We start from the raw sequence: 71,472 nt of genomic DNA on the forward strand, positions 1-71,472 counted from the left end.
GAGATGGTCTTTCAAAGTTGACCTCTGATGGTGTAAGTTCCTCTTTGTTGAGTTTTATGGTGAGGATTCATATTGTCGAACCCAACTTTGTTTGGGACTGAGGCGTAGTAGTTGTTGTTTAGTGGACATATTGTATTGCATGTAAAGGAAAAATGGCTTATAATGTTATGCATCTTTGAACTCTGCTAAGTTGAGTAGTTGAAAGGTTCAAATGTGGTGGAACTCAGCCCCATTTTGAGTTGATCAAAGAACTTTGAGATCCTAATTTGTAAGATCTGGATTTGGATTTAATTATTTGTTATTAGTTTTTAAATATTATAAGTTGCACATGAAAGTGACTTTCACACAGCATGATGGTAATTGTCTGCAAAATTATCTTCATGGAATTGCCACTATTGCCCGAGGTCGGCCGTGGCATGCCTATGTCAATGGCACGAGGTCGGCTGGGGCATGCCTATGTCAATGGCACAAGGTCGGCCGTGGCAGGCCACTATGGCACGAGGTTGGCCGCGGCATGCCTATGTCAATGGCACGAGGTCGGCCGCTGCATGACTATGTCAATGGCACGAGGTCGGTCATGGCATGCCTATGTCCGTAAAAAAGACATTGATTAATATCGTTTGTTCAACTGATAGCTTAAAAGCTATAAGCATTTTGATTACTAAGGAAAACTTATAAGTTGAAGTCTGCTGCATACCTTTAGTCCCCTATTGCTTCTCATATTAATAGATTTTTCATCTTATATATGACAGTCTAGACTCTTAAGGCCTATTTCTGACAGTATTTATTTTTCTTTCATCAAACAGTTGGATTATGAAGCACGAGTCATGTTAAAGAATTTACTCGATACTACAACCAATGATGTTCTTAAGGCTCATTCCGAGGTACCTGACTTGTTCTCCTTACACTTACAATATCCATTCATCTTTTTGTGCAAAAGAATTGGCCTTTTTGAGTAATATCAGTGGTGGAAAATTTCTCTGCGTACAGATCATAGCACGTCAGGCGCGTGTGCACAGCTTACCTCAGCCTCTGCACTTGGTTGACACAGCGAAGCAACGGTCCCTTGCTTTATCAGACCTATCAAAAACTTCAGCTGTTATTCAAAGTCGTGGAGAAGAGCCGGTTGTCATGGATTCTACTTTTCCAAAAGAGAAGCAGGAATGTATCATGCCGATTACTCAGACAGCTTACGCACAGCCTCCACAATTTAGCTTCAGTGCAAGTGAATCTGGAAATAAAAGGAAATTTTGCAGAATTTGCAAGCGCCCCAAATTTGAAAAGCCGTTTATTCCTTGTATAAAGATCGAATCTTCTGAAAAAGAAGCTCCACATTCTACAAAGGTTGTGGCGTTGCAAGAACAGCAGAATAGTCTTTTCGCTAATTTTTCTTGGGATACTCAACAAGAAGCATTGCAATCAGGAAACGCTGAAAGTGCGAAGGTGAAAGAAGTTCTCGATCCCCATCGCATCTCAAATGGTGTAGAAACAGTGGATCTTTCACAATCCATGCATGAGTTACCTGGTGTGGTAAGAAGTGTACCCGATGGGGACCATGATCTCTTCTCGACTGAAACTAATGATGTCATCAAACAACTCGAATCGCACATTTCAGCTTTGCAAATGGATGACGAGAACCTGGTCTTATCTGATAAACATGCAACTGAACATAAATTCAAACCGATAACTGTTTTCATGCCACAAGCAGAGTTAGCTACTCCTATCAAGAAGATAGAAGGAGACACTAGTTCATTGTGTTCAGGGTATGTTGTTCCGCCTACCAGAATGTCAAAATTTCCAGCAGATCAATTGCCCAAGCTTCTCGAGTCAAGTAGTTACCAACCAAATCAGTTGAGACAACACAAGAAAGTAGCAAACACCTTCCCTTCTGAGGAACATGATACTTCTAAAATGCTAGACTTAGTTGAAGAGAATCAGTGGCAGATACAGAAAGAACACTCAATTAATGTTCAGTCAAAGAATCAAAATGGTACTTCAGTACAGTATCCTTATGCTGACCATTATCGTTCCCAACAAGGCCAACAGAATATGGAAATTGGGTCACTGCTTTGCCGGCAATGTTGGTCATCCCGAGCCAGAAACAAATGCCTTCAAATGAGAAAACAGGTCGGCTAGGAAAATCAAATGCAGCAGATATTTTCAGAAACAACATAGATACTCCAGGATTGATTGATTACGGGAGCAAGTTAACTTGGCCGGGGACATATGAGAGCAGAATGGATTCACCTTATTTACAGCAGGCAATAATGAGGCGATCAGTATTGAATCACAAGCAAGGTCAATTCGCACCATCCCAAAGCTCTTATGTAGACTTGGACAAAAATCCTAGTAAACATCTGAAAAATAATAATCACATGAAACGACTGAGGAGGAGGCATTTACATGGACATGAATCAGAGGTTTCACGCTCAAGCTCGCCATATTCTTCCAGCGGGACAGATTTGCAGCAGACAAGCACTTACAGTAGCGAGAGAGATCATCCCTTGCCAAGGCAGATTCGAACCAAGATGCATTATTCAGACGAAACAAGTAGCTATGGAGGAAATGAATTATATAGTCGGAGAGACAGTAGTCAAACTGAGTACACGGTCAGCTCAAGCTGCAGTTCGACCGAGGGTTACTCGTCTCCAATTGGTAGTGAAACGGCTCGTGAAATGATTTCTGCAAGTAAAAGTGAGAGAGAGATATCCTCATCATCACTTGATGGTTCAGGGTCTGACCATCTCAAAGAACCCTCTTACTACTCAGCGGATTCTTCGTCAAGGAAGTCAAGTCCTGTGCGCGTCTACAAGTCTACTAACTCAAGAAAATCAATGAAGACTAGTGGAAGGTGGAAGAAGTTGAAAGACAAGTTAGCGATAGTTTTTCACCATCATCATCACCACCACCATCACCATCACGGTAAGGATAGTAAAGGGGAGGAGAGAAACATCTTTGTTGAGGCAGAGAGGAAAAAGGTTCAATAGCCACTATTCTACAAGCAAGGATGAAACATTTGGAGAAAAGGCTTTGGAAAAGTTTGGGATGTCAGCAATCGCTAAACAAGCTGGTAAAAAGCAGCAGGGAGGACAGTTTCAGACCCTTGCTCAGGGACTGATGCGACATATCCAGCATTCAAAGAAGACAAAGCACAACAGCAGTAGACAAGTAGATAAAGGACAACATACCGATACGAAGGTGAATAACAAATTCCATTGGTGGCAACTACTACGGCATCACAGAGGTATGAATAAATCACCTGCAATGCTAGGAGCTGGCAATAAGAAAGGGCATTTAAAAGCTTTTTCCAAGATGAAATGAGGCACCTGAAATTGCACTCTGGTGATATTACTTGTGAATAAGAACACAAGTTCTTGACAACACAACAGGAGATGATGGAGATTTAAACTCCCGAAAACAAATATCACCATTTATGTTGTATTTGGGGGGGGGGGGAGGGGGGGTGCGGTTTAGAAGTGTTATATTGTAAAGATTAAGGATGGTTTCAACATTGTATTCTTTAAAATCTAAATAACTTTCTAAAGCCTTTCCACTTTGGTACCTATCTTTGTTTCTGCACAGCTTTTATATTTTTTAACGCTTTATAAATAATTAAACCATCCACCTCCCTAATTAGTTCTTTTGGTGTTTTAGTTCTACCGAAACCTCTCTTTCCTACTTATCACTATCTCTCTAGATCCAGGAGTAAAGTAATAATTTCCTTGGCATTTGAAGGTTGGAAGCTTTTGTTTCCCTTACAATTGACATTTATAATTCTGAGATGTTTATGCATTGGAGGTGTGGTCATGGAACCTAAACGACTTGAGTTTCGTCGTGACTTTAAGCAACTTCTTTGTCTGATGTTTGTAGAAGGTGAGTTTTGATTGTGTTTTGTGTCTGAATCTTATCAATCATGTGTTCTGGAAAATAACACAAGATGAGAAATGGAGTAATTGAGGATGTATAGATATAAACTAAAAGTTTCTTCTGCTTTGTTGCCATTGTCATGGTTAAATCGTATTCTACACAAAATTTCTTTCCTTCATTGCTTTCTTTGTGTGAGAAATTTAAGGCGTTGAAGTTCCTATTTTGGAAGAAATCTTCAGACAAACGTTTTAGCTACCAGAAATACAGTCTCCTTTTTTCTTTCTTTTCCTTGTCTTTCTTCAGTTTGTCTTCTTTCTCTTTCATATACCTAGCCTTTTGGATAGGTCATTTTGGATTACACCTTGTAAAATGTAAATGATTACAAAACTCATTCAACCTATTTAAATTTGGACGAGTTGAACAGAATAATTATGGGTCAAAATTGATGACCCTTGTTTCACCCCTCCAAAGCATACATTTTCTCAGCAAAATGCTGACAAAATATTATAAGTTGAACCATGGATATATTCATATTTGCCAATTTACAGCCAAATCTCACCACTAAGGCAAGGCAAAAAGCACAACACTGGAATTCGAGAACTAGATAAGAGACTGAAAAAGTGGCTGGTATAATAATCAGAGATAAAAATATGTGCAAATACCATATGTAATTCAATTCTGGACTGTAACCAAGCATTTAATTTAAGAATGATTTGTCTCAGCTACAACTCCAGCAGATACAACATTTCATGTGTACATTTCAAGGCATAAGTTAAAAAATACCATTCAGGCAGTGTGGATTTGAGACCATAACAAATTGGTACAAGACATCATTAAAATATCAAACTCTGAAGGAAAACTTTTGACACCAAAGCAACGGTCTTGCTTCTTGTTTCTCAGGCTTGAGGACACTGCACATTACATTTATTGGGTGAAGCATTTGGTTCTTCTCCTTGCAAATTGACTTCTGCGGCGTGGTCAGGAGAGGCAGGAGCCTGTTCTCCATTGTCATGGTCAGGAGAGGTAGGTTGTCCATTGTCATTGTTTTCTGGATGGAAATTAATGGGGAATTTCGTGACTCGGGGTTTATCAGCCAAAATATTCCTCTGGACCCTATCAAGCAAAACTTTCTGAGGTGGTTCCTCTTTTAATTGTTCATCATCGTAATCATTGTTCACATAATATCCTACTCGAATAAATTCTTGCCCCGCATAAGAGCATGTTAATAGCAATACTGTGACACCAATAATATCTTCTTCACGAATTTTGGATGGTTCAGGAGGATCAGCCTGCAAAGTGGTTTCAGCCTCAATTCCTCCAGCATAACAGTCACGTGAGATTGCAAGGTTAAAGCGAGTAATAGTTACCTGAAGCACAAAACGATATTTCCCAACATTTACAGGTCCAACAAATACACTTTCTAGGAGTTGGTCATAAGTCTCATCCTCAGCAGATCCCACATAAGTTATCTTCCATTCTAAATCTAAAAGAAATTGAAATGGTCAACATTGGTGAAATAAGGTGATCCCTACTTATAACAATTAGAAGACTAGCGAAACCTGTCAGCAACGAACAACATTGTAATCTGAAGATCCAGAAAGAGAAAATCATTAAAGTTAAACTGAAATCTCCAGCTGCAAACAAGTAATATCCATTTTCCTTCCCCGACATACTAATGAACAAAGTTCAACAACAAAATGAATTTCACAGGATGAAGACAGTAGTACCTTAGTTAAACTATTTAAAGTCCCAAGGTCACAACTTTTAGAGTTTCATCAATCACCACAAGCATTTCTTAGATCATTATCTGATTCATGATCTGAAATTGTCTTCTTATAGTATCCCTGCTTATAGTATAAAAGAAAAACGAATCCCTGCTTGTATGTCATGCTTAGTCAAAATGCTTTACCCCATATTTACTGTTCTCAGGCAAGCAGTCTCATTTTTCAGTACATTCCTTTGCCTTTAGTGCTTATACATGCAGAAGGCACCAAATATTCGTATAGAAAACTAACTTAGCTAGTAATCAGGGGGAAATCTTTACTCTCTGAAAGACCAAATTCAAAGGTTTCAGAGTACAATCTACAACTAGCAAGGCAAAAAAATGGAACTCATGTGATTCCACTGTTCGGTTCACTATTTTAAAGAACTCTTAAAATGGATATTGCATCAACTGCAGTTGTGTCCCAGGAACCACGTTCCACGGCATATGTCACATTTGGTCTTTTCTCACTCTAAGTTTCTCTGATGAGAAAGAGATGCACCCAAATGAATAACTCAAATGGTACTATAGGTCAGAGGCTCAAATTTTTTAATCTCTGGTATAAATTCCTAGCTCTACCACTACCTATGGCACATAGGCTCTAATTTCAATAGCTCACCCAGCAATTATTTCGAATTTTAATTCTTCAAGCTATATATGTATGTGTGTGTGTGTCTAAATCACCCTTGTTAAATTAAATAAAAAACAACATAATATAAACATATAGAGGCAAATATTGACTATATTACCATTGTTACACTACATGCATAAACTTTTGCTTAAATTTACCCGAAAACACAACAATTTTGACATCAGAATGGAAATTTAAGCAATGAAAATGAATAATTTTACCATCTTTAAGGGCATCGAGGCACTCATAAGAGATCTCGAACTGGAAAGGACTGAGAAACGGTGCCGGATTATCCAATACAGCAACGTTTGTAATGTTGACAGCGCTCATTCTTCTAGAAAATTCCCCAAATCCGAAACCCTAGATTGCTGAAAATGCTTTACTCAATGCTTCGAACGAAACCCTAATCGCTGCTGCAAATGAAAATACGAGCTCGCGAAAATTTTATTAGAAAGTTGTATAAATAAAGAGCAATTCAAAATTGGCGGGAGCTTTTGTAATTTCATTTTGTACTATTTGATAATAGCCCGCGAAAAATACTACAATGACTTGGTGGCCAAATGGACATTGAGTAATTTCTTGGCTTTTTGTTAAGTACTTTATAGTATTTTATTAGAAATAAAATACTTTATAGTATTTTATTAGAAATGCAAAATAGTACAATTTTGCATTTTTTTTTCCCTAACCAAATTGCTCCAATTTCTTTTTCTTTATTGCTTTAGTCATTCCGTGTGATCTATATGTTACGAATTTAAGCGATGGAATCAGTCATTGATATTTGCGTCAAGGTTGACTGTCTACATTATACCTCTTAGGGTACAGTCAAAGTGCGAGCCAGAATTTGAATTTTACGGGTTCTGAATTTGCCACAAGGACCTATAACTCATCTTAGTTATTGGGTTCGCAATTTAAAATTTATATATATTTAATAAATTTTCTAGTACAAATACAGTGCTTAAGCAAAAGTGACTTGGTTTGGCTAAACTCACACCTTATAGGTTAGCTCCGTCTCTGGGTATAGTTCTTACATAATATTTTGTGTACCGGACTGACCTTTTATTGCTTTTGGTATTTGGTATTTCGAATCACTTTGAATAGACTCACCAAGAGAGTAACACATTTCCTATCAAAAGTTGTTTATTCATAGGACTTGAATCTAGTATTATTAAGGGTTAATGAATGTCAATCAATCTTACCGTACTTCCTGATAATAAGTATTAGTACCTGTATTAAAATATAGTTTCTTCATTATGCATATGGCCAATACAAGTGTTTTTTTAGTTATTTGACCTTTTTCACAATAAAAACTAACATTTGAGATTTATCAAGTGTTGATATTGATCATTGTCAAGTTGGACTAGCTAGGTTCTTTCATTCTAATGCTTTCCATGTTTGGTATAAGAAGAATGATATGACTAGCTTAAATTATGACTATGCTCTTAATCCCATGTCTAGGTCAAATTCTTAATCCCATGCACACTTTAGTCGATGTAATTTTCAATACAATAAGAGATTTTTAAAATATATTATTTCTAACAAAATTTCAAATTCATGGCATAGTTGATTATAAGTGCTTGTGATAAAACATTATACTACTGATCTTTCGCTTGTCATCTTCACAACTATGGGTATCAAATGAGTGGGTTAGGTAACATTTGGACGAGGCAAATGAGAGTTATGCCAATAGTACATGATTAATACTCCACCCCGCTCCAAATTTGTTTGTGTCAAGATGAACTAAATTACGGGTCATACATGTTTGACCAAAAAGCAAGAAACTCTTTGTTAAACTAATTAAATAAAAAGATAAGAGATTAATCCTATTTAAAGATAATATCCCTAGATCTAAAATCAGTGTGTATGGATAACATGGGACCTCGTAGAAGTGAATTTAATGCAATACATAATAAATATTGTTGTTATTAATGTGGTGAGAGCAAGTAATAAATAACAATAAATGACACTAAATGTAAATAAGGAAGAAGATTCACCCAATAATGAAAAAGGTGAATGATTCCTTTTTCTCACAATGATAAATGACAAGAATATGAGAGAATATTATACACTTTCTCGGATCTGTCGGAAATGACAATAGATTGAATGTAAGAATCGAATCTCTCTCTGAAAGTAGTTCTTTGTATTTATCTAGAGAGCTTACTTTTCAATAGTATTCTTATCAAATGGGATTCTTAGAGTGGATATGTTTTGTCTCTTTTTTCTCAACTCTTTTCTTTTGGGGCATACGGCGCTATCTTTTGGTTTCACCAAAATTTTAGAACCTTTGATTTCGTGCAGCTCAACTTCCTATACCATCTTGCTTTTTCTTGATTCATCAAAATGGAGTTAAATAAATACTCCTTGTTTTAGGTATAATAAAATAAAAATTAAGTGATCATCTGTTAAATAATAGAACTTTTGTCCTTTTGGGATTTGCATAGGCAAGAAAACATAATTTTCTCCAAAATTCGGAAAAGATTGGTGCACGGGCATTGTTGGTGGGATCTTGATTAGATCTATGGGTTACCCATGTTAGTTCCACCTAAAAAGAATTAGTAGCTTCTAAATATGTCTTTATTTCTTGTCTTAAAAGAATTTACGTCGTTGTTTCTTGTCTCTAACACATTTAGAGTCGGTTCGGACATAAGAATTTTTCACCTTTTTCCGTAAAATTTTCAACTTTTCCGAAAATAGTGTTTGACCATAAAATTTTTAATTTTCGCTTAAAGATAATTTTAGAATTTTTCAAAAATTTAATAAACTTCAAAAAATTATTTTTCAAAATTTTCATTCAGATCACTCATAAAAATTTAAAAACAACCCAAAATTATATTCATATCCAAACATAACTCTAATTTTCAAATATTATTTTCATTTAAAATTTTTTTGACCTTATTTTAAAATTTTACAATTCTTATGTCCAAACGCCCACTTAATTATATACATCAAAATATCCACAATATTTTACGCTCAGTGTACTTTAACGAGTTGATACACATCTGACATCACCTATCTTTTTGCGGGTTGTTCTTCCAGTAGTCGGTTTTAACTCGCATGAATATGTTAGTTTTTTCTGTTTACCGTCAGAGATAAAAATTACAGTAGTAACTCAAATTTACCTTATGTGTTAGTAGTACTTTGTAAAGGTAAATTATGTTTCGACAAGCACGTGAACTTCATACGTTTGTTTGTTTTAAGTATTACCGCCCTGTTATAAATATATTATATTATGGATGTTCATTTAGTACTCCGTTGTAAATAAGCTTCCTGAAGAAGCTTATCTATATGGGACTCCACCGTAAATATGTTTATCTATTTAGTACTATATTGGAAATAAGCTTCCTGAAGAAGCTTATCACTTCGGTACCCGGTTATGGATAAACATTACTCCCGGTAGAAGATTATCCATACCGGGTATAATAAGCTTGTCTTTTCAGTACCCGGTTATAGATAAACATTACCCCCGGTAGAAGATTATCCATACCGGGTATAATAAGCTTATCCATTCAGTACTCCGTTATGGATAAATATTGCTCTCAGTAGAAGATTATCCATATCTGGTACAGCAGCAGCTTACACAGCAGCTTGTAGTAGCAGCTTACACAGCAGCTTATAGTAGCTTACACTGCAGCTTGTAGTAGCAGCTTACACAGCAGCTTGTAGTAGCAGCTTACAGAGCAGCTTCCTTTCTTCTATAAATAGAAGAGATTTCAGTTCATTATGTACATCAGTTTGAGTTCGAATAATATATCAGTTTCTCTCTATACTTGTTTTTACTTTACAGTCTTTGTTTTATAACACGTTATCAGCACGAAGCTCTACCATCTTGAGCAAATATTTTGAAAGTATCTGAGGTAAGAACTTTCTTTTCCTAAATAATGTCAAATCTTTCTAAACTTGAATTTGTAGCCCTGGATATATCAGGCAAAAGCTACATGTCTTGAGTGATTGATGTTGAAATTCATCTTGATGCGATGAGTCTGGCAGACACCATCATTGATAATAATCAGGCATCGAACCAAGACCGTGTCAAAGCAATGATATTTCTACGCCATCACCTTGATGAGGGCCTGAAAATGGAATATCTCACTATTAAAGATCCAGTCATATTGTGGAATAATTTGAAAGATAGATATGACCACCTGAAGATGGTCGTTCTTCCACAGGCACATTATGATTGGACTCATCTAAGGCTACAAGATTTTAAATCTATCAGTGAGTATAATTCTGCTATGTTCAGAATTATTTCCCAATTAAAATTATGTGGTGATAATATTACTGATCATGATATGTTGGAGAAAACTTTCACCACTTTTCATGCCTCGAATATGCTCCTGCAACAGCAATATCGAGAAATAGGATTTAAAAAGTATTCTGAACTTATCTCACATCTTCTTAAAGCAAAGCAACATAATGGGTTATTAATGAAAAATCATGAAAGCCGACCTATTGGTTCTTGTCCATTCCCTGAAGTGAATGAGACGAACTTCCACCAAGCTAAACGTGGAAGAGGTCGTGGCCCCAGTCGTGGTCATGGCCGTGGTCGGGGAAGAAACCCCAATCATGGTAATAATAATGCACCAAAGAAGCTTCCTCACCACCAGCAGTGGAAAAGGAAGGAACAAAAGCATGAAGCGGTGCAAGCGCCAAATGTAGAAAATGCATGCTATAGATGTGGAGGAAAAGGACACTGGTCACGTACTTGTCGTACGCCAAAGCACCTGGTTGAGCTTTATCAAGCCTCCCTGAAGAAGACAGAGAAAAATGCTGAAGCAAATTTTATTTCTGAAGATAATTTAGACTTCATGCATTTGGATGTAGCTGATTACTTTGCATTCCCAGAAGGAGAAATAAGTCATGTAATCGGTAGTGAATCTGTAGAAATGTAAATATTTTAATTTTTGTTGTTTGTAATAAATAGTATGGTTATGTAAGTGTTGTACATAAATAAAAGTTATGCTTTGATAATGATGTTTACTATAATATATTTTATTTATGTTATTTTGAAGAATATGGATAACCCTCAAATTATGTTTGGATCAAAGACAAATCATGAAGATATGTGTGTTATTGATAGTGGAACAACTCATGCCATATTCAACGATCAGAAATACTTTTCTTATTTGCATAAGGAAAAAGCAAATGTTTCAACAATTTCTGGTAATATAAGTTTGATTGAAGGCTCCGGAAGAGCCATAATATTTCTGTCTAAGGGAACAAAACTTATTATAAACAATGCATTGTTCTCCTCCAAGTCCCGAAAGAAACTTGTTGAGTTTTATAGATATCCGCCGAAATGGGTATCATGTAGAGACAATAGATGAAATGAACAAGGAATATCTTTGTATTACAAAGAATATTTCTGGCCAGAAATGCATTGTAGAAAAGTTACCAACTTTATCTTCTGGCTTATACTATTCAAAAATTAGTACAATTGAAGCACACTCTATCGTAAACCAGAAGTTTACGGATTCAAATACTTTTGTGCTTTGGCATGGCCGTTTGGGCCATCCCGAATCAATAATGATGAGACGAATTACTGAAAATTCGAGTGGGCATCCATTAAAGAACTTGAAGATTCTGGTTCGGTAACGGGTTAAAAAAAATTCTTATTGGGTTATCGGTTCGGGCTCGGTTTATCAAATCTGTTATTGGGTAAACCGATAACCCAATAAAGGTTTACTAATTTACTAGTATACCCTTTAGTCTAGTAATACTAGGGTTTCATTTTCATTAGTCTGTCCGCCTCCTCACAGCCTCACTAACTCCTTTCCTTTCCTTTCCCTTACTAGTATACCTGCAGGACTCCTCACTCCTCAGTTAAGCTCAAGCCCTCAGTGACAAGTTAAGCTCAAGCCCTCAGTGCTCAAGCCCTCAGTGACATCAGGCATGAAGTATAGAGTCCTTCATTTCTAAGGCGGAAAAGTCCTTCAGTAACAAAACACTAAGGCTCACTCAGTCAGTCAAGCCCTTAGTCCACAGTCCTCACCCAGTTCTCTGTCAGTCCTCCACCGGCCACACGGCTGAAGCAGTGAAGCCCTCACCAGTTCTCTGCCTCATGACTCACGCAGTCACGCCCACACGACTGAGCCCGTCAAAACTCAGTTTTCTATATCTTTTTCCGGCAGAGCGTTGCACTAAGGTTAGTGTTTCATATCCCATTTCTGAATTCGTCTTAGTTTGGTATCTTAGAAATCAATTTTTGCATATTTTCCTTTTTTATGAAGCTTGAAAGAGTGGGGGTTACAAAAGAAGTTAACTAAATGGGAAATCGAAAGGACGCAGAAGCGTGACCAAACTAAGACTGATTGGTCTTAGTTTCCCTAAAATGTTTGGTTTCTTTAATTTATACTACACTGATTGTTTGGTTTCCTTTTTCATACTATACTGATTTATACTATAACATCATGCAAATTTAGTGGGTAACATCCTGAAAATTTGGTGTTGCACTGATTTCCTTTTTCCTTTCTGCTTGATAGTTGCTGCTTAGAGCCTTAGACTGAGTAATGTAGTGTTCTGTATTCCAATGTTTAACCAGTTTACAATAACCTGCAAACAAGCTCTATAGAATTGGCATTCAAAGAACAAATGTTCAATTGTCTCAGGTGCACTATCACATATTGTGCAAATTGTGTCCTGTCTACATACCAGGATGTTCCTACAAGGTGGAATTCTACATACTTAATGTTGAACAGGACTATTGAATATGAGAGTGCAATTTTAGAATATGTTGATCATGATATTGGCTTGTCACATCATCTTGAGTTTGTTGATATTGTAAATGGAAGTCCTGCAGGTACACTTTTGAGTAGTGATTGGGAGGATGTAAAGAAATTGACAAAATTTCTTGAAATCTTTTATAAGCTTACTGTAAAGGTATCTGGCTCACTTTATATTACATCAAATCATCATTTTCTTGAAATTTGTGAAGTTGCTGTTTACTTGAAACAATTGATATTAAATGAAGATGTTTTGTTGGGTTTAATGGCAAAGAAGATGAAGGAGAAATTTGATAAGTATTGGGGTGATCCAGAAAAAATGAACAAAATGATTTTCATTTCATGTGTTTTGGATCCTCGGTACAAGTTTGATTCTGTTAGTTTTGCACTTGCGAAGATGTTCGAAGAGAAAGGGCCAATTATCGCGAAGGGAGTACATACATACATGACTTCATTGTTTGATGAGTATGTAAAGTCTTATTCAAAAGATAAAGTTTGTCGTCCCTCTTCATGTTTATCTAACTCTTCATTGGACACAATGGAAACTTCAAATGGATCTTTTGGTTCTTTCTTTGAAGAATTAAAAATACATAAAGCTGGGATTGGAGGTTCAGATTCTAAATCAGAATTGGAAAAATATCTAACAGAAGAAGTTGAAAATGAAATAGCAGACGGTAATATATTGCTTTGGTGGAAAGTAAACTCACCTAGATTCCCCATTCTTGCTGAGATGGCTCGGGATGTATTATCTATTACTATTTCAAGTGTTGCATCTGAATGTGCATTTAGCACTGGAGGACGTATTCTTGATTCATTTAGGAGTTCATTGACTCCTAAATTGGTGGAAGTTCTCTTGTGCCTTCAAGATTGGCTTCGAAGTGAGCCATTACCTGTAAGTGTTGAGGAAGATTTAGATGTTCTCGAGCAACTAGAACAAGGTAGCAATATTTTATTTTGTTTGATTGTATATTATTTTTATAAATAGTTTATTTAATATTTTTGTTGTTTGACTTGTTAATATATATTATCATAGATTTTGCCAATCTTGGAAACGAACTCTGCGATGATGATATGTAGAATCTTAGATAGTTGTAAGTTAAAACTTTGGTAAGTTAATTATTCAACTTATATGTTATACATAGTATGATTACAAATATTACTTGCTTAATATATTTTCTTGTTATGTTTAATAGGTGTAACCATGCCTCGACTTTGTGGTCTCAAAGCTATCTCACATGTTTGGAGTCACTATGAAAGGATTGAAGAAGGTGATGATGGATGGTGGAAAGTAAGATGTAGTTATTGTCATCTTGTTTTATGTATTATGTTTGGACTTTGGACAATTGGACTTGTTAATCCTAAGGTTGATACTACTTTGCATTGTTATTAATGTTTTTGAACTATTACTTTGGAGTTTGGACATTACTGTATATACATCTGTTTTTGGGTTGTGAAAGTTGGGATTTTTTTATCTCCTATTTTTGTTATATTGGAATTTGAGCTATTTGCATTTTGTATGCACAGGCAATTGAGGTACTGCCGTACTGGGTATGTTTAGTTTGAGGCAAAAATGTACAGCTTTGCGTGCTGAAATTATTCAGTGAGAAGTTTAACTTTAAACTGAAATTATTGTGAGAAATGTTAGTTTTATGTGCAGCTTTGTGTGCAGTTTTCTGTTATCATATTTTTTTTATGTGTCGTTATATGTGTTCAATATAGCAGCTGTAGTTTGATTCTTGTTACTCAGCTGTAGTTTAGCTTGAAGTGTCATATATAGCAGCTTCCAGTAAACTTTGTACAAAATTTACTTTGTACAAATATTAGCGTTCAACACTCTTAATTTTAGGTAATATTCAGCGTTCAGCAATCAACACTCTTAGTTTTAGTTTTACCTTATCGGGTAAACCGATAACCGAACCGATAATGATCAATAACCGATTAACCGATAACCGATAACCAATATCTTATCGGTTTGGTTATCGGGTTATGATATTTGTAAACCGATAACTGATAGGCAAAACCGATAATATTCAAAACCGAACCGAACCGACCGATGCCCACCCCTAATCCCGAATCAATAATGATGAGACGAATTACTGAAAATTCGAGTGGGCATCCATTAAAGAACCTGAAGATTCTTACAAATGACGAATTTTCTTGTGATGCTTGTTATCAAGGAAAAATGATCACTAGACCATCACCAATGAAGGTTGATATTGAATCCCCTGCCTTTTTAGAGCGTATACATGGGGATATATGTGGACCTATTCACCCACCAAGTGGGTTGTTTAGATATTTTATGGTCCTAATAGATGCATCTTCAAGATGGTCTCATGTGTGTCTACTATCATCTCGCAACCTGGCGTTTGCAAAGCTATTAACCCAAATAATTCGATTAAGGGCACAATTCCCAGATTATCCTATAAAGGTTATTCGCCTTGATAATGCTGGAGAATTCTCATCTCAAGCTTTTGATGATTATTGTCTATCCGTTGGGATAAAAGTTGAACATCCTGTAGCTTATGTTCATACTCAAAATGGTCTTGCAGAGTCATTTATTAAACGCCTGCAATTGATAGCAAGACCACTACTTATGAAAACAAAATTGCCCACTACTGTTTGGGGCCATGCTATCTTGCATGCAGTATCACTTATCCGTCTCAGACCGACACATTATAATAAATATTCTCCGTCACAATTAGTTTTTGGTCATGAACCAAATATTGTCCATCTACGAATTTTCGGATGTGCTGTATATATGCCAGTAGCACCACCACAACGTAGTAAGATGGGACCACAAAGAATGATAGGAATATATGTTGGGTTTGAATCACCCTCTATTATTCGCTATCTTGAACCATTGACAGGAGATTTATTTACTGCTCAATTTGCAGATTGTCGGTTTGATGAAACAAATTTCCCACAATTAGGGGGAGAGAAAAAGGAAATCAAAAGAGAAATTGTGTGGAAAGTTTCATCATTATCTCACTTTGATCCCCGTACCCCTATATGTAATCAGGAGGTCCAGAAGATCATCCATTTACAGAATATAGCAAATCAAATGCCAGAAGCATTTACTGATTTGAAAAGGATAACTAAGTCACATATCCCAGCAGAGAATGTGCCTATCCGAATTGATTTCCCAGTAGGACCATCTACTAGCATGACAGCTAGTGAACCTAAAGCACGTCTGAAGCGTGGTAGGCCTTTGGGTTCTAAGGATCGAAATCCTCGAAAAAGAAAATCGACAAATGATTAGAACGATACTATGAAGGGATCTCCTGAAGAGACCCAAAATCTGATTAGTTCTGAGATTCATGAAGAAATCAATGAACCCGAAGCTCATGTGAGTGAGGAATTTTTAATAAGTTCGAACGGTGATGGGATTAATTTAAATCGATTTGAAATATTGGTGGATAATATTTTTGCATATAATGTTGCACTTAATATTATGCAAGATAGTGAGGATCTTGAACCTCGATCTGTCGAAGAATATCGACAAAGATCTGATTGGCCAAAATGGCAAGAGGCAATTCAATCGGAATTGAAGTCACTTGCTAAAAGAGAGGTCTTTGGACCAGTAGTCCAAACACCTGCTGGTATAAAACCAGTTGGTCATAAATGGGTTTTTGTGCGAAAAAGGAATGATAAAAATGAAGTTGAAAGATACAAAGCTCGCCTTGTTGCACAAGGATTTTCACAACGACCTAGAGTCGATTTTGATGAAACATATTCACCTGTTATGGATGTCATAACATTTCGATATCTCATCAGTTTAGCACTATATGAAAAGCTTGAAATACATCTAATGGATGTTGTCACAGCTTATCTGTATGGTTCACTTGATAATGAAATTTATATGAAAATTCCTGGAGGATTTAAAATGCCTGAAGCAAAATCTCAGGAAATGTATTCAATCAGATTACAAAGATCTTTGTACGGTTTAAAGCAATCTGGGCGCATGTGGTATAATCGCCTTAGTGAATATTTGCTGAAAGAAGGTTACATAAATGATGTTATTTGTCCATGTATTTTTATAAAGAAAATGGCATCAGAATTTGTTATACTTGCTGTTTATGTTGATGACATAAATCTTGTTGGAACTCCAGAAGAGCTCCAAAAGGCAATTGAATATCTTAAGAAAGAATTTGAGATGAAATATCTTGGAAAGACAAAACTTTGTCTTGGTCTGCAAATTAAACATTTAGCAAACGGGATCTTTATCCATCAATTTGCCTATACAGAAAGGATCTTAAAACGCTTTTACATGGACAAAACACACCCATTGAGTACACCAATGGTTGTTCGATCACTTGAAGTGAATAAGGATTTGTTTCGACCTCCAGAAGAGGACGAGTAACTCCTTGGTCCCGAAGTACCCTATCTCAGTGCAATTAGTGCACTAATGTATCTTGCTAATGCTACAAGGCCTGACATAGCATTTTCTGTTAATTTACTAGCAAGATATAGTTCTTCTCCTACACGGAGACATTGGAACGGGATTAAACATATATTGCGATATTTAAAGGGAACTCTTGATATGAGTTTGTTTTATGCTAACAAAGATAGTGCAGACCTCGTTGGTTATGCAGATGCAGGTTATTTATCTGATCCCCATAAAGCTCGATCTCAAACCGGCTACGTATTTACATATGGAGGTACTATCATATCATGGCGCTCCACAAAGCAATCTATTGTTGCTACTTCTTCAAATCACGCTTAGATAATAGTTATTCATGAAGCAAGTAGGGAATGCGTATGGTTGAGATCAATAATTCATTTTATTCGAGAAAAATGTGGTTTGGAATGTGAGAAAAGACCCACAATTTTATACGAAGACAATGCTGCATGCATAGCTCAATTGAAGGGAGGATTTATAAAAGGAGATAGAACGAAGTACATTTCATCAAAATTATTCTACACACACGATCTTCAGAAAAGTGGTGACATTGATGTGCAACAAATCCGTTCAAGTAATAATCCAGCAGATTTATTCACTAAATCTTTGCCAACTTCAACTTTTGAGAAGATGATATACAAGATTGGAATGCGGAGACTCAAATATTTGAAACAAGGTTTTCATCGGGGGGAGTAAAATACGCGATGCACTTTTTTTCCTTTACTAAGGTTTTTTCCCATGGGGTTTTCCTTATAAGTTTTTTAATGAGGCACCTAACAATGCGTATTACTAAATATGTGTACTCTTTTTCCTTCACTAGAATTTTTTTTCCCACATGATTTTTCATAGTAAGGTTTTAATGAGACACATTATCTTTTAATGAACATCCAAGGGGGAGTGTTATAAATATATTATATTATGGATGTTCATTTAGTACTCCGTTGTAAATAAGCTTCCTGAAGAAGCTTATCCATATGGGACTCCACCGTAAATATGTTTATCTATTTAGTACTATATTGGAAATAAGCTTCCTGAAGAAGCTTATCACTTCGGTACCCGGTTATGGATAAACATTACCTCCGGTAGAAGATTATCCATATCGGGTATAATAAGCTTATCTTTTCAGTACCCGATTATGGATAAACATTACCCCCGGTAGAAGATTATCCATACCGGGTATAATAAGCTTATCCATTCAGTACTCCGTTATGGATAAATATTGCTCTCAGTAGAAGATTATCCATATCTGGTACAACAGCAGCTTACACAGCAGCTTGTAGCAGCTTACACAACAGCTTGTAGTAGCAGCTTACACTGCAGCTTGTAGTAGCAGCTTACACAACAGCTTGTAGTAGCAGCTTACAGAGCAGCTTCCTTTCTTCTATAAATAGAAGAGATTTCAGTTCATTATGTACATCAGTTTGAGTTCGAATAATATATCAGTTTCTCTCTATACTTGTCTTTACTTTACAGTCTTTGTTTTATAACACGTTATCAGCACGAAGCTCTACCATCTCGAGCAAATATTTTGAAAGTATCTGAGGTAAGAACTTTCTTTTCCTAAATAATGTCAAATCTTTCTAAACTTGAATTTGTAGCCCTGGATATATCGGGCAAAAGCTACATGTCTTGGGTGCTTGATGCTGAAATTCATCTTGATGCGATGGGTCTGGCAGACACCATCAAAGACAAAAATCAGGCATCAAACAAAGACCGTGCCAAAGCAATGATATTCCTACGCCATCACCTTGATGAGGTCCTGAAAATGGAATATCTTACGGTTAAAGATCCAGTCATACTGTGGAATAATTTGAAACCTGGTATAAGTTATCTCGAGATTAAAATTAATACCGAGATAACTTATACCTTGTAAGGGGTGGAATAATTAGTGTCGAGATAACTTATACATTCTTCTTAGAAATCATGCAAATGTCATTTTTAATACATACCAAATAGTAAATAAAAAATAATAACAGAATAATTAATTCCAAAATAACTTATCCTCCTTTGGATAGAAAAGGTTGAGAATTAATGGGACATTACTAGCAATAACTTATGATAACTGACTTATTTACTTCTTTTGGTATTTTGATGCTATAGGTGGGGGATCCAGTCCTAGACCATAACTGTTGGGAAAGGCCAGAAGATATGGACACTGCTAGGACAGTATATACAGTGGATGCTCCGAATCCGGCATCCGATGTGGCCGGAGAGACTGCAGTTGCGTTCGCAGCTGCATCCATTGCTTTTCGGTCGCCGGATCCCGGATATTCAGACACACTCTTGAGAACATCCACTAGGGTGTTTGATTTTGCATATAGGAACCGTGGAGCTTACAGTGACAATCTCAATATTAGAGATGGAGTTTGTCCGTATTATTGTAATTTTGATGGATATTAGGCAAGCATTCTTCTCGCTAATTTGTCGTTATATCACTCGTAGCTAGCAGAATTTCTTGACAATATGTCGCTAATCCGTCGCTAAATGAGATTAGCAACAACTTTTTCTGTTTAGCTACATAATTTGTACGTCGCAAAAACCTGATTTTTTAGTAGTGTCTGCTGCTAACTAATTAACTCATTTATATATTTGAAATTATGTGCCTTTGATCTTTTTATTTTTACCATTAATGAAGATCACAAAATTTTAGGTTACTTTTGATAAGTAGCAATAATATTATTTTTCTTTCTTAAATTTTATGTTTAGTTACAAAAGGATATAAAATGTATTGATAGCCTATTTAAAGGGTACAAGAGTACGTAATGAAATATTGTTTTGCATCCCGCTAGCAACAGATCCGTTGTAGTCTAGGTGGTTAGGATACTCGGCTCTCACCCGAGAGACCCGGGTTCAAGTCCCGGCAACGGAATTAATTTTTTTTTAAACGTTCTTTCCATTTTTTTTATTTTAATTTTGATTGTCACACCAGAATACGCTAATCCCTTAATTCGAAACTTCAGAAAGCCCAAAATTCTTTGTTCTTTGCGTCTTTTCCCGGAGAAGTAGCGGAGGGTGAAGCTTCATTCTTCTCAAAATCTCCTGCCTATTTCATATTGCGGTGAAAGCATAGATTCTTTAACAGAAGAGGCAAATAAGCAGACGTATAGGTATTCTTTTTGAATCTCTTTTGTTACATCTTTTTTCTTTGAGCTCGCTTGTTATTTGAGAGAAAGCTGGCACATAAGTAGACGTATGTGGATTTTAGGGTTTTTTTTAGTTTGCTTCTCGTGATTTCTTGAAGTTATAAATTAAACATATATGACTTCGTATGGTAGCTTACGATTTCGATAATTCATTTATTTTCTTATTCTTTTCATTGAGAGGAGATAGTAAAGCTCAAGTTTTGAAGTCGCATTTTCCAGATATCGTTTCAAATTTCTTTCAACCCATTTGGCAAATTGCGGGCTGCGGCTATATATAGTTAGGTAATTTACTAGGTAAAATTCATCTTGATTTTGGTTTATATCTTCTTCCTTTGAAAACATTGATGTGGTGGTGTGAAACTTGATTTAATTATCTAATGTTATAACCAATAATTTATGAGGAGCTATTGAACTCAATCACTGGGATTCTCAAATTTTGTTAGAAGAGTAATACATGATTGAAATGACAAAATTTAAGTATTGCTGAATGTCTTTGACTAGGCAAAATGTGATTGTAAACTACTGACTGTTTCATGGGTACATTATATAATGGATGACTTTGACAAAGAGGAATATGGAAGAAATTGTTCATTTCCTTCTCTACTTGTTCATTCCAGAATTAAGATGAAAGAAAATTGTGAAGTTTGGACTTAAAGTCAATTATTTTCACCTTTTTGCTGTGTGGGATAGGCTTGGGGTAGGTAGAAGTGGATAGGAAGGCCAGGTAAGGATTCAAGTTAGGAGCTTTAAGAATGAACTAGTACTGAATTCTCGTCGATGTGGAAACTGAATGGAGAAAAGGTTATACATTTAGATATTACTCATCATAGAATTGCATCCTTGAGGAATAGTCGGATATCACTAGTTTCTATATGTGAAGGGACCCTTTGGTTACTGTGCTTATTGTCTCGGAATATCCAAAGATATATCATAGTCAAAACTTAGGTTTTGGCGTATAAGGTGTTTTACTACTGATGTTCTAGTATATGCAAATTCAATGGTTGCTTTCTATCATTTACTGACGATGTTATGTTGGTTCTGTCTGCTGTACCTGCAGTGTGGTTCTGCCTTGGGATTCTGTCAACTACGCTGAGACTTTACATGATGAGTGGCTCTTTTATTCGAGTGAAATCTTCTTTTCCGTTCTGGTTGGTCGGGTAGGGATTAAATCATTAAATCCAATTCCTCCATCCCTCTATGCTTCTGTATCTTTAATCCTTACCTGGCTCTTAGTAGTGACACTTAGAGCCCGTTTGAATTAGTTGGTTGTAAATAGCTGATAAGCTTCAAGTGCTGAAAAACATTTTTAAGTACTGAAACTGATTTTTTAAATAAGTATTTACGTATTTGGATTGAAGTGATGAAACTTATAATAAGCAGTTGATGTGTTTGGTAAAAAATGTTGGTAAGTTGTTCTTTTATTAAATTGACTAAATACCCTTTAAAACTTTACAAAAGATTATAACTTAAAAAGTTTTTTGTAAAGAAAAGGGTTAACAATGAACATTGAATGAAGAGAAAGTTAGAAAATTTATTTCGAGAAAAATATTTTGTGAATTACAAAATATTATAAAGTATAAACTGGTAAAAGTCTTAGTCAAACTAAAAGTGCTTATAAGCCGAAAAGTCATAAGTTGGGGGTGACCAGCTTATGACTTATGACTGATTTGAGCTTATAAGCACTTTGGATTTTTACCAAACGCGTAGATAAGCCAAAAGATGCTTATAAGCTAGCCAAATACCCTCTTAGTCTTTAAACTGAATTCATCAATTAGTTAGGCAATAAGTACTGCTACAACAACTGAAGATATTCATCTGTCTCTATCTTGCTGGTATTATAACTTTTTAGGTTTGATCCCGAAGAATTTCCCTTGTTGTGAATGCAAGTAACCCACTTTTTTTGTCATCATCTTGTTATCGAAACCTCAGTTTCAAGACATTTGAGATCGTTTCTTTGTGGTTTTCTTTTAATTGCTAGTGGTTGGGCTTGGAGTCATAAACCACAAGTGTATAGAGGTCCTGAGATAGAACCCCAATTGCCGCCACAAAGAAAGGCACTTCTTAAAAGCTAGTCTACTCTATATGATATTTGTTTACTTAATTTAGTCAGACATACCGTATTCTGTCATAAAAAGTGAGTTAATTTGGAAGTGATCTGAGTCGATTGGTATTTTTTTGATGAAGTTAGATGGTATCTTGGATCCTAGTATTATAAAATGTTCGTTGATAGTTCATGAAGGTTTTACCTATGTACTTTCTGTTGCAGTACGGTTGCTAAGGAATATGGCTGAACTTCTCTCCATGGCCATGGCTGATGATGATGACATGAAAGATGTCAGTGTTTCTCCACTTGATCTAAATTCCATAGGTGGCAACGAGAGTGAAGATGTGCTTTCACCTGAGGATGTAGCATGGGCTGACTCATGCCTCATTAAAGATCTTGCTATATCGGACCATGACATGGATTCTTCGAAACATGCGTCACCGGACGCTTTTCCTTCCCAAAAAATCTTTTCTGCAGTCTCGAGGGATGACTCTCCTCAAGAATCTTGTATTTTCCCCACCGTCGAAGAGACAGGAATTTCAGGGATGGTAGATGACACCATTGATGAGGTTTCTCCAACCAATGAACAAGAAGGGAACACAACTCGTCATCGGATTAACAACAAAGATACAGATAGTTCTTGGTCCAGAATTAACTCAGAAAATGAATTTCCTCCCACCTATAACGAGGATCTGAGATCCGCTGAAGACTCCCATTCTGAAGTAGATTCAGAGTTTTCAACATTTGTTGAGGAAAATTTGGCTGACATATTCAAGGTCTGGGAACTTGACATTCCAGATGAGGAAGATGAACTTGTTAAACAGTTCAACAAAGCCCTCGCAGGAAGCTCCTTGGACTCCAACCCTTCAGAAGCCGAAAATCTTGGAGTACTGCTAGACGATAAGTTACTTGATGATCTCATTTCTGGCCTTGATGACCTGTCGTTGAGTCCAATAAGTGACTAAGTTATGTTGCAAATCCAAATTCTGGTCGAGAGCATCCGTTTGCAGCTTACTAATTCTGATTTTTCCCTGTTCTGTGTTTTAGTTACTACCCTTATTTAGCTTGATAATTAAGTAGCAACTAGTGTAAGAAAACAAGCTGTCTTTAAACTTTCCTTGTATATAGGTATAGATTACTTAGATATTGCTTTCCTTCCTTTGGACTGGAGTCTATTAGGTGATTCAACAGATTGGGTTTTTGCTTTGGTGCATGAAATTTCATCTGAGTTATTCTTTCAGCCGTCTAAAAGATGAGACAGGAACATTTAACTGTGGGAAATAGTTCTTAGTAGTTGCAAGTCACAGATATAAATTTGCTGCGACTTGCTGAGATGTAATGATCCAGTCTCTTTAGCTTCACATAACTAAACATGAGTAGTTGGGATTATTTGCACTGTGGGGCCTCTTTTTAGGTTACTCTTCAAATTCAGTGGGTTACATTCTGTCTTTGAAAAGTAGTTAGATAAATTTTTCATTTACACAGTTAGCTATCTGGACTCAGACAGATTTCAAATAGTAGCATTAAAAAGGTTATTTGTGCAGATGCCTCAATGTACATAGCTTTTTGGGCTTTAACATTAAAATTGTTGAAAGTTAGGGTGATTTGCACAAATAGGATCATTCGGTGCCGCTGTTTAAATTTTTAACCCGGTAAGAAAATTCTTGAAAATATAGCTTCTGGCCAGAATTTTGGAAGTGCTCCAGCCAATCGCCAGAATTCATATGGTGATTACCAGGATTTGCCCCAAAATCTGCTATCACCATACCTTTTCATATGGGGTAATTCCGGCGATCGCCAGGAGCGCTTTCCAAAAATTTGGCGGGAGGCTATTATCTCAAGATTTTTCATACCGGGGTCAAAATTTAAATGGTGGTTAATAATCCAACAGTTAATTGGTAGGAGGTAGTAGGTATTCAGTGGAATAGCCACGGAATAATCGAGGTGAATGCAAACTGCTTCGGATACTGCTGCTATTAAAAAATAATTGCTGAATAACTACAAGTCATTGTCAAGCACAATCCTGGAACTGAACCATGACCACTGATCACCTCGGGATAACCAAAACAAACAGGGAAACATTACCAAGCCACTCGAGGTAGGATTGCTTATCAGAGCCTCACGTTTGGCTTCCATTGCTCTGAGCAAAAACCAACTTATTTGTAGTCTAGTGTAATCTGATGCTGATGCCTGCTTAAACCATCAAATAACTCCAAAAAAACCAAGTAGAAGAAATCAATGTTTTTAAATTCCACAGACCATAATTTACAACTACTATTTATGAATTTTTTTACGAGGTGGGAATCATTCCATCTATTTCAACCACTTGTACTATATGCCAGGTAGGCAAAAAAAACCAAGATTGCATGGCAAGCTGGCATTGGTTGGAGCATAACAACCTCAAATGAGACATCTTTAGTAACAGATTAGTACAGTTATAAATTCTGGCACTCTGTTGGAGAAATTTGTGTGGCAAAGAGTAACAGTGAGAAGAGAGTGTGCTGAGATAAGGAGATTGTAGTAGAGAGAAGAAAAAAAAGTTAGAAAAAAATGGCCTCAGCATCTCTACTAAAATCATCCCCAACAGTTCTTGACAAGTCTGAGTTTGTTAAAGGGCAAAGCCTTCGTCAAACTTCTGTCTCAGTTGTTCGCTGCCACCCCACCAATGCTCCTTCTCTCACTGTCCGCGCTGCTTCTCCATATGCTGATGAGCTTGTTAAGACCGCTGTAAGTTTTAACTTAGCGATTTTAAGTTCTATGCAATGTCAGTGTAAAGATTTTTTTTGCTATTGGCTTAAATGGACCTAAAATATTTGTAATTTTCTATATATCTAGCCTGATTTGCTACCCTGAAAAATAGAGTAATAGTTTGTTATAACCGATTAAATTGAAAGATTTCTTTTGAATTGTTCATTTTAGATGTTCATATTAAATTAGTGGTATCTTGCTCAAACAATGAATAGAGTTGAGCTTATAGTTAAAGTTGCTGATAGAAAACTGAAATAACTAGTTATAGTAAGCATGAAAAGGCTAAATTAAATTTTGGGATGACTGGCCCTTCTAATCCAGCTCATATAATGTCTTCTCGAGGAGCTAGAGGAAATGCATGCATCTCAGGTACATCAATTAGCTATTCCGTCAAGAAAAGGGGGAATGCGCATTTGCTTGAAATAGTTTCCAATTAATTGCTTTACGCCGACTCTACTAGTCGGTAGGGGTAAGGTTGTCGTTCACTCTACCCTCCCCAGACTCTACTAGTCGGATTCTACTGGGTTGTTGTTGTTGTTGTTGTTGTTGCTTTACGCCTTTGAGTGCATACAAATTCCTTACACTTTCACTGGATAAACTTAAACTCTAAAGAGAGTTTGTGTTCCGTACACTCACAAAATAAAGTTTTCAATATGATAGTTTAACTAGATTAATAGAAATAGGTTTAGTTAAACCGTCTTTTGCAATATGTATGTGAAAATACCGAAAAGTAGTACTCCTATAAATACCAATTTCAAACCCATATTTACAAAAAATTCAGAATTTTGAACCTGTTTAGTTTCATGTTGAATTCGCCTTGAAATTGAGTTATAATCTTAAATGGAATAAGGCTTTAACAATGAAGTGTTTGTTGTGTGTAGAAAACCGTTGCATCACCAGGACGCGGAATTTTGGCTATGGATGAATCCAATGCTACCTGTGGAAAGCGTTTGGCTTCCATTGGTTTGGAAAACACTGAGGCTAACCGCCAAGCTTACCGTACCCTGCTTGTGACAGCTCCAGGACTTGGACAGTACATCTCTGGTGCTATTCTTTTCGAGGAGACTCTCTACCAATCAACCGTTGATGGCCGCAAAATAGTTGATGTTCTTGTTGAACAAAACATTGTTCCTGGTATCAAAGTTGACAAGGTATATTAACCTACAACCCACAACTTGATTAAGGAAAAAAAAGGACAACTATAAAGAGGAAACAATGCCAGTAAAATGTATAGTGAACTTTTAGTAACTCCTATTTTTATTCATATAATATTGGTCTCAGATGAGCTTAAATCGAATGACATAACGTTTGAGGATCTATATAGCCGACCCCAACTTGCTTGGAATTAAGGTGTAATTGTAGTTGTAGTAACAAGAAAGAGGAAAGGCAAGGTTATGTATGGGTAGCAAGGAGAGATGGACCCAGGATTTTTACGCGACGGGGGCACAATACTCTGCTCAACTAAAGGCTTTTAATATTCAGGGTGCTAAGTGCTTTAAATTACCATTTTCAAGGTATATACATATACACATACAAGATTTCTACCGAAGTTTTCGGCATCCGGTGACCCCACACTATAACACATAGGTCCGCCTCTGGTAGCAAGAGCTTGTTATAGGGTGTTCAAACTTTAAGTTTTATTCTTAAATAAACTTTAACTTGTTCAACTTAGAGTTGTTGATGTGGTGAAACTAGCTCAGACAAGAATTAATCAGCCTATGTACAGAATGTTAAAGGAGAGGATTTCAAGTTTAATGATGAATTGGACTGGAATGAGATTTCTATCAAAATCCCCTAATCATTTTATCTGTTACCAGGGTTTGGTTCCCCTTGCTGGTTCAAATGATGAGTCATGGTGTCAAGGTCTTGATGGTCTTGCCTCCCGCACTGCTGCATACTACCAACAGGGTGCACGTTTCGCCAAATGGTATGTTCAACAATGCCTCGTAATTTTCAAAAATATTGACTTTGTTATGTTTAAGATGATATGTGCTAAAATTATGGTAACTTATGCAGGCGTACCGTGGTGAGCATTCCCAACGGACCATCTGCATTAGCTGTGAAGGAAGCAGCATGGGGCTTGGCTCGCTACGCTGCCATTTCTCAGGACAGTGGTTTGGTCCCAATTGTGGAGCCAGAGATTTTGTTAGACGGTGAACATGGTATTGACAGGACTTTTGAGGTAGCACAGAAGGTTTGGGCTGAGGTCTTCTTTTATTTGGCTGAGAACAATGTCATGTTCGAGGGTATCCTCCTGAAGCCGAGCATGGTCACCCCTGGTGCTGAATGCAAAGACAGGGCCACTCCTCAGCAAGTCGCGGACTATACTCTAAGTCTCCTTCAAAGGAGGATCCCCCCAGCTGTCCCTGGAATCATGGTAAGTCTCCTCTATTTCTATGAATTTAGCTAGTTTTTAAGAAACTTGAGTTACTGGCACTCCCTAAGTTTTATCTCATATTATAGTGTTTGACTGAGCACGAAATTTGACAAACAAAGAAAGATTGTCGGCACATGGCCCAAGTAGCCTTAAAATGTGTGCTCTTAAACATTCGATGACATTTCTATGACTATACGAGCATGCCATTTAAGACAAAATGAGAAGTTATTAAAGAGTTATTCTTTTCAGAGCAGAGCAGAGCAGATTAAAAAGAAAAGTACTGTATAAGATGGAACAGAGTCAATACTTTTATTTGTCAACACTCTACATATAGAATATGAATCATTAGTCCATTACTAGTGATAGATGAATAAGTGAATAAACACTCAACGAAGACTAACATAAACATTGGCACTAGGAAGGAAATTACTACATAATTTGTGCTAATTGACTCGATATTGTTGCAGTTCTTGTCTGGTGGGCAATCAGAAGTTGAGGCTACATTGAACTTGAATGCCATGAACCAAGCTCCAAACCCATGGCACGTATCGTTCTCATACGCGAGGGCTCTTCAGAACACTTGCTTGAAGACATGGGGAGGACAACCCGAAAATGTTAAGGCTGCTCAGGATGCTTTACTTACCAGAGCCAAAGCCAATTCTCTTGCTCAACTCGGAAAATACACCGGCGAGGGTGAATCAGATGAAGCTAAACAAGGAATGTTTGTAAAAGGCTATGTCTACTAAGTTACTGCACTCAAGTTTTTAAGAAGAGAAGAAAAAAGGATGATGATCTAAGTGATTATAGTGAAGCAGAGAAACGATGAATTCTCTCATATGAGTTATTATGCAATTAATAGTAAAGTCATAGAGAAGAGTATTTTTGTTTTTGATTACCTGTACTTTTTTAATTAACCAGTTTAATAAACTTTCTTGATGATTGAGATTAGTTAGTGTTGCTTAATGAATTATAAACCTGGAATTGTTTTGTGCTATATTTGAGCTTGAAATAGCTTCTTGCTTCATTGTGGATACCTTTAAAGTAGTAAAAAATACTTAATGTCACTGAAACTATTTATATTCAGTAGCTACAAAAATGTATAAAATTTGTATATTTTTTTATATAATATACAAAAATATTTATATAAAAAAATATATAGTTTTTCGACTATTATTTTGAGAGCAGCTATACAGTGTCATTTTCCCTAAATTATTTTAACTCTAAGTAATCAAAACTACATTAGATGTTAAAAGGTGGCAAATGACGGGTTGAGCTGAGTTTGGGCGGGTTAAGATGGGTTGAGTCAAAAAATGGGCAATTGTCCAACCCAGGGGGGAAGTGCATGGCTAGACACTAATAACACATGTATTTACTTTTAAGCCACTGTTTAAAATGTCTTTAGTCTTTAGCCACTGCTTTAATAAACTTTAACTGCCCGGACGAAAATACCCTTCTGCTCATGTCCTTAACTTTTGAACTTAACTTCAGGACTATATGTTATTAACTTTTGAACTTGTAACTCTAAGTTCAGGACTTCAGGACCTATTGTCCTTAACTTTTGAACGTGTAACTGTAAGTTCAGGACCTATTATCCTTAACTTTTAGGCTTCTTAGCCTAATAACCCGTTTGAACAAGCTGAAATCAATTTATTTTAAGAAGTGCTTTTTTCAAAAGTGTTTTTCACAAAAGTACTTTTGGTGAGAATTAGTTTGTGTTTAGCTAATTAGTTTGAAAAGCACTTCTAAGCAGCAATTAGAGTTTGGCCAAGCTTTAAAAAACTGCTTCTAAATGTATTTTTCTCAAAAGTGTTTCTCAAAAAAGTACTTTTGGAGAGAAGCTACTTTTTTCTATTTCTCCAAAACTGCTTCTGCTTCTCCTCAGAAACACTTTTTTTCCTTCTAAAAGCTTGGCCAAACACCTCATTTTTAGCAAAAAAAAAAGCAATTTTGGCCAAAAAGAAGCTTGGTCAAACAGAGTATAAGTTCAGGACTCATTGTCCTTAAAATGACACTAGAACAATGAGATCAAAGGAAGAGATGGACCATATATCTCAGTCCTGTTAACATGAAAACACATAGTCAAGGGAATCTCTAGTTAGGATGCATAGATTAACCTCTGGCTTTCCTTTGACTGGATACTCCTTGAATAGCATTGAAGATATCTGGTGTAAATACGTAAACACCACAGTTGATGCGGTCACTCACCTGCATTTCATCGTATTAGGCATGACACCATGGGTATAAACCTACACATTTCCTGGTTGACGCAAGTAAAGCCCAAAAGTAAGTAAATGTTGGATCTGGACGTACAAAAGTTTCAGGTTTCTCTGTGTAATGCAACAGTTCATTGGTATCAGGGTCAGCGACCTGTTCTCCAAGTCACTATTTCCGTTTGGGAAGAAAAGGATAACAACGTCATTTCATATTAATTTTAATAAACTAGTGGCTACTTTTGCTCAGCATTAAAAATACTGGATAAAAAGTAAATACCACTTTAAATAGTGGCTACCCCGTACAATTTTTACTCAACCAAATCCAAAGTGTACTTGGGTTAAGATGAGCTAGGTTAAGATGGGCTAAACAATGGGTCATAGCCCAACTCGCTTTACTTGAATCATATTTTAGATCCATGCTCATTTTGCATAAACAAATCTATTTGCCTTTTATACACCTATGTATGTTCCCTACTTTCTTAGCTTCTTCATAATTTATTCATTTCATGCACTAACGATGAATTGATATATATCTAACTTTAAATTTTTAGCTAAGAAACACATATGGATTAATCTTATACTCAACTATTCATGAACGTTTATAATTTTCTAAAACTAAATAAATATTTAAGAGTGTATAATAAAGAAGAAGAAAAAGCAAAAAACAAATACAATGTTTCAGAAAATCTTTTGAAGAAATTTTTTGTGCAAGATAAAGGTTTAGCTAGTTGAATTATTTTTTTCCTGATGTTGCAATTGTTCCATAAATAATTCATTTTTGTACAAATTTTGATTTATATCTATTTATGTAGTTATTATTTGTTCTTTACAATGTAACACAAGAAATCCTACTCCCCATTTAAGAAGTACTCCCTCCTTTCCAAAAAAAAAATAAAAAATACTATCAATATTTTGAGAATCAAAATATATTTTCTTAAATAACAAATTAGTATTTAAAATTTGTAAGTTGAAAAATATCTTTTATGTTATTTCTAAATAAGCAAATTTCACCACAACTCAATTACAAAATTATTCATATTTACATTAAAACTTAAATACCTTGATTCTCATTTTTAAACTTATATACAGAAAATATTGATGGGGCAACTAAATAAATTTCTAGACAAGCCTTCAGTTGGGCTGAGATCCCTTTGTTTTGGGTGAGCTCCATGAGTTGTATTTGGGCTACTTCATGGGTTATACAAATGATGGGTTAACTTGGTTCAATCCAAATAAACCCATGAGCTAAAAATATTTGTAGTCCAACTCATTAATCTCTGGGCGGGTTGGACATGATAAATAGACTGGCTCAAATTCCCGCCACTACGTTAAACCAAGTAGAAAGGAATTACATTTTTTGTCGTTATATGGCTTTTGGAGATTTTTATAGCATTACTTTATCCAATAGCTCCTCTTCTTTTATACTCCCTCTTATCCATAATAAGTACATTTTCGCCTTTTTATTTTGGTCCAAAATAAGTATCCTTTTACCTAAACAAAAAAGAAATAATTTTATTTTTCTAATGTGTCAAGGTAACAATTAATTAAGGGTAATTTAGTGAATACAACTTTTTTCTCTAGAAATTCAGATTTTCTTAAAGAATGTGTCAAAGGCTAAAAGTCACTTATTATGGACCGGATGGAATAACGGTAGGATCTAATTTTTAATGATTCAAAATACTCATAATGAAGATTTTAGAATTTAACACACAAGAAAGTACTCAAATATAAATGCTTGGGAAAAGGACGTTTCCATGATGCCACGTGACATGCCACCTCAACGCCTTAACCCATTTTATCTCTCCCCTATATTTGTTTTTCCACTAGTAAAATTTTCTTCGAGGGGAAGGAAAGTCTAGTGATGAAAAAAATAATAAAAGACAGGTAAAATGTGTTCTTTGGACAAATTTAGCGGAAGAGAAATATATTTGAACTAGTAGTATTATGGCATGTCGGCATGGGTATTATAGACTGAAAGCATAACAAATGATATATTTAAACTTCTATATATATATCAATAATTCTAGGAATAGGAAAGTTGATGTGGCATGCCTCAAATGCCAGCATCTCTATTTTATCTTTTTCCCTGATTTTTTGTTTTTTCCCCTTATTTAAATGCAATTACTCAATTATTAGAATTCTTCCCCTATATATCATTATGAGTCTTAAATAAGGGAAGAGAAATATAATTATGTGTAATTAATAGTAAGCATTTCAAATTAAAAACAGAGTTGTTTCACTTCTCCAACCATTAAAAGTAATTACTATACAATTATGAGTATTAAATAGTATCTAATTTATTATTTTATTGTTTGGCCTTTCAATCCCTTACTTGACGTACAGCTAATTTCCAATCAATCTCTCTTTCTCTCTCTATATATAGTGGGCATTGGTTTCATCCCAACAGGAATGGAGGTACAGTAGTGGGTGCGAGTTCGGCCGAACCCAGTGACTTTTTCCGAAACCCTTTATTTGTATTGAAAAACTTACCACATCTATATAAATATATCATGATGAACCTAGTAATCAAAAGAGGTATGGGTTCAATGGTAAGAGTTGTGGGTTCTTTGGAAAAGATGTGGGTTTGATTCCCATATAAAGCAGTGCTTTATTTTGTTGTTGTTTTTTTACGTTTTTTAACAAATCAAAATGTGAGCGACTACGTTTCTTCTACTTTCCACTAAACTAACATTATTTAATAACTACTTTCCACTCAACAAACACTAAAAGTAACATTATTTGATAAATAAAACATAACAACTTGTTTTCTTTTTAATAAACAAAAATCATAAGCTTTCCAACTTTAACGTTTCTTCTGACTTTCGTCTCAACAAACACTACAGTAATATTATTTAATAAATAAAACACAACAACTTGTTTTCTTTCTAATAAACAAAGACCAGAAGCTTTCCAACTTTAAACACAAACGTTTTCCTCCAATTCTCAAATAAAAAAAAAACTAGGGTCCTGCTCAGCTGCTCTGCGCCTCTGCCTGTGCGATTGATTGACAATCACTGATACCACAATCTGCCGGACGCCCTCCAATTCTCCACTGTGTATCAGTGTATGCTCTTTATCCCTTAGAAGTTAGACCCTTCTAAGTTCTTCCTTCTTCAATTCTTATTTTCTGATTTTTTGCTTCATGTTTTAATCTTATATTTTATATTTGATAATTTATGCAAAATTTAATTTTTAATATTTGATTCTAGGGTTGTCTCATAATTTGACCTCTATTCTCTTTGTCAATTTATGAGAACTAACTAGTTACACTAAGTTTTTAAATTTTGGGAACAAATCATATTATAGTTTACAAATTGAACTATGTCAAAGGAGATAAAGAATAGTTTGTTATAGCATTTGAAACATAAAACTTCAAGTGAATTTGTTTTTTCTGATTTTTAGGTTTTTCTAGCAAAAATCGCTATGATATCCTCCTAAAGTGTGGGATTATGAGTCCGATCCTGCTAAAAGAAAACCAATTTCAGAATATCCTCCTAATTTACGTGACCGCATAAGGAGAAATTATATACAAAATGGACCTTGTCAACCTCGTGATTTTGTCTTCCCAAAAAGAGATTTTGGAGGAATAATGCGTTACTTTAGTCCTAAATGGTTTAAAACTTCATGTTCTCAATGGTTAGAATATAGTATTAAACAAGATGCAACATTTTGTTTATGTTGTTACTTGTTTAAAAAGGAGGTTGGAGGATATGGAAAAAAAGTAGGTGATGCTTTCACAACGGATGGTTTTAGAGGTTGGAATAAAGGTTTAGAAAGGCTTAAATCACATGTGGGTGACATGAGTAGTGTTCATAATCGATATTTCAAGATGATGCTAGATTTAATTTAATAAACCAAACACAATTCATTCTAACTTCTTTGGACAAGCAATCTGAGAAAATTAAAAGTGAACATCGAGTTCGTTTGAATGCTTCAATGATGTGATGAGGTATCTTTTGAAAGAAGGAATTCCTTTTCGGGGCCATGATGAGAGTGTAACTTCTACTAGAAGAGGAATTCTTTTTCGGGGCCATATATTGTGTTTGTCTTTCGTTTCTTTTTAAATATATATTAAATATCGATACTCATTCTTTAGTCAGTTTGATATTGTATATTAGTTTTAGGTCATAGCCCTATTTTAAATTTTAGAACCCACACACTCTAAATCCTAGTTCCGCCTCTGCATCCCAACTACATTGCAGTAAGTTTCTAAATTAATTTTTTTGTTACTATATATGTTGTTGAAATACCAAATAGTTTCAACAAATATTCATGTAAGCAGACGTATACTAAGGCGATGATGATAATGTCATAAATATCTCTATCAAATTTCAAGAGCAGGTAGGCAAGTTTGGCAAGCTTTTGTTTGATGGAGTTGATCCAATATTTTAGCTTTTGTTTGATAGAGTTGATCCAATATTTTACTTTGTGTTGGATACAACTTTTACTTTAAAGTAATGTTTCTTGCTTTCTTTTTTAAGCGGTTGTCTATGGATCATGGGTATTGCAATGGTGATAGTGGTGATACAAGCATTTTTCTAATATTTATTATTATTGTTATTATTATTATTATTATTATTATTATTATTATTATTATTATTATTATTATTATTATTATTATTATTGTTGTTGTTGTTGTTGTTGTTGTTGTTGTTGTTGTTGTTGTTGTTGTTGTTGTTTACAAAGTAGAAAATATGTTCTAAAGTTATTTTTATTTTGCTGAGTTTTACTAAAAGATTCCTTGGTCATCGCGGCTTGTATCAAATTTATAGAAAAATCACATTACATTACTCTAAAACCAAATAGTTGTTACTATGTCATTTTTTTATGTTTCCTCTCATTTTACCCCATTAAAGCGTGTGTGGCATCTTTTATTGGCCAACATTTATATTTAGAGGTGTGTACAATGTGACTACGAAAAATAGATCAAATGATGTAAGAATATTTTTTCCTCTTTAGTAATTTTTTATAAAGCAATTGCATGTTACAATACATAAAGGTCATCTAATAGCATAAATTTTTTTAGGTTTACGATTCATGTTACTTAAATGCAAGAAAGAAATTTATAAAGGAAGTAAGGTAGGAATAAGTAGAAAAAGGGACGAAAGTAACTAAAAAGATCAAGGAATTGAAAATAAAAAAAGATAAAAGATAAAACAGTAAAAGAAAAAAACTAGAGGTAAAATAATAGGCAAAAAGTTACATGACTGGAATGTAACTCAATAGTAATGATTGTTGTTGTAGTCAGAGGCGTACCTAACTTGACTCTTGAGGGGTCACGGGACCCCGTTAATTTCGGCAGAAATCATGTATATATATTTTATATATATATTTGTAAATAAAGTTGGGACCCTTTAAATAATTTATGTGTGCCCCAAACACAAAAGCTTGACCGAAGGAATGGTTGAGTAGAGTGCTTTAGTTTCCTCCCTTTAGTGGTTGATGTGAGTTTGAAACTCATGTTTAGCTTTTACTCCTTTCTGGTTTACTTATTTCAATTCAACATAATTTAATAGTAAACTGGTTTATTTTATTTTATTTTTATCTTTTTTCTAAAATCAGTTTTAGTTTAGTACTAGTATATATTGGTGAACATAATTAATTTTATTCTTTTTGTAAATCTCACCCTTCAAATCAAAAACCTCAAATTGTAACTTATTGCTCCACTAATAAAAATATATAAATACTTTATGTCACAACCTTCTTTAACAATCAATTCGATAAAGTAGTGGACATCACCAACTTTGACTCCACGATGAGTTTGAGACTCTTCTTCAATTCCTTGACTACTAACACACCCTTAATCTTGATTTTTTGTGTGTAAATTTTTGATAATTTTAAAGTTTGAACACCTTTTTGATCATTGACTCCTTTTTAATTGAGAAAAAACTAGAAATTTTAATGTTTGAAATAGACTTAAATCAAACACCTTCCCTTCACGCAACACCCATTTTGCAAAAAATCTCTCTCTGTTTGATGCTTTTTCTTTTTTAGAACTTTTTAAAAATACTTAGATGATAAGTTATCGATTATAATCAGTAACTTTTTAAAGAGTTGCACACCAAATTTTATTGCTAGTAATTAGAATCTAGGTGCACATCGAATTTTATCACTAGTAATCATACAGTGGTGCCCCATTGCGCTCAAACTCTGGGTCCGCTTCTAGTTGTAGTATTCTTACTTTTCATTTCATGTTCTTTTAATTTAAAATTTTAGAAAATCAAATACTACTACTAGAGAAAAGACGAAGACAAATATCTCATACATTCGTGTATTATGTATTAAACTAAGAATTATGTATTAAAAGCACATCACCACGCAAAAGTACAAATTTCCTTGAACTTTTTTTTCTTTTACAAAAAATTTCTGCCAATGAAAAATGCAATTCACTAAGCTCAAATTCTAATAAGAATTAGTATACATTTGTGGCTTGATCAATATATAGAAATATTTTATTTATGTTTATTAATAAATAAAAATTATTATTCTATTCGGATTGAATTTATAAATAAAATTATTAAATTCAATAGAATTTTATTAAACCAAGCGTATATTTGACCCATCCTCCGTTTGGGATACGAAAAAAAAAAAAAAAAATCCGGATGTGTTGTTGAAAAGGCAGTTACCGCTGCTATTTCTTTGGGTGGAAGAAATTAACGAAACCCTTACTTTTTGCCCAATTAATTAATATCCTAAACGGAAACCTACAGATATCTATAAATTCATAGGAATACAACTCAGAACCGTCGCCTCATATTCCTATTTCTATTTCATTCTTATTGAAAAAAAAAATCCAAGAATGGAGCAGCAGCTGCAAGAGGGTTTTTATCGGTTTCGTCCTACTGATTCAGAACGACTTAAGTTGTTGTTGAGATTCATTGCTAAACAAGAAATGAATGATTCTGGATTTATCACAACAAACATCGACGTCTATGGCGGAGAAGAACCATGGGAAATTTACAATCACGGCGTATCCTGTGGTAATGATGATGATGATAATGCGGATAGCAGTAATTATCGCTATTTCATTACAAAGCTGAAGAAGAAAAGCAAGGCGGGGTATAATCGAGAGGTAGGTAATAAAGGGAGTTGGAAACAGCAAGACAAGGCTAAATCAGTTCACTACGAAAATGTGGGAAATTCATCATTAGTGGTTATTGGATGCAAAAAGAGCTTGTGTTATGTGAATAAAGAGTATTATAATCAGAACGATGGACATTGGTTGATGAAGGAGTACGAACTTTCTAGTGTTATTCTTCAGAAATTCGACGAAGATCGTAGAGATTATGTTCTTTGTGCCATCAAAAGGATGCCACATTCTACTGATTATGCAAGGTGCCTGAATTAGGAGTTCTTGATTATCAATGGGATGAAAAGGACTTAACTGATTTGAATTGTGATAATTGATATGCCCGAGGTTCTTGAGATGTTGGCACAAAACGAAGCTTTTGAGTTTTATTGATTAACTGTATATTCATTCTTGATAGATATATGGTAGAGATTTGATTAACAATGGCATATGTCCATCTTTTTATCTTTGTAATCAAATGGCATTTAACCTTCCTGATTATTGTCATTCTTTTTATGTTGAGAAATATTAAGGGAGAACAAGAAAGATTGTTTCCTTTCTGAGTTGGTGACAGTCATATTGATTCTTGGGTGGTTCAATTACTCCCCAATAGTTTGTGTCAACCTTGAATGATTACAACAACAAAGACCCAGTAAAATCCCACTAGTGGGATAGAGAGGCTGTTTCCGATATACCCTTGGCTTCAACCTTGAATGATTTTGAAGTCTAATAACAGAATTGCTATAGAGACAAATACAAACCAGATGAGACTAAAAATTCATGACTAAAAACTAGTACAATGTAATGAATGACAACACTACATTAGTGTCCCAGTTCATCTTGAATCTGTAAAGATTGTTTTTCCCATTACTCAGTACAAGAAAATACAGAGGTAAATGTGGTGATTGCAGCCTTATCCTCTCCTCAAAAGAAAGATGGCAGAACTTCTTTCTGATCCTCATCTTGAAATATAGGCATGGAAGTGGTTGAATAATGAACTTCAGAGTGCTCTTCACTCCAAGAGAAAACTCAACTTGGTCCTGACTAGTTCAAACGCTTCGCCTTGCTTAAAGCTCTGACATTTTACAGAACTCAGCTAGGGCCGGCAGCTCCAATTCATAATTCAAGTTTGAATTTTGGAAGGGCAGCGGCAATCTCACATCTGCACTTCAAAAACAGAAATAAGCATATAGCCCCATAAACTGAGCAGAATTTGTCTAGTACACCACAGCCCAACACGTTCAAAGTTCAAACATAAACATTTTAATACCATAAAATCCACCTTGCTATAATTTTACATACATAGTCAAAGCAAGGAAACACTTCCAGATTCTCAAGAGTAGTGCAGCAAGATTGATCGTACACTTAGTAAGAACGTCCAACAATTCGATTGTGAAGCTAGACATCTTACTGAAATGTTACAATTTGAAGTATATATTCAATATCCATCTGAACATGAAAAGAACGCACCCAGTTCATGTTTTAAGGGCTTTTTAGCGTTGCTAGGTTTTAGGTCTATTACAGGCTACATGGTGAAAGACCAGGGTCCACGAGAAGAACAAAAGAAGGGTTAAGAGATAATTCAATGGAGAACGGCATAAGTAGTATTACGATATAAAGGTAACCACCCAAACAGACTGTAAATGGGAGTGGTTTGAGCAAAGGCCCTGACCTTCAAAGCTCCAGTTGAGGGAAAGCAAATGTTTAAATTCAAGTTCCGACCCCAGTTTTCACTAAAGAGGAGTTCAGAAGCAAAGTAAACATTTGTTTGCATCATTAAAATAATAAAGGGTAGAAAATGGAAAAAAAGAAATAAGCTTAGATGACTCAAAAGCAGGTTAATGGAGGGATCGTGCAGGACACCTGATGGTACCGACAGTGTTAAATCCAATGAAAGGCAAGGGAATTGAATTCCTACTCATAGTCCAATATCCCCCTTGAAGAGCATAATAAATTTACACTTTAATAGCATAAATTCTTGGTACCTAACTAGCCAAATATTTTTCATGAACCAGGCTTCACAAATAGAAGAGCTGGAAATATGCAAGAATCTCAGAGGACCATAAGGCCCCATATAGAATAGAATTCAAATCATTGACTTAGTTACAGGATTCGGAAAAGAATGAACAAAAATGCATTACTTAGTGTCTATCGTTGGGTGAGAAAGAGAGAGAGAAGGAAGGAGAAGAGGGTGTTCGCATGTAGTTCCTTTCTGTTAGCGCATACTAAACGTTGAAGATTTTGCATAAGATGATTATAGGTTTTAGAAATGGGAATTTGCATCCTACACTTGAAAATATTTGCACCAATCCTATTAACACAGGGAGGGTATTTCGATTAAAAAAGAGCAGAGGGAAAGGGTCAAAGGGATATGAGTGGATAATGGAGGGTGATCCTGAATTTTTGGTAGTCTCCGCAACAAGTGAGGGTAAGGGCAAGTGACTGACAGGGTAATGCTTTTTCAACCCCCTACCCATTGCCATACCTGCACTAGTTGTAAAGGGGTAAATGAAACTACGTCACAGAACTGAACAATTTTTTTTTAATCAGTCAGAACTGATCTTTTTCTTTAAAACATCAAACTAAGTAATGACAAACATCCCCAATAATTGGCTAGTTTTAACTGAAATCTTCCAATACATCCTCAATCTCTGCTAGTAGAACACTTAATAGAAGTAAAAGGTTATCGAATCAACAAGATGTAAGAATAACCCTTATTTCCCCCCACTAAGAAATCACCATAGGTAAAGATGCTTCATTCAAGTGTAAAGAACCATAAGAGTCGTGAGAAATGAAGCATGACTAGATGAAGCCCTTTACTATACTACAGATGACAAAAGAAAGAACCATGGAGCTCCAACAAAACCAGAGGCATTATGTGAATCATTCCAAGGGAAGGTGCCAATCGAGTCGTACAACTACTTCTTCAACAACTCAAATTAGGAACCGAAGCCAAATCAAACATTCTATTTGGTAAAGCTAGAGTGTATACAATTGCCGGGGCATGGATAGTAGTAGAAGCACGAAAGAATTTTATTTTGTGGGTTCAAGATTAACATTTTTAAGGTGAATGGACCATTTATAGGCAGATTACCCTTTATTTTTGGGTAACAATCTGACAGACGAGGACAAATCCAAATAATTTATGGAATATTACAATTTTAAGAAAGTTATTATTAAAATTTTAAGAAAATTAAAATCATAGTAATACATAGTATTTCATACGTGATAAATTTTTCTCTGAGAAAATTGTTGGGGATGGTTTGATTTATGATACTAAATTATAGGAAACATTTTTGAAGCCGATCCCGAAGATGGGGCCAATGACAGAGAGAACCTAGCAATTCCAGGTGCCCACACACTTTCATGCAAACATTGAAAGGATTTCTATATCTTATTTAATATCCTTACGTTATCAGTTGTGCACCATCTTGCAAGAAAGAACCAATTTGGTACTTAGTAGAATGAGAGCAGGAATAAGGAACTGATTTTGTACGTTTTTACTTCTATTTCTTATTGAGTTATGCAGAATGAACACTTAGAAGAATCGAGCATGCAATAAGGCACTTAGTAGAATATGGTTTCTTTCAGCATAACTCAATTCTTATAGGTCCCGAAAACAAAATGACAAATGCTTCCCTTGTGCATGGACGACAATTTTTTATTATTGGTTGATAAAACCAAAATAGATAAGTAGTTTTTTCCAACCTAATTTGAAACTGCCCATGTACACTCTATGTATGTAGTGTAAATTCACTACCACGAAATCCATCAAAAACTTAAATGATTGGAAAGGCAATTCTCCTTCTTCCATTACTGCTCTCTTTCCCTTCCTGCTTCTCCAGAAATGAGATATTTTGATCTCACTGATTCTACAATTTCTTCCTTGCTGAAAAAGCTGAAAGTGGTTTGTTCCTTTTTCTTTGTTAAACTTGTTACATGATCCTCATAACGTAAATGCCAAGTAGCAGTGAGGCACTCGAAAATCGCAGTGAAGATACATCTCAATCGAAAAGGTGCAAATTCTCTCAAGCTTTTTTCTTAGCCCCAACCACCTTGAAGCGCACCTTAAAGTCCTTAAACACTTCTTCAGAATCTTTAAATAAGCATGGGATATTGCTTATGTATGTGCACATTGTAATAAGGTAAAACTCAAAGTACTACAAGACTTTGAGAGTCAAGAGAAGAAAGACGTTCAATCCAAACTCAAATATACTGCATAGAGTGTATACCTTGATCACTTCTCTGGCTCTCTTTTGAAGGGTCCATCAGGAACAACGCTGACTGACTCATGATTGCTGCCACTAAGCATGTCCATTCCTTGTTCCTGCATTAAATTTAATACTTACTTGGGATCGACAGGCAGCTGAACAAATAGAGTGAAATAGTACATTCAATTTGAGTTTATTACCTGATTATTTGACGATTGACCGTGCATCCTTTGAGGTCTGGAATTAAGGTCAATCAACTCATTCTCCATTTTCACGCTACTATTCACATTATTTTCTAGCCCTGCCTTAGCAGTTTCCCTGTTTGATTGGTGGTTTTCTATCATAGGGAGCGTAAAGGGCTGTGCTGGCTCCCTCCTTACATCACCTTGTTCAGTAGATGGCAATCCTAGTTCATTTGAAGGGCCCAATTTATCCCCTGGAAACTAAAGAAGGACATAAAAGAAGGAATGAATATAGACTCTTTCCCTAAAAACTACAAGAACCTGAACAAGGACTTGTCTTAGCATGAATTTACAAACCTCAATTCTCTGCCTTATAAGGAGATATCTTCCATGGGTTCTTTTACCTCCAACATGGACAATCATATCACATTGCAAACAAAGGGAACTTCCATCGATCTCACAATAAAAGAAAGCTACATACAAGTAAAGAAGTACATACTTCATATAATTTTGCCATCTTGGACAGCGAAAACAGAATACTGAAATGAAAAAGAAATGAATCTACATACCAGGTGCATTTTCACATATGTCACAACGTTGGATTTTACTGGGGTCAGCAAGCCCAACCCGTACATGTCGACTTGCAAGCTTGTTGCACATATGGACCTTATCAAAAACAAGGGTCGTGAATTTCTTTCAGTGCAAAACAGATGAAACTTGAATGTAAACAAACAGATATTTACCAAATGCGCCAGGGTCTTCTAACCTTATTAAGGTCATGTAACATCCTACAACTTGTATTTTATTTTTGTGTTTCCAAACACTAGAAGCGTCTTGGCAACCAAGAATAAGTAAAAGGGCATGTAGATATAGGCGAGACAATAAGCCAGTGCTAAATATGAAGAAGTTTCCACACTACACATTGGAAAATACACCACTGGCCAGAGAAAAGTGTTATGAAGAACATCCAATTGTGTGGGCCTCACGGTCAATGAAATTGATGAAATGACCACGGTTCCAATCCCAACAGACACAAAAACCTCCGGTTTGATTTCTTCCCACCTGTCTAAGCCTTTGGGGCAGAGTACCCGTACCTATGCTGGTGGAAAATAGTTTATACTTGGCGAGGTGCTCGCAAGATAGACAGGAACCACTGCTGTCAAATAAAGAAAAAAGCCACTAGTCCGTTCAGGTTGATCAAGGAGGTGGACATGGAATTCCAAAAGATGCAGTACCAAAAAGGGGATTGCATTGAATTGTATACTCCAGAAGAGCAGGCATAGTAAAAGTAGCAAGTACAAGGAAAGAAACGTAGGCCACAGTATGCACTATGCACTTACGCAGAGATGGAGGCAAAGGGAGGCAAGAGGGTTCTATTGAATCCCCTTCGCCGAAAAATTGTACTGCACATAAATTGTTGAATCCCCTTGACATAAGGGACTATTATAGCGTAGTGGCAAAAGGGATTCAAAAATTGCTTCAGATCACAGGTTGAAATCCTACATGTGACACTCCAAGTATTAGTGGAATACCCTAGTATGAATTTCTGGCTTCGCCACTACTACACCAGTGGAAGATATAAAGTACCTTAAAATCCTAGATCAGGAAAACTAACAGAATAGGAGGCTCAAAGTAGATAATTTCATCTATGTAAATTAGATAGTGTTATTATTTCATAAAGTAGGGACCTTGAGTTACAATATGGATCAACAATGAATCAACCAATTCAGGATTATTATAGTACCAAAAAAAAAGGCTATATCTAAGTATTAAATAGAAAAATACATCGAGATATATAAATAAATTGATGAATACTGAAAATGGAATTCGATGTATACCTTCTCATCACAAGCACGACAAAGACAAGCCTCATCAGCAGCACAAAATAGTATAGCAGCAGCACTTTCACAAACATCACAAAGGGTTCTCATATTTGTTTATATCTATTTTTTCACTCTTCAAATCATTTTCCAATATTCACTGACCCAGAAAACCATACAATTAATCAAACAAAAAAACCAGAAATATGTATGAAACAAAGTCAAAATCTAACTGTGGTTGTAGTGTAGCACACAAAGTTAAATTTTTTTCTTAAGAAGATGAGAATATTGGGGTTATGACAAAGAAAAGAAGAAGCGGAAAAGAACTGGTGGTTGAGCAGTGTTAGGAAAAGAGGAAGAATGCTATAGGGGAAGGAGGAAAGAGAGAAGAAACGAAGGAACAAAAAGGGAAAAGAGAAAAAATAAAGTCGTGGAGGACAAATATAAATCAACAGAAAAACACATAACACAACCACATGTTGCTGGTTCGGGATTCTAATCTTTAAACGTTATTGAGTTCTAAATTAATTATTTATATATATTTAATAAATTTTGTAAGATAAATACAAGGTTCAAATCAAAGTTATTGGATTCGACCGTACCCGGTCCCCACGCTACCTCCTCCACTGCACGCAACCAAAAGGTGACTTTTTTTCTTTAGTCTTCCAACTTCTAAAGTTGGTCATTTTCTTGTCTAAATTGCCCTTTCTATTAAAAGGGGTTCCTCCGGTTTAAATTAGATAAGTTAGTTTGATTCGGCACGAAATTTAAACAGAAGAAAAAAATATTTTTAAAACTTGTGGTCTTAAAACTTAAGGGGTAAAAGTTTTATGAGGTCATGTTATTTGTGGGATTATAAAAACTTCTCATTATAGGTAAAATAAATAATACGAAGAGTTTAAAGTTGAATTATTTTCAATTGTAGAAATATATAAGAAACGGAGTTGGTCATTTTCTTATCCAAATAGCCCTTTCTATCAGTTACGATATTGGTCGTTTTCTTTTCCAAATAGCCCTTTCCGTTAGTGCTGTTGCAAAAATATTAAATAGTCGGCAATGTTACATGGTTTGGTGTGGTTGCTGTTGCTGTTGCTGTTGCTTTTTCAGGCAAATGGTCATTTCATACATATGTTGTTGGTTGCACTGCATCCCATTAGTATGTTACATGGTTTTGCCGTAGAGGCCTAATAGCTCTTCTTTTATTATTTTTTTCATCGGTATGAATATGACGTAGCTGGTAAAGTTATTGTTATGTGATCAGGGGGTTACGAGTTCGAGCTGTGGAAATAGTTTGCAGAAATGCAGGATAAGGCTGCATACTATAGACCCTTGTGGTCCGGTCCTTCCCTGAACCCTGCGTATAGCGAAAGCTTAGTGCATCGAATTACCCTTCTTTATCTGTCTAAATTTGATATGCAGTAGTGAAGTAGTAAAGGCGTGCACAAAATGATCCGAACATCACCATTGAAAATAAATGTTAATTTTGTTACTCACTATGTGGGGTTACGATTGTAAGCCAGTGTGCTATTTCTATGTTGAGGAACCTTAGTATAAGTATAGAATAACAATCCAATATAATTTCACAAGTGTGTTAGGTGTTGTCCTTATTTTATTACCATATTTGGTTTTCCTATCTCATGAAGGAAAGGACGACATATTTAACATAATTGAGTTTTCTCTTTTCCTAGAGGGAAAAATATAACTCTTCCATATTTGGCTAGTCTTTTTTCTTGTAGGAAAATGTTTGGACTTCTATAAATGGAGTATCATTCATTCTCATTCAGTAGCATACACAATGTAGTCATAGGAGGCTTGAGAGGCATGTTTAGGGGGGAGAACTTTACAGGACAAGTGTTAGTGTGTCACTTGTGTTTTGCCTCTTCGTGAGGTTGTTCTCTCGATATTTTGTACTCTCTTTATTATAGTCGATTGCTCATCTCCGTCGTGGACGTAGGTCAGTTGACCGAACCACGTTAAATGTTTGTGTCTCTTTTGGTAGATTTCTCCTTTGTTGTTTGGTTTATCGTCGTTGAAGGTTTGCTTTGCTAGCTTCCGCATGACATCTGTTTTTTCGGTCCTAACAAAGTGAAATCTAGAAAGAATACTGTGTATGCGAACTTTATCCCTGCCATTATTTCTTTTTAAAAAAAATTATAGCAATATATGTGTGTGTATCTATGCCCAATTGCCACCACCATCTATTTCCTTTTGTCATGCCCCACCGTCCCCTAACCTTTTGGCCCATGGGGTATGAAGCCTAAACAAGTTTTATATACATGTTTTCAAGAGTTGTAGAATTGAATCGCCAATGACATAGATGGTTATCCTACACATCACCAATAATTCGTTCTATCGTTCAAAAGACGACAAAATAATAAACAAAGGAACATATATAGTATATATAAAAAATATTATATTTTAATTTAATATTTACCTATTAAAAACATATTGAAGGTTTCAATTTCACCACGAGTACTTTACTTATTCTCAAAATGTCCTGTTTTGCCGACTTAAAACGAGCAAAAAAGGGAAAAATTCTTTTTTGGGGGTGGGTTTTAAATAGAGAGGTGGTCCATCGCCATTGGACACGTGAGAATCCAGAAGTCGTGGCGAGCGTGGCTTGTTCTGGATTTTGTTGTTGGGCCCACAGACAGATGTCAAAATTCACAAAAGTAGATCAAATGAAACAATTCTTAGCCACATACTTCTAAAGTCTTGATAGCTACCTCTCCCTCATTTTCACCCACTAATTCCTTCCCTCCCTCTCCCACATTTTATTTCCTACTAAGTAGTATAATCTTTATTTTTACTTCTTTTTTTATATTTAAAAAATGCTCATGTCCCATATACTACTTTCTCTATTTTAATTTATATTTTTTAAAGAGTTAAAATTAATTAAAAAAATTAAATTGGATTAATAAAATATTTTAAAATTAAATTTAAATATTATTATATTATACGAAAAGTACTATAAGTAGCAATTCTTTTATGTTAATGTAATAAAAAATATATTTTAAAATATTAATCAAAAGTTTGCATAGGCTGAATCTCGAGAAGCAAAAAAACACCATATAAATTAGGACGGAGGGAGTACCTCTCAATAGTAGAGATGTTGGATAATTCTACTTATCGATGCTTAAACATATAACAATTAACAATATCTAATGTTTTTTGTTTTCTATTAAAATTTAAACTCTAATCTCTTATACGAGTAATGTTTATTTACTTAATTAATTAATACTTATATCACACTGTTTTGTGTTCTATAACTCTTTCTTTATATAATAAATATAGTTTTGTTGTATTTTATTTTATTTCCATTATCCGTCAGGTATTTGTGTGCTATGAAAATCTATTCTTTTTCCGGACAATGTCAATGAACTATTCCACTCTAATTTCTAATGATGATTTTATTCGTGACAGCGCTTCCAACATCTTCATTTTTATCCGTCTTCTAGATTTCTAACACTTGTTTCAATTATATTTGATGGTCTAATAGTACGTACTTAACATGTCATCAATTGATAATTTAATTCTATATTTAAAACTTTGGTCATTATGACTACCTAATTCTAAGAGAGACGATTTATTAAACTCTTACAGACAAGTATGATTCGTTTTGAAATTACTAACTTCATTGTACTTGCGTTTGAACAGATGTTTTTCATTTTTTTTTGGAAAACAAAGTGTAATCACATTACTAAAATTGTTTATAATTTAAATGGGACAGTTGAACAATTTTCCATCCGATAAAGTTTGTGAATTTTTCGACAAAATAGGTGGTTAGTCGGGAAAACTTGTTAATAATTGAATACATGTGAAAGATTTACTCATCTAAAAAACTTGTGAATAATTTGACAAGATGAGTAGAATGGAGATAATATTAAGTTAGGGTTGATATGCAAAACTTATGAACAGTTGAATAACATAGACAAGATTAGTCCATCCGGTTAAACTTGTGAACAATTGAACAAGTATAATTTATCAATCTTCCAAGTGCAATTCCATTTTTGCAAAACTTCCTTAAACGAGAATGGCTTTCGACACAACACAGGCTCTTGGTAATGGACTCAGAGATTGAGAAAGTAAGGAAAGGAGAACAGTGAATGGTCAACTCAAGATCAAGTGGGGAGCCTTGACTAAGGACAAAACTCAAGAGTTGGGGGAGAAGTTGTTGGCTATGGGGGCTTGGAGAGCAATGTGGATGCGAGTAGTATGTGGACCGCAACAGCGAATTGCATTAGAGAAGCTGCTAGGGAGGTGTTATGAGTCACTCCGGAGGTCACAAAGGGGACTGGTGATGGAATGGAGAGGTCCATAGAGTGGAAGCCAAGAAAGAGACGTATATGAAACTAATGGAGAGCGCCGACGGGGAGGAGAAGAGGACGAATATGGAACACTACAAGAAGACAAAAAAAAGGCGAAGTTATCGGTCACGACAACTAAATCTGTAGGCTTTGAGCGCTTGTATGAGGAACTTGGGGGCAGAGGCGGTGACAAAAAACTGTTCAGGTTAGCCAAGGCGACAGAGAAGAAGGCTCGTGACCTGGACCAAGTGAGGTGTATCAAAGACAAGGAAGGTAAGGTATTGGTGGAAGAGTCGTGTATTAGGCGCATGCGGTAGACATACTTCCATAAACTCCTGAACGAGGATGGGGACATGAGCATTGTGCTCGGGGAGTTGGAGAACTCAGAAAGCCAGCGAGATTTCAGGTGTTGTAGGCGTATTAAAATTGAGAAGGTTGAGAAGGCTATGTGGAGGATGAGTAGGGGTAGGGCGACCAGACCATACGAGATTCCGGTGGAATTTTAGAAGGACGTAAGCCGGGCAGTCTTTGAGTGGCTTATTGGATTGTTTAATGTCATTTTTAGGATGAAGAATATGACGGAAGAATGGAGGTGGAGTTTGATGGTTCCGTTGTACAAGAATAAGGGCGATGTCCAGAACTGCACCAACTATAGGGGTATCAAGCTGTTGAGTCACCCCATGAAAATTTGGTAGAGGCTAGTGGAGAGGAGGGTGAGAAGGAGTGTGTCTATTTAGGAGAATCAATTCGGATTCATGCAGGGGCGGTCAACTACAGAAGCCATCCATCTTGTGAGGAGGTTGATGGAGCAGTATAGGGAGAGGAATATAGACTTGCATATGGTGTTCATTGAGCTAGAAAAAACCTACGATAAAGTCTATAAGGAGGTTCTATATAGATGTTTGGAGGTCAGCAGCATTCCGGTAGCATATATAGGATGATTAAGAACATATACGATAAAGCTAAGACTCTCGTGAGGGCTGTGGTTAGGAGACTTGGATTATTTCCCAATGGTGATGAGGTTGCATCATGGATCAGCTCTTAGCCTACTTTTATTTGCACTGGTGATAAATGTGCTGACGCGACATATCCAAGGAGAGGTGCTATGGTGTATATTATTTACAGATGATATAGTATTGATTGACGAGATGCGCTGCGGGATTAATGCTAACTTGGAGGTGTGGCGACAGACCTTAGAGTCTAAAAGTTTCAAGTTGAGCAGAACAAAAATAGAATACTTGAAGTGTAAGTTCAGTGTTGGATCTGCAATTTCTTAGAGTAAGTAATATATTATTGTAACATCTATTGATGTTTACTTTCCTTATTGTGATGTCATAAGTCACTCAAATTTAACCTCTATTTCGTTACAAAGACAGAATATAATAAGTTTATATGATCAATGTCGTGGAACTAATTATGTCTTTATGCTTATCGTCATAGAAATGTTCTTAGAAAAGATTATGAGTCTCGGGCGCCCAATGAGAAAACATACATGTTTCAAAAGATTTTTTTTATTAAAGTTTGCATGCTATGGGCAGGGGCGAAGCCACCTAGCTAAGGGTGGTCAATCGTTGAAATATTACGAAAAATTACACTATGTATAAAAGTAAAATATTAGATTTTAGATGTATCCAATATATATTGAACACTTTTTGTCGGGAAATTTTTTTTACTTTTTACAGGTTTGAACAACCTCCAGGAAATTTCTGACTTCGCCACTACGAAGTGTCTATTTAGTAGAAAAAAATATATTATATATCAAACTATAGTATTTTTTATTTGTTGGGGGATTTTGCAGATAAGTTGACAACAGATGCAGCTCTAGACCCAGCTGGTTTAGTAGCAGTTGCGGTGGCTCATGCATTTGCATTGTTTGTTGGAGTTTCAATGGCAGCCAATATCTCAGGTGGCCATTTGAATCCAGCTGTCACCTTTGGATTGGTTGTTGGTGTCAATATAACTATCTTGACTGGTTTCTTCTACTGGATTGCCCAATTGCTTGGCTCTACAGTTGCTTGCCTTCTCCTCAAATTTGTTACTGGCGGATTGGTATGTATTATGTGGAGAATTAGGGGTTAGTTCAATTTAACCCAACTAACCGCCCATCCAACCACTTAAATTAAAAATAGTCGACAAATGTATAATCCATAAATAATATTTGTATAACCGTATATAATCGATGTATAATTTATGTATACTTACTAGAAAAAATAAACATTAAATCTAACTTTGACTATTTGAGCAACAAGGCTAATTTATAAGGGGGAAGTACACAAATAGCTAATCTTAGGACTGCTACTTAGGTATTAGCCAATACTTATTTTGTCATGAAAATTTGAACCAAAAATCTCAAATTCAGGACAATTTAGGATCTTTTTGTTCTGAAAAAATTAAACTGAAAACTAAAATTTAGGATACATAGGCTAATTCCTAAATAACAGCTCCTTAAAGTGGCTACCTGGTGTCATTTCTAACTTAATGGGCCTCAAATATTGGGCTTTTGCAGGCTGTTCCTACCCATGGAGTTGCTGCTAGGCTCACTGGATTGTGGTAATGGAGATAGTCATTACCTTTGCACTTGTCTACACTGTTCATTGAGCTAGAAAAAACCTACGATAAAGTCTATAAGGAGGTTCTATATAGATGTTTGGAGGTCAGCGGCATTCCGGTAGCATATATAGGATGATTAAGAACATGTACGATGAAGCTAAGACTCTCGTGAGGACTGTGGTTAGGAGACTTGGATTATTTCCCAATGGTGATGAGGTTGCATCATGGATCAGCTCTTAGCCTACTTTTATTTGCACTGGTGATGGATGTCCTGACGCGACATATCCAAGGAGATGTGCTATGGTGTATGTTATTTACAGATGATATAGTATTGATTGACGAGACGCGCTGCGGGGTTAATGCTAGCTTGGATGTGTGGCGACAGACCTTAGAGTCTAAAAGTTTCAAGTTGAGCAGAACAAAAATAGAATACTTGAAGTGTAAGTTCAGTGTTGGGACGCATGAAACAGAAGTAGACGTGAAGCTTGATACACTAGTCATCCCCAAGAGAGATAGTTTCAAATATCCTGGGTCCATAATACAGAGTAACGGAAAAATTGACGAGGATGTCACATATCGTATAGGAGTGGGGTGGTTGAAATGGAGGCTCGCTTCTGTTATTTTGTTTAACAGAAATATGCCACCTAGACTTAAGGGCAAGTTTACAAAGCGATAGTTGGACCGGCCATGTTGTATGGAGCCGAATGTTGGCTAGTTAAGAAATCTCATGCCTAGTAGATGAAAGTAGCAGAAATGAGGATGTTGAGATGGATGTGTGGGCATACCAGAAAAGACAAGATTTGAAATGAATATATTAGGGACAAAGTGAGTGTGGCTCTTGTGAAAGATAAGGTGCGGGAATTAAGGCTGAGATGGTTCGGACATGTGAAGAGAAGAGACTCTCATGGCGAGTCAGAGGAGGGGTAGAGAGATGCCTAAGAAGAACTGGCATGAGGTAATCAGGCAGGACATGGCTTTGCTCCAACTTACCGAGGAAATAACCCTCGATAGAAAGGTGTGTAGGTCGAGAATTAGGGTGGTGAGTTGATAGACAGTCTAGAGTTTCGCCTTGTCTTACCAGTAGTAGTAGTACTAGTCGGGTATTTTCCTATTCCTAGTCCCTTGTTTTTATACGGTGTGTCATTATTATCAGTAGGATTGACACTATTCTTGTAGTTTCCCTGGATCTCTGTATTACTCGTATTATTTGCTCCCATTGTCTTATTACCTTGTTATTGCTATTGTTTCTCTATTGCTTCATATTTACCGTTCTTGAACCGAGGGTCTTTCGGAAATAGCATCTCTACCTTCATAAGGTAGGGGTAAGGTCTGCATACACATTACCCTCCCAGACCCCACTTGTGGAATTTCACTAGGTTTGTTGTTGTTGGTGTTCCTTAAAAGGGTTTTGACACAATTACCTACAAAAATAAAATTATTACCCTTGTCTACCCATTTATTTTTCTACCCATAAACTAATTATATTTCCTACCCATAGTAGGTTTCGTGGGGAAGTTTTTCTTTATTCTCCAATTCTTTTTTATTTCTATGCTTCTTTTCTTTTCTTTTTTCTTTTCTCTTTTTCTTTTTTTTTCATTTTTTTCGTATTTTTTTCTTTTTTCCTATTCTAATTTCATTTAACTTTTTTTATATATTCTTTTTCTCTTCATAATCTAATTTCATTTACTATTTTCACTATTTTTTATTATTATTTTTTATATTATTACTAAAGAAAAATCAAATTGTGTATCAATTAAATGTAGCTAATACAACTAAAAAAATATTAACTAACATATGATACCAATATAGTATATAGATATACCAACATGGTATACAATTATACGCAAAAAGTTAAAAAAAGTTTAATTCAATTATTAAACTGAAATAATATCAGTTGTCAATAAAAATTTCAAAAAATTCTAAAAAGATCTAATTGTAAGAGTATCCCGTTACATTATATGGCATACTATAATATTTTATTTTATTTTTGCATTTTTAATTTGCCTCTCACGCTGGATAAAAGCTTAAAGCAAATTAAAAGGGAAAAGGCAAGTGAATTTACGGGTAATAAGTATACTAATATAGTACATTGTATACTATTACAACATATTGTTACAGTATATTGCATATTATTACAGTATACTATAACAATATATTGTATACTATAATAGTATATTGTTGCAGTATAACTATATACTCCTATAGTATATTGTATACTGTAGCAGTATACTGTTAGGTAACTATGTTCTTCTTCGATTATAATATACCGTTGCAGTATATTGTAAAATATAATAGTATACTAGCTATATACTCCTACAACATATTATATACCGTAGCGGTATACTGTAGCTGTGTTCTTCTTTGATTTTTAACTGAAAATTTCGATCTCAATCACCTCAAATCAGGTCCAAACGCTATCAAATTTCAGTATGAACTTCTAGAAGGTATTATAAGCAATATTTAATAGCACCCACTTTGAATCAAACAAGAAATCTTCCAAATAAAAATTTTAAACTCAAGAGCTTCAAGCCCAATAATGATAAATATTCAAATACACATAAAAATTTAGACGGGGAGGATCGAAAGCACAAGGTAAAAAGGAAACCTTTTATCTCTCCCATTTAGTCAAAACAAAACAAAAGAAGAAACGTCATGCCTAACGCTAACACTTTCCACCTACCTACACTCTGTCGCCTTTCTCAAGTACTACAATTGCAGCTCATATTTCTCTTTAACAACAGATACCATTTCCCAGCTGTAGAGCAAATCAACATCAGGCCCATTGTTAACATTGGATATATGGCCCATATAAATTGGTCCAAAACTTCTTTTCTGAAGCTTACCTTCGCGGACACCTAATATGGCTTATATAAATTAGTTCATGAAAGTCTATGGCTGACTCGACTCGATTCTCCTTTCCTTTTTTTTATCCCTTTCTTTTTTTCACATAAACTTAGAAAGTGTTACTGCTTGTGTATCAAACAAAGCAGAAATTTAATCATTTTTCTTTTAGGAGTATTTTTATGAAACTGCTATAAACTTTTTATTTTTGGGGGAAACTACATAATTTATAAAGTTTATTCGGTGTTTACATATAACGAATAAAACGTTCAAAAAGGTAGTGATAATATTTCGTTAAATGAGTTTACACTCCACTTAAACCCGAAGAGTTGATCAACTAAATGGGGTTTCTCACTTTCTCAATCAATTTAAATGCAAAAAAAATGTTCGTATTTATTAATTGGTGTAATTGTCTATACTTTGCGCTAGAGGCAGACGCAGTCTTCAAAGTTGAATCCGTAGAATTAAATTTTTGATTCACTTGTGCTTTGCGCGAATGTAGGAAAAGTTAAAATATGATTTGAATGTTATAAAAATCATAACTTTTAATTTACAGAAGAAAACCATTCTATACTAAATACTTAATTCTTTACGAATAATAAAAGCTTATCCACCTAAATTAATAAATTCAGACTATATTTAAGCGACGACCAACAAACATAGCTTTGTTAGTATAACAACCCGTTCCTAACGTGGTAGCCTTAATCAACCTAACACTATTGATCCTTGCTAGACCATTAAATTTGGGTTTATCATTAAACAAGCTTATTAAGCTTCATTTGAAATGTTAAAATGGTAAAATAACCCTAGTTGTATAATATGATAATTAAGGAGCACGATGTTGAAATAGAAAATAAGAACCGGTTAGTTAAGGAAGAAAAGAGCTTTTAACGTGATGACCCGTCATGTCATCATGCCACAGAGGCGCCATTTGGCGTATATTAATGTCATGTGGAAGCTTACATAAGAAGAAGACTAGCATTTGTGAGAAGATTCTAGAGAGGTATAGACATTTTCTTAGGAAGAACCTAGATCCTTATGGATTTGCTAAGAAAGTCCTTGGAATCATCTAGGCTTGTAGAGAATTCTAGAGAAAGCCCTTATCTTGTAAATATCAAGGACTTGTATAATAGTTAATATTTACACACTAGCCCCTAGGAGACTAGTATATAAAGGGGGTCAATCATTTGTAATTCACCAAACAAACAATTCAAGTTCTCTCTAATACAAAGTTTCCTTTAACAACTCTCTCGTGTTCTTTCTTCCATTCTCTTAGCGATCTTGAGTATAGTAAGGCTGACTTGACATAGCAAGAATGTGAGCAAGTTGTGCAAGATCGTGAGCGAGTTGTCAAGTGTCGCGCGTGTACTTAGTTAACAACTAAGGACATGACAACGTGGTATCAGAGCTAAGGTTTCAACTAAGGGAATGATGAACGAAGGAGAAATTAACGCTGCCAACACCCAAGCCAACGTCATCTAGGATGTTGCTGGCAAGAGCGGCCGTAGCAAAAAGAGGAATGCCACCAACAAGAGCCAGGAGGTGCCACCTGAGGTTGTGTCAAATGAAGGGCTTACATCCCATGAACCATCTGTCACTAAGGCGAGCGATGATGAAGTGGAGGTCCTTCCAGAAGACGTCTCGCTCGGTAAAGAGTGGGTGATGAAGATGAACGCGGGGATGGACGTGTCACACCTCCTTTTTCACATGCGCCCGCAGGGGCGTAGGGGGAGTTTTTCCAATTAAGGGACAATCGAAACGGGATTTATTATTTAATTCAGAGTCGCCACTTAGGAGATTTATGGTGTCCCAAGTCACCGGTTGAATCCCGAATCGAGGAAAAGATTGACTCTGTATTACAGTCCGCGAACCAGAAATCTAAGTAAGGAATTCTGTTAACCCGGGAGAAGGTGTTAGGCATTCTCGAGTTCCGTGGTTCTAGCACGGTCGCTCAACTGTCATATTCGGCTTGTTTATCTGACTTTAATACATTTTGAACCTATGTACCAATTTTAACCTTGAACCGCTTTTATCATTATCATTATTATTTTAACAAAGAATTGCAACGTTGTGAAAACGTATCTCGAACCACGTCACATCAATGTACCCGTGGTTATCGACACATTTCGACTCCTTTGAGATTTGGATTTGGGTCGCATAAATGTGCACCCGAGTTTAAGAAAGTAAATTATTAAAGGCGCGCCTAAAGCGACTAGCGTATTATCATTTTGGGGAAGGCCGTGAACTTTTGCTAAACGGCCCATTCCGGAGTCTACGGATTTTTACATACACTTATAGAAGGCCCCGCAGCTTATGTATTTTTGTTTGTCGAGGCTCGTCTCATTAATTATTTAAAAGGAATTTGCAACATCGTGGAAATGCATCTCGAACCACGTCACAATCAATGTACACATGATTAGCGACACATTTCGACTTCGTTGAGACTTGGATTTGGGTTACATAAATGTGCACCCGAGTTTAAGAGAGTAAATTATTTAAAGCGCGCCGGAAGTGACTTGCGCGTTATTATCTTTTGGGGAAGGCCGTGAAATTCGCTAAACGGGTCGTCTCTAAGTCTAAGTATTTTAAAACAAATATTTATTGAGGGCCCCGCAATTTTGTATTTTTTATTCGGCGAGGCTCATCTCATTTTTATTCAAGGATATCCTAAAACGACTATGATTTTCTATTTATTTGTCTCTAAGAATAAAGAGAAAATCATAATCAATTAGCATTAAAAGTTCGGGCTTCAAGTTCAAGTCCGGGTCCAAACAAAAGGAAACACCTTCTAGTTTGAACCTGCTACCTAACTTAAGATCCGCCGCCTGCCATTGTAAATATTGACAAACCAGCTACCATTTGATTCAGTTCAACTTTAGCTTTATTATATGAATTGGACTATTGGAATTAACTATGTGGAATACAAAGCCATTTTTTTTTAGCTCTTTTTACGATTTGCTGAAAAATACATCAATGCTTAAAAACTGTCATCGAGCTAACATTAATCACTAACATTTGAGAACTAACATTAGTTACTAATATTATTTCCGTTGCTATTTAAAATGATGTTATTTACTCAAGTGAACTCTCAATTTCAGAATTAGACCTATTAAACCAACATGCTGATTTCCATAAACTATTTGAACCTGTTTTGTGACATAAACTATTTGAAACTATTTCACGACTACTAAAAAAAAAGAATTAAATATAATATATTTCATAATTCGTAATCACCAACTAAGATTAATTACAGTTGATATTCCATGTTTGTAGAAATAGATTCAATCAGTCCATTTTATGCATTCCAAAGTCATTCCAATACATACTATGAAATATCAAGTGAACTACTGCTTATACATCAAATTAAACACAAAGAAACAGGGGAAATTCAGAAATCCATTCCAACAACTCTTTACTTCCTTTCCTTTAAATTTGAGAGCTTTAGAATGTGTACCTGGATAATACAAGAAGATGAAGGAGCAGTCAGCAACAGTAATAACACAGCAACGCAGTGACAGAACAACCCACTGACAGATCAAAAAGGAAGGAACCAACAAAGTTCCAGCAACACCCAATGAAAACAGTAGCCAATAACCAATAGCAAACTCAGGAAGAACCAATTGAAACCCCAGAAATACCAAACAGCAACACCAATGAAACAACAACAATACTAGTTCTGATATTCAGCAGTAACAGAAAAGACTCACTTTTCAATTTCTTAGCTCTCTAAACACTAAACCTTTTAGGATTAAAAACCAGCCTGTTTTTTTAATCTCAAATTACTGAACTTTTAAATGTTAAAAATCCAGCCTAAACTCTCTGGAAAAAAAAAAAAGACTGAAAGAGAACTCCTCTTTTTCTTCCAAAAACCAGCCCCTTTTCTGTCTTGAAATGACCCTATTTATCACCCAAAAATAGGTATGGACAACATATTTTAATCAATCATTTTTAAGTTTTTCATACCATTATGTTTTGTTCCCCACACTTGCATGTCTTGTTCCCCACACTTGCATGTCTTGTTCCCCACTAGCAAATGTCTTGTCCCCCACTAGCAAATATCTTGTCCCCCACTATGTATTAAACAATGCCTTATTTTAATATTATTAGTGCTTAGTGGACAGAGCACTCAAATTGATCATTTTTAAAACTTGAAATCCCAAAATACCCCTGAAACTATTGAAATTACCATTCTACTCCATCAGCTATATCCAATCCTCCTAATCAATTAACCAAACTATAGCAGCTATAACCAATGTTAATTGAGAAATCCTAACAATTGACTAATTAAACACATGAAACTAACTCCCAATCAACAATATTAGGACAATTCAACAAGGCCAGATTCATATCAGAACAAACTTAACAGAACAAACAAGTATATCCAAATCACTAAACACAATCATCAATTGAACTCAAAACAGTAGGAAAGTCATCAAAACACATACACATATAATTTCAACGAATATGCAGTAGGATACTTCATGCGAAAACTTTATCAAAATGAACCCACATTAAAACGAAACCACAAATAGATACGTTAGCATAGATTCGAGGTAAGAGATATGACCTTTACTACTACACTTTCTTGCTTCGTTACGCACAGTGAAGACGAAACTCCAAAGAATAAGCAAAAAACCAATGAACAAGCTATGGCTGACCTTTATGCTAATGATCCGACGTCGAACAATGCTGAACTTCCAATGAAACACAGCTTCATTCACAATATTGTTTCGACGCTTGACTAACAAACACGGACTCGGACGGAACCTCGACGCACTGCCTCGACGTACGACTGAGCACGACCTCGGATGGTTGGTCTCGTTTTGGACTGGAGGGTGGCTGGTCTTGTTTTGGAGTGGAGGGTGGCTATGGGGAAGGAGAGGCGGGCTGTTTCAGGTAGTCGAACGAGCTGATGGAGAAGGCTGGCCAGTGGTCATTGGTAGTAAGGCTGGCGTGAAGGGAGGTGGTCGTGGTGGGCGTGAGGCGGGCTGTCGACGAGTGATGGAGTCGCCAGTGGTCGTTGGACGTCGATGGAGAAGGCTGGAGCTCGCGACTGGAGGGTCGTTAGGCTGTAGGTTGTCGACGGGAGGTGGTCATTTGGCAGTGGGGTGGTCGTTGGTTCGAAGAAGAAGGAGGGCATCCATGGATGTCGATGGAGCTTGGAGATGGCAGTGGGGGGGGGGGTCGTTGGTTCGAAGAAGACGAAGGAGGGCAGCCATGGAGGTCTTTTGGAGCTGGAGGGGTCGTTTGGAGAAGATCAAGAAGGAGAGGGGGCGGGTGGTTTAGGGTTTTTTGTTAGGAGTTTGGAAATGAAAAATGAAGTGAAGAAAGGGGGGGTTGTTTGGGCTATGGGGCAGACCGGGTCAGGGATGGGGTGTGGGCTTGGTATCCGGGTTTCAATTTCAAAGGGGAAGAAAAATTGTTTGGGATGATGGACTTTAAATTGATTTGGCCCAAATATGACTTAAAACTCTTTTATTTTGCCTTTCTATTCTTAAACTAATAAAACTAAAAATTTCAAAAATCCTAAATTAACTTATAGGACTAGATTAATTTATAAAAGTACTAACTAACTTTTAATAACAATTAATACACACAATCAAATAAAATCACATAACTTGGACATGAAATGCTAAAAATGCAAAAAATACATTATTTTGTGATTTTCTTTCTCTTAAAAACAAAACATGGTTCAATTAATTCCTAAGTGCACTATTAAATCTTAAATGTGCATGCATTATATAGTTTTGTATTTTTAATTAATTAAAACAAGATAAAAATTCACAGACAAAAATACAAACAATTATCCACAGATGCCACGCAAATTCTTAAAATTGTATAGCACGGAAATTTGTTTTATTTTTGATTTCTTTTGGGAGTAGTTTTCGTGATGCAAAAATCACCTGCTCACAGCTGCCCCTCTTTGTCCGAAAACACAAAGAGTTTTCGTGCAAAGATAAAGTGAGCGGATACGAGCGATTTTTGCCTGTTGGAATACTCCGTGTGAAGCATTTTTTGAAAAGATTTAACCGAACCTTTGTTTCACAGGTTTCCTACATATCCCTGGCTAAAAGGGAATCAGGTTAATGTAGTTTGGAAGTTTCGGTAGCTGGGACTACCATGGGACTGCATTTTTGTTGTTACTGCTGCTACATGCTGTTGCTACTGCTTTTCAATCTCCTTATTACACCGTGCTAAAAGAAAAAACAAGAAGCTAGACTAAACTAGGGATTACGACATCTTATCTATCGTCAAACTTGCTCTTGTAGTCTTCTTCCTGATTTCTGCGATGGGATTCATGCTGGGGGTATTTTGTTGTAACCCTCCGCATTACTGACCTCTAATTTGATCCTGAAACGTATTCCTCTGTTCTACAGGCGGGCTCCTGACTTAAAAGTAACACCTCCGTTCTACGGGCGGGATCCCGACTGCACAACTTTAAGATTTAACAACCTCCGTTCTACAGGCGGGCTCCTGACCTCAATCTTGAAATTTATTCCTCTGTTCTATACGCAGGCTCCTGACTTCAACAACAATTTAAAGATAATGCAGCCTCCATTCTCCAGGCGGGCCCCTGACTTCATCAACTTCAAATATAACAAACTCCGTTCTACAGGCGGGCTCCTGACTGCTTCAACTTAAAATATAACAACCTCCGTTCTATAGGCGGGCTCCTGACTTCATCAACTTTAAATATAACAAACTCCATTCTACGGGCGGGCTCCTGACTCCTTTATCTTAAAATATAACAACCTCCGTTCTACAGGCGGGCTCCTGACTTCATCTACTTCTTCAAAATATAATACCTCCATTCTCCAGGCGGGCTCCTGATTTCGTCTGCAACTTGCAATGATAACAACCTCTATTCTTCAGGCGGGTTCCTCTATTTTTCAGGCGGGCTCCGGACTTCAACAACTTCTTAAAATATAACTCCTCTATTCTCGAGGCGGGCTCCTGACTTCAATCAACAATTTAGAGATAATACCTCCATTTTCCAGGCGGGCTCCTGACTTCGACAATTTCTTAAAAACATAACACCTCCATTCTCCAGGCGGGCTCCTGACTTCAACCTTATTAAGAAATATAGCACCTCCATTTTTCAGGCGGGCTCCTGACTTCGACTACAACTCAAAAATATAACACCTCCATTTTTCATGCGGGCTCCTGACTTCAATTGTGACTTAAAATGTAACACCTCTGTTCTCCAGGCGGGCTCCTAACTTCTTCAACTTAAAATATAACAACCTCCGTTTTACAGGCGGGCTCCTGACTTCATCAACTTAAAATTTAACAACATTCATTCTACAGGCGGGCTCCTGACTTCTTAAAATATAACAACCTCCATTCTACAAGCGGGCTCCTGACTTCAACTACAATTTGAGATATAACACCTCCATTCTTCAGGCGGGCTCCTGGCTTCAACAGCTTCTTAAAGACATAACACCTCCATTCTTTAGGCGGGTTCCTGACTTCATCAACTTAAAATTTAACAGCCTCTATTCTACAGGCGGGCTCCTGACTTCTTCAACTAAAAATATAACAACCTCTGTTCTACAGGCGGGCTCCTGACTTCACTACTTAAAATGCCATACCTCCATTCTCCAGGTGGGTTCCTGACTTCAATAGCAACTTGAAATTTAACAACCTCCATTCTACATGCGGGATCCTGACTTCGACTTGAAATTGTAACAACCTCCGTTCTACAAGCGGGCTCCTGACTTCATCAACTTAAAATTTAACAACCTCCATTCGACAGACGGGCTCCTGACTTCTTCAACTTAAAATATAACAACCTCTATTCTACAGGCGGGCTCCTGACTTCAGCTACTTCTTAAAAATATAATACCTCCATTCTCCAGGCGGGCTCCTGATTTCGTCTATTTCTTAAAAATGCGTTTTATTGTTGTTGCTCCTTCCTGCCTTCTGAACCATTTTCCTTCTAACTTGAAATTATCTTTTTTAGAACTGCTTCCCTCTAAACTGGTGTTTCATTCCTCTGAAAACTGCTGGGGATAACACCAGTGTTTTATTCACAAATGTGTTATTTTTCTTCTTCAAAGACTACTTCCTTTAAAGCCGGTGTTTTCTTTCCATTGGAACTACTTCCCTCAAACTGGTGTTTTCACTTCTCTGAAACCTACCGGGGAAAACACTGCTGGGGAATTATCTTCCTTTTTTAAGACTAGTTACTTTCCTCCTTTTAACAACGGTGGGAATGACACTGATTCAAAGACCACTACCCTTAAAACTCGGGTTATCTTGCTTCTTCCAAGATTGCTTCCTTTAAAACTTGTATTGCCTTCTCCCGTATACTGCTGGGGATTCCACTTCCTTCAAAACTTGTGTTATCTCCCATCTTCCCCAAGTGGGTATCTGATTTCAAGAAAATTTTCGCAATGAGAGAAAATTCTCTGCCCCAGTTGGATAATCTTCTCTGTTGTCAATAACATTTACTTTCTTCTGCTTCAAATCAAAGAAAAATTTGTTAGTTTAGAACGTGGTGAGTGGTCGTGCTACTCTTGCTGGGGATGGTTTTTCCCTTTTTCCTTTCCCTGCTTTGCGTTTTATTACAAAACTTGCTGGGGATGATATTATTTGCTCGGGATGATATTCCTGCTGGGGATGGTTTTTCTATTCTCTTCCTTCCCCCTCTGTGTTGTCCGACCATCGCGAAACTTGGTTGATAATCTGTCGGAGTTGTTCCTGCATCTCGCAAATTTGTTGGGGATCCTCTTGGAATTTGGTCCATAACTTTTCAACTGTTGTTTTTTCCTGCTTTTCTCCAACTTCCCCTGGAAATTTGGTCCTCTCGGAATCTAGACCCATTCACATATTGTCTTGCGACAAACTTCTTTTCGCTTTGTCGCCTTATCTTTGGCCCGTCCCATCCACATTGTGTTTTTGCACCATCTTGGCAACTGGTAATAAGCTCTGAAAATCCTTTTCCAAAACAAACTGTTGGGGAGATAAAGTCTTTAGACCAAGAAATGAAAAAGTGATGATTTCAAAAAATAGAAAAAGAAGAAATCTTTCTGAACAAATGCTAGGGGAAAGGAAAGAAAAGAATTTATCTGAATGATATAACTGATCCCAACGATCATGTCGTGCATTCTGGTTTAATCAACCCAGTCTATTTGTATCAATCAATCTTTCGGACGGCCTCATCTTGCTGGGGATAAACAGGCACTCAACTCTTTACCAAATACGGATCCTTTCCGCCAATCTTGTCTTGTCACCTCATAGTGCCCTTCGAGGGGTTTTCACTAATAAGACTCTCTCATTTCTCTCAACTCCTGTCGCCTTATGGTGCCTGTGAAGGTTTTCACCGATAAGACTTTCTCATTTTATTTCTCTCAACTTCCGTCGCCTTATGGTGCCTGTGGAGGTTTTCACCGATAAGACTCTCTCATTTTATTTTATTTTTCAGTCGGGGATTGGAGTGTTACCGATATGACTCTCTCTGCTGGGGATTCTTCCGGCTATCAATTCATTTCCAGCTTATGATCCTCTTCTCTGCTGGGGATCAGAGTATTATTCCCATCTGTCGTTTGCATGACTTGGCACTTCTCGGATACTGATCGGGAGGTCTTTTTTGGACATCAATATGAGTTTTTGTGTACGGGTAAAAGAAAAAGGGTAAAATGTTCAAAATAATTTTGACGGGTAAAACATTACAACTCTTGGAATCAACTTTCTTTCCCAAAATTATAAACACAACTTCTGCCCCAATTTTTTTTTTGCTTGGGGGATTTTTTTTGTTTTTTGTTACACTATGACCGAGCCATGAGGCGCCTACGTATCCTCTTTGAGGAATCAGGTCAAACGTAGTTCCCAATTCCTTTGTTTTTCTTGTGACTTTCTTTTGTCTTTATTATTTTTCTCTTCTCTTTTTCTTTCATTTTCATTACTGATTCCAAAAGAGGGGTATGAAAGAATAAATAAGGCTCAAAAGGGGAAGCAAAGGTTGAAGTGTTTGGATAGAAGAAAGAATTGCCTCCGTCATTTCATTCTCCGATAAATGCCAAGCACAAACAAACAACAATTACAATCAAAAGAAATCATACATAATATCTCTTAACTTCGTCTGAATTGATAGCCATGTCGATGCATTTCCCTTCGATATCTGTTAAACATAAAGCGCCATTGGACAACACTCTGGTTACAATGAATGGCCCTTGCCAATTCGCTGCGAACTTGCCCTTTGCCTCAGCCTGATGTGGGAGGATGCGTTTCAGCACTTGCTGCCCCAATTCAAATTTTCTGGGGCGCACCTTCTTATTATATGCTCTTGCCATCCTCTTCTGATACAGCTGGCCATGACATACTGCTGCCAATCTCTTTTCATCAATCAGGTTCAACTGCTCCAAACGGGCTTTGACCAACTCGTCATCATCAGTCTCAGCCTCAGCGACAATCCGAATAGATGGAATTTCAACTTCTGCCGGTATCACTGCTTCAGTTCCGTATACCAACAAATAAGGAGCTGCACCTACTGAAGTACGAACAGTAGTTCGATGACCCAACAATGCAAATGGTAATTTCTCATGCCATTGTCTGGATCCTTCTATCATCTTCCTCAGTATCTTCTTTATGTTCTTGTTGGCTGCCTCGACCGCTCCATTCGCCTTGGGACGATATGGTGTGGAATTACGGTGTGTAATCTTGAATTGTTGACACACTTCTTTCATCAAACCGCTGTTAAGATTAGCACCATTGTCCGTGATGATCACTTTTGGGATCCCAAATCTACAGATGATATGGGAATGAACAAAATCCACCACTGCCTTCTTGGTTACCGACTTGAAAGTTTTAGCCTCAACCCACTTGGTGAAATAATCGATGGTGACCAGAATAAACCTATGACCGTTGGAAGCTGCCGGCTCAATTGGTCCAATGATATCCATGCCCCAGGCGACAAATGGCCATGGTGCTGACATTGTATGCAATTCTGTTGGCGGAGAATGAATCAGATCCCCATGTATCTGACACTGATGGCATTTCCGCACGAAACTGATACAATTACGCTCCATAGTGAGCCAATAGTACCCTGCTCGAAGAATCTTCTTCGCCAATACATATCCGCTCATATGTGGCCCACAAACTCCAGCATATACCTATGTTATAACTGTCGTGGCTTGACTAGCATCTATATATCTCAGCAATCCAAAATTTGGCGTTCTTTTGTACAACACTCCTCCACTGAGGAAAAATCCATTTGCCAATCGCCGAATGACTCTCTTTTGATCTCCGGTGGCCTGCTCCGGGTATATCCCCATCCTAAGATATTCCTTGACATCATAAAACCACGGCTCGCCATCCATTTCTTCCTCTATCATGTTGCAATAAGCATGTTGATCACGAACCTGGATATGCAATGGGTCAACATGAATTTTGTCTGGGTGGTGAAACATCGATGCTAAAGTGGCCAAAGCATCGACAACCTCATTATGAACTCTTGGGATGTGTCTGAACTCCACTTATCAAAATTGTTTACTCAGATCAAGCAAGCATTATCGATATGGTATGAGCTTCAAATCCCTTGTTTCCCATTCACCCTGAATCTGATGCACTAGGAGGTCCAAGTCTCCCAAGACCAAGACGTCCTGGACATCCATGTCTGCAGCTAAACGTAAGCCCAAAATGCATGCCTCATATTCAGTCATGTTATTGGTACAATAGAAACGTAGTTGTGCCGTAACAGGATAATGATGTCCTGTTTCAGAAATAAGTACCGCTCCTATTCCAACTCCTTTCGCATTTGCGGCTCCATCAAAAAAGAGCTTCCAACCTGGTTCCTCAGATAATTCCAACTCATCTATATGCATCACTTCTTCATCAGGAAAATACGTCATCAATGGCTCGTATTCTTCATTAACAGGATTCTCGGCCAAGTGATCAGCCAATGCTTGGGCCTTCATTGTCTTCCTCGTCACATAGACGATGTCGAATTCTTTGAGTAATATCTGCCATTTCGCCAATCTCCCTGTGGGCATAGGCTTCTGAAAAATATACTTCAGTGGATCCAAGCGTGAAATGAGATAAGTAGTATATGATGACAGATAATGCTTCAATTTCTGGGCCACCCAAGTTAGGGCGCAACATGTCTTCTCGAGTTGAGTGTACTTAACCTCATAGCCTGTAAACTTCTTGCTGAGATAATAGATGGCTTGCTCCTTCCTTCCTGTAATGTCGTGTTGCCCCAGTACGCAGCCAAACGAATTCTCCAGGACCGTTAGATAAAGAATTAACGGTCTTCCCGGCTCATGTGGAACCAACACAGGTGGATTTGATAAGTATCCCTTGATTTGGTCAAATGCTTCCAGACATTCTGTCGTCCATTCTACTGCAGCATATTTCTTCAGTAGCCGAAAAATGGGTTCACAAATTGCCGTGAGTTGAGCAATAAACCTGCTGATATAATTCAACCTTCCCAACAGACTCATTACTTCTGTTTTGTTCTTCGGCGGTGGCAATTCTTGGATGGATTTGATCTTTGACGGGTCCAACTCAATGCCTCGCCGACTGACGATGAATCCCAACAACTTTCCTGATGGAACACCAAATGCACATTTGGCCAGGTTGAGCTTAATATCGTACATTTGAAGTCTTTGGAAAAACTTCCTTAGGTCTGCTATGTGGTCCTCCTGATGCTTGGATTTTATGATCACATCGTCCACGTATACCTCAATCTCTTTGTGTATCATGTCATGAAACACAATAGTCATTGCTCTCATGTACGTTGCCCCAGCGTTCTTCAAGCCAAAAGGCATTACCTGGTAGCAATAAGTCCCCCACGGCGTAATGAATTCCGTCTTTTCCGCATCTTCTTCATCCATCAGAATCTAATGATACCCAACATAGCAATCTACAAAAAACCCGATCTCATGTCCGGCACAATTATCGATCAAGATATGGATGTTGGGTAATGGAAAGTTGTCCTTGGGGCTTATCCTGTTCAAATTGCGATAATCGACACACACTCTTATCTTCTCATCTTTCTTCGGCACTGGCACCACATTAGCCAACCAGTCAGGATATCGAGTGACCCGAATAACCTTTGCCTGCAGCTGCTTGGTTACTTCTTCTTTAATCTTCACACTCATATCTATCTTGAACTTCCTCAATTTCTGCTTGACGGGAGGGCACGCCGGGTCAATGGGCAATTTGTGAACCACTAGATCGGTGATTAAGCTCGGCATGTCATCGTACAACCATGCAAAAACATCTTTGAATTCAATGAGTGCTTTGATTAGTTCCTTCCTGATGTTCGGCTCAATATGATGCTTATTTTGGTTTCCCTGATATCAACTGCATCCCCTAAGTTGATGGTTCTGTGTCATTTAAGTTGGGCTTGGATTTCTCTTCGAACTGGCTTAATTCTCTGTTTATCTCTTCAAAGGCTTCATCCTCATCGTATTCCGATTCATCATCATAATCGACCTCTTGTACAATTAGTTTGGAATCAGATTGATTTTTTAGACTGGGTTGAAGATCCGTTGTGCATGCCATGTCATTAGAACCAATATAAAGAGAACTGTTCAGAAAGAGAAAAGAAAAAACAAAGTTAAAACAAAATAAGAAATGAAAAGTTCTCACTTTATTAAAATACGGGATAACAAAGTTTCACACTTTGCCGAATACAAAACAAAACTGGATTACAACCCTGGAATAATCCAAAAACAAGAAAGAAAAATCAGAGCCCACTACCAAGACTCCCTCCGGGTCAGAAGGGGAATAGCCATCCAATTGTTGATATTTGCCCTAGGCCCCACAAACTGTACATCTAACCTACTGGACCCTTCTCCAGCTTCTATCATGTTGACATCGGCAAACAGCCTTTCAAAGCCCTCATTCAAATCTCCATCTGGCCCAATCACTGGTCTGAGAACTTTCGGGACCAACAACTTTCTGATACCTGCTCTGACGAATGATCCGGATAGGCACGAGATTGGCTTAGGAAGGACCCATACTCTTTTCTTCAACTTGCGGGCCCGTCTCACATCCGCCGCTGTAGGCTTGAACCCCAACCCAAAGGTGTCCAGATTGTTGGACAAAGAAACCGACTGAACAATACCTTGAAGATCAGCCCCTAAACCTTTGCGTGGCACAAACCCGTTCTTCAACATCTCCGAGGCTACCATGACAGTCGCAGCTGCGATCCTGGGAAGTGGAAGGTCCTCGCCTTCAGAAATTTGATCCACTGAAACCGTATCGAAAACCTGGTAAACCCACAGTCCCTTATCATCATCAGTCTCTATGAATGGCACGATGGCATCACTTACGGCACTCGCATTGTCTTCCCCATGTACTATGATTTCTTGCCTATCCCACTCGAATTTGACCATCTGATGTAATGTAGAAGGCACTGCTTTGGCGGTGTGGATCCAGGGTCTCCCCAACAGAAGATTATATGACACTGCTACGTCTAACACTTGAAACTCCATGATGAACTCGACTGGACCAATTGTTAATTCGAGTATGATGTCACCTATTGTGTCTTTACCACCACCATCAAACCCTCGCACATAGACGCTGTTCTAGTGAATCCTGTCACCATCGACCTTCAGTTTGTTCAATGTGGCCAAAGGACAAATGTTGGCACTGGACCCATTATCAATCTGTACTCGAGTGACTACCGAGTCTTTCACTTCACAGTCAAATAAATGGCTCTATTATGTTATGTTCCCTCCGCGGGCAACTCATCGTCTGAAAAAGTGACCCTGTTGACCTCGAAAATCTTGTTTTCTATTTTCTCCAGATGGTTCACAGAGATCTTATCCGGAACATGGGCTTCGTTCAGAATTTTCATCAATACCTGGCGATGCTCATCTGAATGGATCAACAACGATAACAATGAGATCTGTGCCGGGGTATTCCTCAACTGCTCCATAATGGAGTAATCTTGTGCCTTCATTTTCTTTAAAAATTCCTCCACCTCTTCCTCGGTAACTGGATTCTTTGTCGCTACTGGATTGGCCCTTCTTAACTCTGCGGGAGTAAAACACCTGCGAACGAGTTAACCCCTGTGCCTCACATATTTCTTCCACAACTTCTTCCCCCCTATGCATTACCATTACTTGATTGTAGCTCCACGGCACAGCTTTTTCGCTGATTATCGGCAACTGCATTACTGGCCTGATAACAACTGGTCCGTGCATGCCCCCTTCATGGCTACTGGCTTGCTTGATATCCCTTGCACCGTTACTTTGGCCGGCTCTGGATTCTTGGCAACATCAGACGAACTTTTCCCTATCGCCACCACTGGCTTGCCTTCTTTCCTTTTCGACTGTATTACCACCTCTCCACTGATCGACTTTTCTTTCGGAATGACACGGATCATCATTACCGTTTGTGAAGGCTTCTTGAGTTTCCCTCATTCGTGCACTAGTTCGATCATGTGGGCTTCATGGTGTGCCGGCAACGGGTTCTGATTGATGTTGGGTGCCTCTGGCTCCTAGACCTCGATCCTATTTGTGTCAATAAGATCTTTTACGACAGACTTCAACTTTCAACACTTCTCAGTATCATGCCCGGGTGCCCCCGAACAATATTCACAGCTTACCGAGTGGTCCAAATTTTTGGGAAGGGGATTTGGAAATTTGGGCTCCACAGGACTCAATAGGCCTAACTGCCTCAATTTGTGGAACAGAGTAGTATAAGTTTCTCCCAGCGGAGTGAATGTTCTCTGCCTCTGCACCCTTTCATTCCTGAAGGTCTGATTCCCACGAAAACCTGGTCCCGAAGGATTCCTGTAGGCCCTTGGTGGTGGATATGTGTTTTGTGGAGGTGGGTATGTGTTTTCTGGAGGTGGATATGTGTTTTGTGTAGGTGGATATGTATTTTGGGGAGCCAGCGCATGCCATTGCGGGCGAACCGGAGGCTGGGTGTAAGTTTGGGCATGATGGACAGAGAAATGTGGCTCTTGTGTTGGGTAGTAGGGCTGTGGAGGGCCGTACGGAATGTGTGGGTAATTTGAGTGATGGGGTCTAGGTTGGTAGTGGGGGGTCCTCTTGATCTGGACCAAGTACCTGCCTCGACTGTTGCGACATCTTTCCTTTTCTTCTTTCTGAGCGCACCTCCTGTGCCGCTCTGGATGGCCTGAGTGGTTGCTTTAATCGCCGAATAGCTCAAGATTTTGTTGAACTTAAGTCCCTCTTCAATCATACCGCCCATTTTTACTACTTCATTGAAAGATTTGCCAACTGACGTCACCAAGTGACCAAAGTAAGTTGGCTCTAGAGTCTGTAGAAAGTAGTCCACCATTTCCCTCTCTCTCATCGGAGGATCAACTCTTGCTGCCTGCTCTCTCCAGCGGAACCCAAATTCTCGGAAGCTTTCACCAGGCTTCTTCTCAAGTTTCAACAATGTGAGACGGTCAGGGACGATCTCAAGGTTGTACTGAAAGTGACCTGCAAATGCTTGTGCTAAATCGTCCCAGGTGTACCACCTGCTAGGATCCTGTCTTGTGTACCATTCCAGTGCAGACCCACTTAGACTCTGACCAAAGTAAGCTATCAGCATCTCGTCTTTTCCCCCGACCCCTCTCATCTTACTGCAAAACCCTCGCAGATGTGCCATTGGATCACCGTGCCCCTCGTATAGATTAAACTTTGGCATCTTAAACCCTGCCGGTAATTGAATGTCGGGGAATGGGCACAAATCTTTGTAGGCCACACTGACTTGGTTGCCTAACCTATGGATATTCCTGAAGGACTGCTCCAGGCTTTTAAACTTTCGAAGCACTTCGTCTTGCTCTGGGCTCTTAGCCAGCTTTTCAGTCTCTACCGGGATCTCGAAGTGAGTATTATAAGTATAAGGCTCGGGTGCTTTGAAGGTTGGTTCAGGGGGGTAATATTGGTTATAGTGAGCCTGAAACAACGACTCGCTGGATGATCTTTGCAGCGTGGCTGGTGGGGGTGCCATGAAAACAGAAACATTTGGTGGAGGAGAGTTCTGATTGGGTTGTGAAGCTTGGGGATCATAGGCATTTCTTCCCTGATAGTATTGGTGACTGGGGAAGCTTGTCGAAGGGCCGGGGGGAGGGTATTCCGGTATGTGTCCTGGTGGGAGAGTGGGAATAACGGGAGGGTTAGGCACCTTTTGTTCCCTAGCTAAGGCCAGCTGCATTTCTTTCATCTCCTGTCTCATCTTATCCATTTCCTCCTTCAGCATTTGATTCTCCGTCCTTTCATCCTCGACACTTTGGTCTGAACTAGTCATGCTTTTTATTACGGGCCCCTTGGATCTTGTTTGGTAATTGTAATTTGCCAGAACGTTCTAACAAACTAACTGGTTCGAAATCTCAGGATAAACAACAAAGCGTTAGAGTTTAACACATATTGCAATTTCACGTTGGGGATGCAATGTTCCTAGGCAGTTTAACCATTTCTAACATGTCTTTGCTTCGACCGCATGCGTCATTCCGGCTTACTTTGTTTGTGCCTCGTTTAAGTGTTTCTGAAACTTTCTTTATCTCTCTTTTTATTTCTTTCTTTTCCTTTCTTTTATTCACTTTGCCTTTTTTTTCCTTTTCTTTTTAGTGGTGGTCGAATCTTATGTGGATTGCCTACGTATCATGTCCCCGCATGAATCAGACCGGGCGTAGTTCTGCCACAAGTGCGAAAAATAAAGACACCCTTTTTGGAGTTTTCAACCTTTACTAGCAAAACGTTTTATTACAAGGCAAAACATTTTTGAAAGAAAATTGACAGAGTTGATACAGACTACAGACTTTATGCCAAAAAGGGAAATACAAACTCCGACGGACAACAGACTCTGAAGACAAGGAAAATACAGACTCAAACTATGAATGTTTCCGAGTTTTGAATTTTGGCGCCCGCGGGGCATCGTTCGGCCTCGCTGCGGGTTTTGGTGCAAGGCCCCTTTGCAGATCTTTCAAATCTTCCATGATCTGGTGGACATAAATCATTATTGAAGCAAAGAAGGTGGCCCTTCACCGCCTAAATCATCCCACCATAGCCGCAACTTGAAAGGGATTTTAGTCATTATTGGAAACGGTTCATTTTGCATCGTGCTTATCCTGCACATTTATTAAGGTGATTAAGAAATAAAATTTATTTGACTCAACAAATTGACTATTTTTTAATTTTTCACAGATTAAAAGGAAGATCCGGCTCCGCACACGACTTTTCAGCACTTCGGGAACGAAGATTTTAAAGCTGGGTGAGTCAACCGGTCAAAAATCCAAAAATGACTAAAAGTGACCGTTTATGCAAAGTCAGCCTTCCGGCGTCCCTTTTGGGAACATTCGGCTATTTTGACAAAACGGCGTCACCCGACTTATTTATGACGAATTTTTTTTTGACATTTTTTGTAAAGGGGAGGTTGGACCCGATGGGGGTTGCCTACGTATTCCGCGCCCTGTGAGAATCAAACCGGCGTATTTCGGGTAGATAAAACAAACTTCTTTTGAAAACAAGACTCTTTTCAATGGCAAATAAAAACCATTTTTCATAAACAAAACCCCTTTTCTTTTTTTTAATTTTCTCAAAAATTCGATGGAGTTTCGACGCTATTTGGACATTGATTTTTTTTTTCTTTTTTTTTCAAAACAGGCGATTAACTACCTCTA

General features: G+C 37.0%; 5 protein-coding genes, 1 long non-coding RNA gene and 1 other non-coding gene across 20 annotated transcripts in view; 5 read left to right on the plus strand and 2 right to left on the minus strand.

Moving 5' to 3' along the window:
* LOC142162464 (uncharacterized) overlaps nt 1-3,441 on the plus strand; it is a 4,285-nt gene extending 844 nt beyond the window's left edge. Inside the window, exons 2-4 of one of the 2 annotated variants that reach the window (XM_075218829.1) lie at nt 1-32; nt 807-884; nt 991-3,441. The exon at nt 1-32 is cut by the window's left edge and continues 73 nt beyond it. In XM_075218829.1, coding sequence (XP_075074930.1) covers nt 1-32; nt 807-884; nt 991-2,136 — 1,256 coding nt within the window. In that variant the 3' untranslated portion in view covers nt 2,137-3,441. The remainder of the gene's footprint in view (nt 33-806; nt 885-990) is intronic. The other variant, XM_075218830.1, reaches the window with a different exon arrangement.
* A 1,094-nt stretch (nt 3,442-4,535) lies between these two features.
* On the minus strand, nt 4,536-6,722 carry LOC107828710 (putative histone chaperone ASF1A). The gene is made up of 3 exons (XM_075218179.1): nt 6,482-6,722; nt 5,235-5,350; nt 4,536-5,156 (listed from the first exon to the last, which is right to left on the minus strand). Exons 1-3 carry the CDS (start codon nt 6,588-6,590, stop codon nt 4,764-4,766), a joined length of 618 nt encoding a protein of 205 aa, XP_075074280.1. The 5' UTR covers nt 6,591-6,722; the 3' UTR covers nt 4,536-4,763.
* A 13,449-nt stretch (nt 6,723-20,171) lies between these two features.
* On the plus strand, nt 20,172-20,244 carry TRNAE-CUC (transfer RNA glutamic acid (anticodon CUC)). Its single transcript has one exon. It is a non-coding gene; the product is annotated as a tRNA-Glu (tRNA).
* Nucleotides 20,245-20,277: 33 nt separating this feature from the next.
* On the plus strand, nt 20,278-23,767 carry LOC107771490 (uncharacterized). 8 transcript variants are annotated; one of them, XM_016590860.2, is made up of 3 exons: nt 20,278-20,482; nt 20,702-20,812; nt 22,785-23,767. In XM_016590860.2, the coding sequence occupies exon 3, from the start codon at nt 22,802-22,804 to the stop codon at nt 23,525-23,527; it is 726 nt and encodes a 241-aa protein (XP_016446346.1). In that variant the 5' UTR covers nt 20,278-20,482; nt 20,702-20,812; nt 22,785-22,801; the 3' UTR covers nt 23,528-23,767. The 8 variants fall into 8 exon arrangements, with proteins under 8 accessions (XP_016446346.1, XP_075074932.1, XP_016446349.1 ...); XM_075218831.1 differs by having other exon boundaries at nt 20,706-20,812; XM_016590863.2 differs by having other exon boundaries at nt 20,738-20,812.
* A 988-nt stretch (nt 23,768-24,755) lies between these two features.
* LOC107771489 (fructose-bisphosphate aldolase 1, chloroplastic) lies at nt 24,756-28,635 on the plus strand. Its single transcript, XM_016590854.2, has 5 exons — nt 24,756-25,289; nt 26,192-26,461; nt 27,128-27,237; nt 27,327-27,687; nt 28,155-28,635. Exons 1-5 carry the CDS (start codon nt 25,113-25,115, stop codon nt 28,431-28,433), a joined length of 1,197 nt encoding a protein of 398 aa, XP_016446340.1. The 5' UTR covers nt 24,756-25,112; the 3' UTR covers nt 28,434-28,635.
* A 4,087-nt stretch (nt 28,636-32,722) lies between these two features.
* Nucleotides 32,723-37,525, plus strand: LOC107771492 (uncharacterized). The gene is made up of 2 exons (XR_012693728.1): nt 32,723-32,964; nt 33,303-37,525. It is a non-coding gene; the product is annotated as an uncharacterized LOC107771492 (long non-coding RNA).
* A 127-nt stretch (nt 37,526-37,652) lies between these two features.
* LOC107771491 (B-box zinc finger protein 19) lies at nt 37,653-43,605 on the minus strand. Of its 6 annotated transcripts, none has more exons than XM_075218833.1 (7): nt 43,201-43,605; nt 42,129-42,515; nt 41,932-42,028; nt 41,720-41,835; nt 41,381-41,623; nt 41,202-41,296; nt 37,653-38,131 (listed from the first exon to the last, which is right to left on the minus strand). In XM_075218833.1, the coding sequence occupies exons 2-6, from the start codon at nt 42,147-42,149 to the stop codon at nt 41,207-41,209; spliced, it is 567 nt and encodes a 188-aa protein (XP_075074934.1). In that variant the 5' UTR covers nt 42,150-42,515; nt 43,201-43,605; the 3' UTR covers nt 37,653-38,131; nt 41,202-41,206. The 6 variants fall into 6 exon arrangements, with proteins under 6 accessions (XP_075074934.1, XP_075074933.1, XP_016446353.1 ...); XM_075218832.1 differs by having other exon boundaries at nt 42,129-42,518; XM_016590867.2 differs by having other exon boundaries at nt 42,106-42,515; nt 43,201-43,604.
* Nucleotides 43,606-71,472: the final 27,867 nt, after the last annotated feature.

This window comes from Nicotiana tabacum, chromosome 7 (assembly GCF_000715075.1).
Source record: "Nicotiana tabacum cultivar K326 chromosome 7, ASM71507v2, whole genome shotgun sequence".
Lineage (NCBI taxonomy): Eukaryota > Viridiplantae > Streptophyta > Magnoliopsida > Solanales > Solanaceae > Nicotiana > Nicotiana tabacum.

Coding starts and splice junctions, on each gene's coding strand:
- LOC107828710 (XM_075218179.1), bottom strand. CDS start 6,590: ATGAGCGCTGTCAACATTACAAACGTTGCTGTATTGGATAATCCGGCA. Junction 5,351..6,481: donor CCTCGATGCCCTTAAAGATG/GTAAAATTATTC, acceptor AATTTCTTTTAG/ATTTAGAATGGAAGATAACT. Junction 5,157..5,234: donor AATATCGTTTTGTGCTTCAG/GTAACTATTACT, acceptor ACCACTTTGCAG/GCTGATCCTCCTGAACCATC.
- LOC107771490 (XM_016590860.2), top strand. CDS start 22,802: ATGGCTGAACTTCTCTCCATGGCCATGGCTGATGATGATGACATGAAA.
- LOC107771489 (XM_016590854.2), top strand. CDS start 25,113: ATGGCCTCAGCATCTCTACTAAAATCATCCCCAACAGTTCTTGACAAG. Junction 25,290..26,191: donor ATGAGCTTGTTAAGACCGCT/GTAAGTTTTAAC, acceptor TGTTGTGTGTAG/AAAACCGTTGCATCACCAGG. Junction 27,688..28,154: donor CAGCTGTCCCTGGAATCATG/GTAAGTCTCCTC, acceptor ATATTGTTGCAG/TTCTTGTCTGGTGGGCAATC.
- LOC107771491 (XM_016590865.2), bottom strand. CDS start 43,293: ATGAGAACCCTTTGTGATGTTTGTGAAAGTGCTGCTGCTATACTATTT. Junction 42,029..43,200: donor GTCGTGCTTGTGATGAGAAG/GTATACATCGAA, acceptor GTTTTTGATAAG/GTCCATATGTGCAACAAGCT. Junction 41,836..41,931: donor CATATGTGAAAATGCACCTG/GTATGTAGATTC, acceptor ACTTGTATGTAG/CTTTCTTTTATTGTGAGATC.